This window comes from Microtus pennsylvanicus, chromosome X (genome assembly GCF_037038515.1).
Source record: "Microtus pennsylvanicus isolate mMicPen1 chromosome X, mMicPen1.hap1, whole genome shotgun sequence".
Taxonomy (NCBI): Eukaryota; Metazoa; Chordata; class Mammalia; order Rodentia; family Cricetidae; genus Microtus; species Microtus pennsylvanicus.
In genome coordinates, this window is record NC_134601.1 from 44,701,640 (window position 1) to 44,771,983 (window position 70,344).

At 47.4% G+C, this 70,344-nt stretch overlaps 2 protein-coding genes across 3 annotated transcripts; both read right to left on the bottom strand.

Moving 5' to 3' along the window:
* Positions 1-1,006: 1,006 nt before the first annotated feature.
* Positions 1,007-15,625, bottom strand: Sash3 (SAM and SH3 domain containing 3). 2 transcript variants are annotated; one of them, XM_075957894.1, is made up of 8 exons: positions 15,374-15,625; positions 8,257-8,352; positions 7,744-7,890; positions 4,941-5,082; positions 3,681-3,829; positions 3,330-3,539; positions 3,025-3,175; positions 1,007-2,491 (listed from the first exon to the last, which is right to left on the bottom strand). In XM_075957894.1, the coding sequence occupies exons 1-8, from the start codon at positions 15,428-15,430 to the stop codon at positions 2,301-2,303; spliced, it is 1,143 nt and encodes a 380-aa protein (XP_075814009.1). In that variant the 5' UTR covers positions 15,431-15,625; the 3' UTR covers positions 1,007-2,300. The 2 variants fall into 2 exon arrangements, with proteins under 2 accessions (XP_075814009.1, XP_075814008.1); XM_075957893.1 differs by having other exon boundaries at positions 1,007-2,494; positions 15,374-15,619.
* Positions 15,626-25,715: 10,090 nt separating this feature from the next.
* On the bottom strand, positions 25,716-52,957 carry Xpnpep2 (X-prolyl aminopeptidase 2). Its single transcript, XM_075957266.1, has 21 exons — positions 52,669-52,957; positions 50,001-50,074; positions 47,963-48,073; positions 46,462-46,525; positions 45,398-45,502; positions 45,078-45,155; positions 43,936-44,082; positions 40,246-40,347; positions 39,518-39,599; positions 39,041-39,236; positions 38,099-38,188; positions 37,286-37,395; positions 36,598-36,675; positions 35,162-35,233; positions 33,480-33,540; positions 31,959-32,028; positions 31,300-31,404; positions 30,899-30,958; positions 30,150-30,226; positions 27,400-27,489; positions 25,716-26,850 (listed from the first exon to the last, which is right to left on the bottom strand). Exons 1-21 carry the CDS (start codon positions 52,715-52,717, stop codon positions 26,656-26,658), a joined length of 2,016 nt encoding a protein of 671 aa, XP_075813381.1. The 5' UTR covers positions 52,718-52,957; the 3' UTR covers positions 25,716-26,655.
* Between the last annotated feature and the right edge of the window lie 17,387 nt (positions 52,958-70,344).

The window sequence follows — 70,344 nt, forward strand, 5'->3', positions numbered from 1 at the left end:
CAGTTGAAAAACACTTGGTTGCTTTTGCAGAGGACCTGGATTCGGTTCTCAATACCAATCTGATGATTCACAACCATCTGTAACTCTAGTTCCAGAGGATCTGACACCCTCTTCTGACTTCCCTGGGCACCAGGCACATATAGGGTGCATATTTATGTATTTATATATGCAGGTAAAACACTACTATAATAAGTATAATTTAAAAAAGAATATGGGCTTGGGTGTAATACAGACATCTTGCTCCGTGACTTTCTAATTACCCTCTTAGACCTCTCAGCTTGTTTCTTCTATAAATTGAATGATGATCATGATCAGAATGATGATACCGACCTCAATACACAAAATGCTCAGTAATGGTAGCAACTAATCAGCCGTGCTCAGGGCACTTATTTCTTGGGTGGAGATAATGCGCATAGCTTTCTGATACCCAGAGTCACTAGGAGCAGAATGGTAGAACAGCCTGGAAGCCCCCATGCTTACTCTAGTAGCATATCTCATTCTAATTGGCCCTCCCTAGTTCAGCCAGTGCTGCACAAAGGAAGCCCAGGGTCTCTATCACCATGCCATTTCCCAGGAGATCATGACATTTTAGTGTGTACAGGAGGAGGCCCAGGAGGAAGGCTTCCGCAGAAAAGCCCTGCGAATCCCAGTTGTTCTACTTTTGTACCCCTTCAAGCTCCCCAGTATAGAGTTTTAAAAGGCTCTTGTTGAAGGGATTATAAGATGAGGGAAGTAGCTCTTCCTTGGCCAGCTCTCAGACCCCAGCAAGGCCTGTGGATATGGGCATCTGAGCCCTGTTCTCAGTAGGGATGTTTGGAAGGATGGAACCAGCTGGAGCTTTAGATGGAGGGTTAGGTTAGCAGAGTTAAGGATTCTTGCATCCCCAGGAATGGGGAAGATGGCCCTGAAACGACAATGAATGACTATTTTGCTGAGATCAGCTTTAAAGACCTTTCTGTCCCTCCCCCAACCCTCTCTCCATAGGAAAGAAAACGGGAGACTGTAATTAAGTTTTATTTCTATTTATTGCTACTTCTTTCCCTAATGTCCCCTATTTACAATAATTCAACTGCTTCACCAAAACTAGATTTTATGAAAATTTCTGGTAGTTGCTCAGAAGCATGCCCACTTACTAAGCAGGTAATCCTACCTGTGATGGGCACAGATGATCCTGTATCAGGAAGGGCTGCTCTTGTTACTGAAATCAAGGGGGTAGCCCTTTAATAGATGCAGTGATCTCCCCACCACCCTTTGGAGCTATGGTACTAAAACCTTTAGCAGAGCAATGTTGGGTATAGTGGAGCCTCCAGTGTCAAGCAAAGAGGCTTTTGCTTGTAACGATCCACAGAAATGACCATATCTGGGCCCATACCTGCATCTGGCTTGCAAAGAGGAAGTTGTGTCATTGGAAGCTGGGTGTAACCATCTTCAATCAGCCTGTGGGAAATCTTATTTGAAGGGGCCAAGGAACAGATTGGGGACACGTATCATATGTGATGTAGGCATTGTTTTAAGCTGGGAGAAGGTGCCGTTGAGTCTGAGTCACTTGGGAGGATATGATGTGGATGAGAAGAAGGAGCTATTTCATTGGAAAGCCTGGGGCCCCTCCAGCCTCCTCAAGAAGCCCACTGGTGTCCTGGCTGGTAGGCAGCTGGAGAGCATATATTTGCAGGTGCAGACTATCAGCCTGATGAGCCCTCCAAACGACCCATTTGAATCTTGACCAGGCTGAAGCCAAAAGAAGGGCAGGCATATAGTTCAAGTGTCATGGTGACTTAGTGGTCAGACCTCTAAAATGTTGAGAACAGTGGGAATGAGTATGTGTAGCCTCATTTAAGGAATTCTGGATTCACCTATATTCAGCTGAGGTCCTTTGAAACAGCCAGCTTTCCCAGAGCTATGAGATTGGTTTGAAACAGTGGTTTTTGGTGTTCTTCTTAGAAGCAGTGTGGCAGTGGTGTGGAGATAAAAAGGTTTGGGGGACCTTGGTCATGCGGCATGGCTAAGTCCCTTGGTGCCCCACTTGCATGGCCATAGTGGGAAAATGGGAGGCGCCAGAAGGGGCCATACTGTCAGTCATTGGTGGAGGGAGGGGGTTCAGGAGTGGGATATGCTTTTGGGCAGTCCCTTATCCTATCTGAGCCTGTAGCACCTTGGCAGTGCCTTTGGCCATAAGCCTCCCTGGTGAAGCGGGGCCAGATTCTGTACCAGTCCTTTGGTCCTGTGCTCCTATGGAAGGCCACACCCATCCCCGCAGTCTCTGCAGCCAGGGTTTAGCCTTGGCCTTTGCCATCTTCACTTCAAGGTGCCCCGGCCAGGGAGAGCCCCTGCAGCTGCTCCTCTGTGCTGGTCAGCTCTGCCTCATCACGCCCACTCTCTGAGCCCTCAAAGCAGCCAGAGTCACGTGGGATGTCCACCTTGGGTTCCGACACTGTATGCAACACGGGCTCCTGGCTGCTCTCAGCACCTTCTTCGGCCTCTTCACTGCCAGCTGCTGGGAATAAAGACAGAACAGAGGGACTGGGTCCTAAGATGATTGAGGGTGGAGGTGGGGGGTGGGGGGATAGCAGGGTGTTTTTAGAAGCCCTTGGGGCCTGGTCATGGACTGGGACCTCTGGGAAGTCTCCTGTAGGCAGTCAGCTCTTCTGACCTCCTCCACCACCTCTGCTTCTCTCCCCACTCCCAGCGTAGAAAGTGGGAGTGTTCCCAGGCCCAAGAGCTCAAACAGATATCTCCAGCACTGAGCTGAAACCAGGCAACCTGAACTTGGACTCTGGGACTATTAGACAGCTTCATGCAAATGCCTTGCCTTCTCTGGCCTTAATATCCCCTCTGATCCAAAGCGGGATGGGCCTGATTACCCCTATGAACCCACCCCCCCAACAAATTCTCCTGGAAACACCAATTCAAGTGTGGAAAAGCGCCTTCCTACTGCAAAGGGGAGCTCTGGGGCAGAGCATGGTCAGAGTACAGGGTCTCAAACGCCAGTGAGAACCTATGCCCGCCCCTAGCAATGGCACTCACTGTCATAGTCCAGCAGCAGCTCTGCAGCCGTGAGCAGCTTTGCCCGGTGCTGTGGGTCCACGATGTTCAACTCATTGAGGTGTGTCTCCCGCAGCTCTTTGAAGTCTTCCAGTGTCTGGTAGCCATTGAGCAGCAGGGTCGATGTGTGCTCCTGGGGGCAGAGACGGGCCATCAGTAGTCTCCATTTTAAGTCACCCTTGCCCGGAACCTTTCCCTTACACGTTGGCAGCTGCCCTCTTGGCCCCCATCCCAGTGACAAGCTTGCCTCCTTTACTCCCAGCCACTAATGCAAGTCCAAAACAAACCTCCAGGCCAATACGCTCCAGCAGTTCATGCAGAGTCTTGGGCTTGGGCCTCTTGCCTTTGCTCTGTCGGCGGCTGGGGCGCACAGGCCCCACAGCCTCCTCAGGCAGCACGTCCACATAGATGAATTTGAAAGAGCCCAGCTTGCCGTTGAGAAGGCCCAGCCATGTGCCCACAGGCGGCTTTTCTATGATCTGGATCACATCTCCTTTCTGGAGGGAAAAAGAGCAGAAGAGAAGGTAGAGGGGGCACTTGGCCTCTGCTGATCCTTTTCACACTTTGGCTCTAATTTGTTTTCTTTCTTTATGGCTGAAGCCTGCCAGGCTCTGGAGGGACCCAGATGCCAACTTTACCTGCAGTTTCAGTGAGTCGTGGTCATAAGGACTGGGAGTGAAGTCAGTGTGGACTCGAGCACGCCCACAGAAAGGCCCCATGTACGGGGGAGCAGGTGACTCCTCCATGAAGCTTCCAGAGCCTGGGCCAGGACTACAGAGTTCACTGCCTGCAGGAGATGGACAGAGAGGAAGCATATCTTTGTCCCAAGGCAGCTGGGATGGGCAGGGCCTCGTAGGGGCACTACAGAAAGCCCCCAAGGAAACACCCCAGTGACCGAAGCTGCACTCTTGCAGGAAGTGTAGAAGCGCTTCAGATCCACCCCCTCAGCAAATCTGGTGAAGCGTAGCTTTCTACCTCCAGGGCTTCAGACAATGAAGAGGTGATAGCTGGAGAGTTGGCTTATAGAGACTAAAGAATGGGCCCAGTAGGGCCAACACCTTAGTGAACAGGTGAGGAATGGGAGGCCAGATAGGCCAAGTGGCCCCCCTCCCCCACCACTTATACTTGGTGCCACCCGGTCTACCACACTCCAGGTCTCCTCATTCCCACTATATTGCTCCTTCCACATGGGAAGCCATAACTTGCAGATCCTTTAACTTTATTTTATAAGCCTTAACGTTTCGTAACAAGGTCTTAGGAAAATGCAGGCATACTCTCTGTACCTGGGAAGAGCAGGGTGACTGGCATTTTTAGTGGATTTCAGTGGGAGACAGAGAGAGGTGTCTGTAGAGCTAGAGAAAGGGTGACAAAAGTGGACTGAGCCTGAGAGGACTTCTTCAGGCAAGGCACCTCTGAACTTCTAAATGGTGCCATAGCTCAGTAAACAAAGATCTGAGGTCCAAGAAGCTGATTCTTTTGAACTGGAAGGTGGGATGCTTCAGATACTCAAGGGGCTGTAGCCTATAGGGTCCCTTGGGTGGCTAAGGACAGACTGGTTCAAGAGCACCATGAAGTTCTTCCTCTACTTGTGGGGCTTTCCAGGCCTGAGACAGCAAGTGGCAGCCCCTGCAAAGCAGATCTGAGTTCAAAAGTGGGCCACTTGGAAAATGGCTTCACTTCCTTGAGCCTCAGTTTCCACATCAGCAAAGTGGGGATAACAGTACAGCCCTCCCAGGTTGTGATGAAGATTTCCTGGGAAGTGGGTCGAGAAGGTACCAGTAAGTAGAAGGCACAGAGTCATTTCTCTTTCAACCCTTTCCCAGAAAAGGCCCTGGCACTGCCCCAGTCTTGTCCTTTTCTCCAGATTTGGCAGTTGGCCACTCCCTTCCCCTACTCACCTGTGGATGTCTGGCGGCTGAGTGCTGGCAGTTCGCGCTCCTCTTGCTCAGAAAAGGCTAAGCCCATCTTCTCTGGTCCAGGGCTGTCCAGGCTGCAGTCTGGAGATGTTGGGGAGGCTGAACCCTCCTCCAGTGTGTCTCCCTATAGGAAGAGTGTTGGAATCCCTGAGAAGCCTTGCTGTGGTGATTCAGGCCAGTCCCCCGTGCAGGGAGACAGGAGCATGAGCTTGGTTCAGATCACAGTTTTGTTACCTGCAGGCTCAGTGACCACATTCAGAATCTTAGTCTCCTTTTTCTGTAAAAATGAAGATGGCAGGCCCAGTTCTCCTATGTCAAAGGAAGAGGCCCCCAGGGCACTGAGTGGACATACTTTGTCAGTTACCAGTGTTGGTGGATGTGAAGACGAGGCCGGGGTGACTAAACTTGGGCTTGAAGCTGTTGCTATGACTAAGCTTGGACCTGGGGCTGTTGCCATGACCCAGTCAGGCAGACAATTTCGTCTGAGAACAACTGCCCACATTCTTGTGTGCCAGGCTGGCCTGCCACTTCATTCCATCCTCACAGTAGCACTTGAAGTTAAGTGCTATGGTTGGCCTGAGTTTCAAGATAGATAACTTTGCCAAGGCCTGTGGGCAATTGACAGCCAACTTGCCTGGCTCCAGAGCTCCCTCCCATCTCAGCTCAGTGCATCTGAGCATGGGGTTGTTTAGCAGCTGCTTCTCTTCAAGTAAAGGACTGGATGATTTGCCAGTTCCTAGTTTGTGAATGTTTCCTATCAATGGTCAACATCTGGGTACCATTGCATGTCCCTGGATGAGCCGTAGAAGAGATATCTAGGTTATTTCCATTATGGAGATCCTATACACACACATCAGCAACATGGGTCAGAATAACAGGTTGTGCTGGGATTAGGAGATGATGAATTTTGAAGATTTTTGGCATCACCTTTGTCCTGGCTAGTGTTATGTCAACTTGACAGAATCTAAAGTCATCTGAGAGAGGGGACCTCAATTGGGAAAATGTCTCCATAGGATTGGGCTGTAGGGTAATTTCTTAATCGGTGATAGATGGGGGAATGGCCCAATCTACTGTGGGAGGTACCATTCCTGGGCTAGTGGTCCTGGGTTCTATAAAAAAGCAAGACTGAGCAAGCCATGAGGAGCAAGCCAGTAAGCAGCACTATGTCATGGCCTCTGCATCAGCTTCTGCCTCCAGGTTCCTGCCCTGTTTGAGTTCCTATCCTGACTTCCTTGAATGATGGACTGTGATGTGGAAGTATAAGCCAAAATAAACCCTTTCCTTCCCAAGTTGCTTTGGTCATAGTGTTTCATTACAGCAATAGTAACTAATCAGGACAGGACAACCTTTGTTTTTAACACGATGTATTTGATTTAAAGTGCTCTCTCTCGCGCGCGCTCTGTCTCTGTCTCTGTCTCTCTGTCTCTCTGTCTCTCTCTCTCGTGTGTGTGTGTGTGTGTGTGTGTGTGTGTGTGTGTGTGTTTGGTAGAGTTAGTGATCAAACCCAGGGCTTTGTGCACGCCGGGCAAGTACTTGACCACTGACTTCTGTTAGTCTCTAGAAGTCGGTTTCTAATAATACTTCTACTTAACAACTGGCTTGTGAAATCCATGACAGTTAACCAACTACCCTCACAAGCTAGTTGAGCTGGCTCCAGTCTTCAGTATGCCTCCTGTAAGAGCCCCAAGCATAAGCAGCCCTCTGAGTGCTCTAAGTACGGGGGCTGTGCCTGTCCCCATAGCTCTCTGTATCACCTTCCTCCCGGGGCTGAAGGTAGCAACCTCTATTTTCTCTCCAGTCTCTGAGTTAATGAAGGTTCAACCAATCTATTTCTTTCTTTTTGTACAGATCTATTTTATTTTTTAAATTAGGTGCATATGTATGGGTGGGGTGATATGGGGGGGGGGCGTATATGCATGTCAGGGCAAGTGCCTTCAGAGTCCAGAAGAGGGCACTGGATACTTTGGAGCTGGAACTATAGGTAGTTTTGAGTCACCCACCATGGTTGCTGGGAACCCGTCCTTTGTTCTCTGAGAGAGCAGTACAGGCTCTTAATTACTGTGCCATCTCTTCAGCGCCACAATCTATTTGCCTTTCTGATGGTTACAAAAGTGACACCATTCAGTGGGAAGCACACTTTAAATCTTGAATTTGGATCTTTGCCCAGGCTGGCACTATGTAGTGTGAGCCTCTCTGGTGATGCTGGGTAGCAATGGCACCATAGCTTTCCCCATCAGCCACGAAGCCATGAGGGGAAGCAGATGACTCTCTACATAGTGCTGTGCTGCTAAGCTTAGCGGTGGGCAGTAGGTTAGGGTATATATTCTTGACTCATGGCATTTGGAATTTAGGGCTTATCAGGATGTTACCACATGGTAAATAGCGGAGCAGCTATATTTTTCTATTTTCCTGGAATTAGGCCTTTTTAGTCAATCCCAGGGGCGTCTTGCAGTCAGAGCTTTGCACTGAATACATATGGCTCAGGAGAGTTCCTCTTCCTTTCAGCTGCCATCACTCTATGCCTGTCTTTACAGAAAGCATCTCTTGCCCAGACTTTCATCTTTCCTCAAATCCATCCTTTCTTAGCCCCGCCTCCTGCTGCCCGTGACTGGTGTTAGTGCCCTGCCTCCTGCCACCACCTCCTTGTGATCATCCTGTTTGCACTGACTGAGCAGCACCTGCAGGTCTAAGTAGTGATTATCCATGTGTTCATGCTTGCTTCACTGCCAGAATGTCCTCCTTGGCCCTCCTTGGCCTCACCCCGCCCTTGGATTCCAGGCCTCACCATCTCCTCTGACAGGGCCTTCACCATCATCTTGCCCATCTTCCTGTTCATGGTTCGGGAAATGACGGCCCTCCACTTCTTTCCCAACTTTTTGCCACTCTTTCCAGAATCCTCTGGGGTAAGAACACCTGAGTCATCTTCTGGAATCTGTGATGACAAAGGAAGAGGTACAGGGGCCATGGTAACAGTGGCTTGGATCCAGGTCTTGGTATACAAAGAAGTCTTCAGGATGCTGAAGTGGGTGGCAGTGGTAGGCTTGAGAGCCCATCCCCCATCCCTTTTCTCATCAGGCCCAGTCCTGTTCTCAGACAAATTAATTTGTTATTAATTTGCTTTCTAATGTGTAACTAATACAAATAGAATGCTGGGGCCCAGAAGCTTGGTGCTGTGGAGAACTGGCCCTTCTGTGTTAAGGAAACTTTGTCCCAGTGACACTAATTCCCCCTATTTCCCCTCCACACTGTCACCCCCACTTCCCCTACTCAATATACGCCAGGAATCTCAGAAACTCACATTATCATCCAGGTTAAATTCCTTCTCGCTCACAACAGGGGAGCTGGGCTTGGATTTGGCAAAATCCTTGAAGCTGCTGGAGCGCTGAAGTGAGAGCTGGAAGAAGCAGAAATGCTGTCTGTAATCATTGGTGCTAAAATGACCGCCCAAGGATAGATCTTGTCTCCCTTCTGGGCACATACACCCATGTCAGGGCTGGGCAGGACAACATAAACCTTGAGGTGAAGGGACAAGATGCATTGTTCTTCATTCTATTCCTGGCCACAGAACAAAGGACTTCTGGCCTCAGGCACCCCATACCTCAGTGCAACCCCGCTAAACCCTAATTCCCACCAGCACCCGAAGTTTGGTTCAGCACTCTGGCATGGGAGAGTCAATGTACACTTCAGCATATATGAAAATGTCGTAAGTGAAGCGGGAGGAAGTGCCTCCCAAAAGCATTTCTTTGGCCTCCTCACTCTGGTGTGCACTGAGCCAGGTTGCTATCACAGTGACAGGGACAAACATATCCAAGCCTATAACCTGGTGAACTGATGTGCCAGGAACAGAAAGACAATCCCCCAGATGCCTGGCATGACACTTTCTAGAAAAACCACAGCAGAGGCTTACAGAAGGTATCTATAGATTTGGCTCATAAACGATGGGAACTAATTCAGTTCCAGAAAGCCACCATTTTCTCTTGATTCATCTCAGCTTTTAACCTTGGCTACTGATGTAAGAAGCTGGCCGGTGCCAACCTTTGCCAGAGTTTGGCCTTCCAGGGAGGGGCAATTGTTTGTGTTGCTGAGACTATCTTTAGGAAGTGATATCTAACTGTATCCATGTGTACACGCAGAGCTATCGGCCTGAAAACAGGACCAGACAGGTAACAGGGATAGCTGTAGACGTAGAGAGTTGAGGCTAAGCCTATGTCATGATAAACAGACAAGATCAGAAGACACACACAGGAACCAGGGTTCACAGATGGCCAGACAGATAGAGCGGGGATAGACTTCAGACACCCAAGATAAGGGCTTGAGGAACCAGTGCTCGAAACCCCCACTAAAGCCGAAGGTTTCACATCCTTCTTCCTACCAAATGGGGGCGTGTCCAGTGACAACCCCCCAGAGCAGGGGGCAATAGCCCTTGCCCCTCAAGCGCAATTTGTCCTGGCTCCCAGCAACTGCGCTGCAGCTGTCTGGTAGATTTTCTGGGTCTTGACCAAAGCTGAATCAGCAACTGGGTTTCGGGGTCACGTATTCCTAGAGGTAGTTGACCAGAAACTAGGTCAGCAGTCAGGCCAAGCAGAAACTGGCTTCATCCGGGGCCACACAGGTGGGTGTCTGGAGCCCTGGTGGGTAAGTTTGCTTTGTGATACCTTAGAGGCCTGGAAAGAGGGGGCTGTGAGTAGGTCTACAGAGAGGGCCATCTGACCATGGGGTGATTTCCATGATTCCCATGCATCTCCTCCGTCCTTAGCAACCCCCCCCCACTCTTCTTTCCTCCTTTTCTTGCTTTCCCCTCTCTCCTCTCCTTTCCATCTATTTCCTTTTCTTGTATGGTAGGATGCAGCTGCCTGGATAACTTCCCCCTCTTATTGCATGGAAAAGAGGGAACAGAGAGAGGGTGGGCACCAGGCTGGCTTGGGCCCAAGGAGAGCAGGCTAGGTTGCTATTTATAGGCAGATGGGGCCTATTGTGGCCTTCCCTCTATAACTGCTTAACCTAGCCTCCAGAGGAGGCCGAGAGTCGCCCTGAAGCCCCAGGGACTGGTGAGGCTGGAAAGCAAGCCAGGGGGCAGAGGTGGGGTGGGAAAGTTGGCTTTGTTAAGGAAGAGTAAGCTCATTGGTGGGCCTTCTCTAATCGCACCTCTTTCTCCCAGCCCTTTCCTGTTATTAATTAGCAGACTGGGAAGCTGGGAGGAGAGGCCTTCGACTCCCAGGCGCCTGTGATAGCCCCTCTGTCTTAGCTTAAGCCCAAAGCAGGGGGAATAACCCAAAGGGGCCATGGAGATAATTCTAGGGCTTGAACCCAACTGGCCAGTCCTTAGTCCAGATAAACAAACAGTATAAGCACATGTTCTTCAGGTGGTCAGCGGCAAGAGTCAGCTAAGGTGGTCATTTACCAGGCCTTCCTCCGTCCTCAGGGGCAGGCGCAAATATCCTGGCTGACTTTTGCTTACCCTGGAATGGCTCAAAGATAAGTTGAAATCCATGAGCTCATTTTTTTAAAAAAAAAATTATCTGTCCTCCCGTTGGGATGAAGCCAGGCTGGGAATTGTGCAGGCAAGGAGGAAGTACCATGTACTGGTGGCCTCTTTTTCAAGTCTAAGGAGAGCATGTGTGGGCGTCTTGGAAACAGCTATACTTCAGGCATTGGGCGTTGCTAAGTTCAACTCTGGTATGACTCTGGTACGTGTGGCGTCAGATGACTTATTTAACCTTTCAAACCTCAGTTTCTTCTTTTCTGCCACTGGCCAGCTGTGTAAGTTACTATTTTCTCTGTGCTGTCGTTTCCTCATTAGTACAATGAAGACAAAAGCCTCTACTGCACTGAGCTGTTGTCAAGATGAATAGAGTACCCATCCAGCAACTGGGAACATCTGGCATATCTGTCTCTTCTAGAATGCTGCAGGTTTATGTTTAGCCTTTTGTATGACCCATCTGCAAACTTTTTGTTTGTTTGTTTGTTTTGAGACAGGGTTTCTCTACGGAGCAGTGCCGACTGTCCTGGAACTCACTTTGTAGACCAGGTTGGCCTTGAACGCACAGAGATCTACCTACCTCTGCCTCCCAAGTGCTGGGATCAATGGTGTGGGCCACCATGCTCAGCCTCATCTGCATCCTCTTAACCTGGACATTTTCCCACCTAACACACTCTCTGCTTCTAGCAACTGCCAGAAAGAACTCTTTAGATTTTGGTTTACCTAGACACAAAATAAATGTCCATCAACTGTAGAATGGGTTAATTCTGTCCAAGTCATGCAAGAGGACAGTAACCAGCAATGCAGCTGTCTCAGCAATACTCTTTATTCCAAAAAATGTGAATAAATCTCACCAACACACAGTTGATGGAAGCTGGTTGACTTTCCCCAAAAGCATGGCACATAATTCTCCTCCACAAAGTTCAAATAGTGGAGGGACTCATCTATGCTATTGGAAGTCAGGAAAGTGGTTTTGGGGAAGAGGGTAGGTAGGGTTGTGAGAGAAACTTCTGGAATTTCAGAAATGGTGTATTTCTTGAGCTGAGTGCTGCCTACTTGGGGAAATCCACTTTATGGAAACTCACCATATGGGCATCATACTCAGATTTAAAAAAAGTGGTTTCTACTCCAATTTCCAAGGCAGCACCCCTACAGAAATTCTCCTCTGATCACCCCTCATAGCTTCACACTACCCTAGATGGCTCACCTTCCCTGTATCTTCCCCAAATGGCCCGCTAAGCTACTTCAGTGATCTAGGCCCTAGCCTCTGCCTCTGTGTGTATGTGAAACCATCAAGGAAAGGTTAACCAGTACCCACATGCCCAATAGCCTGCCGGCTTCTTCCCATGCGTCAGCCTACTCCAGCATGACCGAGTTCATATTACATCCCCACCTCTCAGCAAAGGAAATGGAGACGCAGAGAATCATCTCTCCAAGCGGAGTCCCACGACTTATAGTGGAGACCCAAGAACAATGCACTCCTAAACCCAGGCCCTGGGACTTAACACTGGAAGGCCCTGTGTGTTACTGCATCTGTGCCACCCCATAGCCAGGGCAGTCACTCCCATGCCAAGATAGAAATGGACCTAGCACAGGGCCGACTCCGGGTGCTGTTCGCCTGGAGCCACCAGGAGAGCAGGTGGGGGCAGTTGTGGAGGAATGGGCTCAGGCAGGAGATGGGATGTTCCTCCACTTGGACCTGGGAAGCGGCTGAATGAGAGTGAGAAGCTAGGAGTCATTCGAGGTGATGTGACGGTGGTTATGCTCATAGCTGTTCTGGGAAGCAAAGCAGAAAAAGCCATGGAAGGTCCTTGTTAGCCATGCCCCTGAGGAGAGTGGGGAGACAAAAGTTGAGTGTCATTTATCTGAAATACCTAGGACCAGTGCTTGTGTAGCCCTGGCTGGCCTCTAAGCTGCTATGTAGCAGAAGATGAGCAATATTCAAGGTAGAGGATGATGCCTTTACCTCTTCAATTAATATTCACTACTGATTACATCTGTGGCTACCATATTCAGTTTATGTGGTGCCGAGGATTGAACCGAGAGCTTCCTGAGTGTCAGATAAGCACTCTAGTGACTGAGCTACATCGTTAGCCCCTCCAGTATTAAAAATTATAACATTTTCATATATAGAATGAGGTATTTTGACAGTGGGACATCTAAACATGGATTTCACATATTCCATATATATATATGTGAAATCATATATATATATATATATATATATATATATATATATATATATATGAAGGAAATTTTATATAACACTTACAGTGTGCCTGTGTTGTGACTGTGACCTGTTAGGTCAGGTGTGGAATGTTCTACTTGTGGCTGACCTTCAAAATCTTCCAGAGTTTGGGGCATTTCAGATTTTCATGATAAGGCTGCTCAGCCTGTAGTGAGACTACAAAGCATGTGTTGTTGTGGTGTCCTTCTAGAAGTGTGACATGGGGAACAGTGTTCCGGTAGTGGGGAAGATATGAGAAGAACGAGACTGGAAGGAGGCAACAGCCTAGTACTCAGACATGAGCCTAGGTCCCTTTCCATTTCCCCTGGAGGGAGACTAGAAAATAGGGGTTCATTGGAGAAGTGCTGTCTTTAGGGGAGACAAGTCCAGAACAAAACCCTCTCTATTTCTTAGACCTTGACACTGACATTTGATGGAAGATACTAGCAAAGGAAATATAGCGCGAACCTGAAGATTGTGCGGGTGTCCACAGGGCAGCTAAGGGCCAACCCTTCCCATTATGGAGAATTCTCCATCCTTTATGAACCATAACAGGCGCATTGTTCTGAACCTCCTGTCCCCAAGGCCTAGCTCCTCCTCTGTTCTCTGGGCTTATCTCTTAGTCCCAGGTTATCTGGGTATCCCCAACAGAATGCTTTCACAACAATTATTCCAGTGATCCCCACCTCTTGAGATCAGACTTCACCTTTTCTTCCAGAGGTGGAGAACCTGAGGCCCTCCAGAAGTCAATGACCTGTCCAGGGTCCTAAGGCAGAAGGCAGGATTCCAACTCCACTTTCTTGCCCCTCCCCCCATCCCGTTCTCATTGGCAGAAGGAGATGGGACCTGTGGGAGAAGCTGCTTTTGTCTTTGTTCATTCTCTTCTACCCTAGTTGCCAAAGGGAAGGGACTTGACTTCAGTCATCTGACAATCAAAGATGGAGCTGGCTGTCTCTTGGCCTGGGAAGATGCCACATCTTCTGGAAGTTTGGTTGTGCTAAGGGCACTTTTATACTATGGGGTTTGGGTGTGGAGAGGCAAGCTCATCTTGGCTCCCGGAGGCTGGTATAGGCTCTGACAGAGAAGTAAGGTGCAATTTGCATGACTACTCTTCCCCAAAGGATGTGAACTGAAGATTTTTCTAGAAAAGGCCTGGAGGAATTCCCAGAGGCCCATCTGCTAAACACAGTATCTGGGTAATTGGAGCCAAGAGAGAGGAAAGGGATTTCTTGTTCTGTGTGCCTCCAGGCACCTCTGCCTGAGGTAGATTAGGGTCCCAGTGTCACAGTGTGAGCCCTTTCTTAGACTCTTTCGTCCAGCTTGATTCTCCTGTGGTTTGGGGCCTACCAGTGTCTACACAGCAGTCTCTGTTTCCCTCATGAGCTAGAGAGCAAGGGGAAGTGGCTTGGCCCTGAGGAGTGGCAGCCAATGGCAGGCCTTTGGGGCCTAGTTTAGGCGGGGAGGGGGGCTGGGGGTTGACAGGGCCCTGTGTGAAGATTCACAAATCTCCCCCTCCTCCACCTACTACCACTGCAACCTTTGCGAAGCAGCTGAGGTGGCGAGGAGTACAGTCGAAAGTGGCAGCCACCCAGATCCTCAGAGATGGGACAGGATGCACACCCTGGTGCTCTGAACCTGTTTCTCAGCTGTCTCCCCCTGCCTGGGAACTGACGAGGGGGCTCCCCCATAGTGTACCTGAGTTGAATCCCAGGAGAAGCTGGTAGGGAACAGTGAGAGTCCTGGGGCCCCTAACTATGGCCTGAGTGCTTGGATCTAGGCCTGCTTTGGAACGTTCCCGGGCTCTCATTGGACACGTAGGTCAGACTGGATGGTTGCCTGAGAGAATCCTACCATCAAATTCACTCTATACACACAATCAAAGTATAACAGAGTCTTTGAGAATCCTTCAGTCTAGCTCCTGTCACAGGAAGACGAACACCTCAGCCATCCATGACAGCTGCTGCCTTCCTTCCCGGCCTTTGAAATCTCCCTCCCCTGGCAGCATTTTCCTCCTCAGCTCTCACACCTACTCACCGTGTCGTCAGCTCCAGTTCGCATTTTTCAGATGTTCTCCCTGCCCAGAAAGAACCCGTATAACCCTCCCGAATCCCACTGTGTTTTGGTGGGCCCTACTCCGGAGTCTGAAAAGCACCCATTGTCTCATCCCTACTGGCCTGGGGAGCTGTAGTTGGTATGCGCCTAGTGGGCAGGGGTATGGCTTCTGCCAAAAAGTAGGGAGCCTGGACCACCTTGGCTGGGTAGGCCAGTGGGGCCTTTTGAATGAGAAGGCTCCCACGAGGACAACACACTTGAACAGAAGTGACACAGAACCAGGGTAGAGGAGACAGAACCAAGTACGCTCTTGGGACTCAACTTGGGCACTGTATTTTGTAATTCTCAAACTGAAGTCTGTGGTTCTAGCCCTTAAGTCATTTAACCTCCTTATTGTAGGGTTGTAGTCTATAACTTTAGACTTCTAAAAGTTCAGTTCGTAGCACTCTATGCCAGAGTTTAAAAAGTGTCTTCCGTACTTTTACTACTCTAGTGACCGTTGAGCCCATCCCTTTGCTTTCTAGGGGAATGGTCCTCGCCTACAAGCTCAATACACAGTCTCGGTTCACCCCCCCCCCCCAGCAAGAGTTTAGGAGGGGATTGGTGGAAAGTGTGAAGGAGGGCAGGAAGGAGTGAGTGCTCAAAAATGCTCCTCACCTTTTTCTTCTGAGTGGGCTCCTTGTCACTGGCGTTGGAAGGTTTGCGACGCAACATGGTCCTCTACTGGGATGATGCCCCTGCTCTGTTCTCCAAGATGCTGAGATGCAAAGGTCTCTTGCTCAGCCTCGCCAGCACTGGTCGGGTGGCACGGCATAGACTGAGCCTCCGGCTGCCACTTTTACTGCTACAATGGCAGCTTGTGGGTGCGGGCCATGGACACCCAGCAGCAGCAGGAGCAGTAGCAGCAGCAGCATACAGGAAACCTTGCCACGTGACCTGCTCTTACAGCAATCATGGCCCCTGCTGGCCTCTAGGGAGGAAGGAAGTCCCAGCTTCAGTCTCCAGAGATTCTGATGCAGACAGATCTTGAGTTGAACAGTCAGAGAAAAGCCCCAATCCTGTTGTCTCATGCCATTCAGCAGCAGTTTTTTTCTCTCTGGATGATTGAGGCTCTGGCCTCACTGACTAAACGTCGGATATCAGAAGGTGAACAATCGCTCTGCCTGTTGAACAAATGCCCCCAGTCAATTTGCAAATTCCAAGTTATTACTGCTATCACAGTTACCATTATGGTCACCCCTAGGACCACTATCTCTATGGCCATCACTACTGCTACCACTACCAGATAGTCACTGCCCCTACAATCATGACTTCTACAACTGTCATCCCTTCTGCCATCCTCACTGCTCTGAGCACCCCTTAGCCATGATCTTAGCTGCCATCTCCTCCAACATTTCCACCGTTTCTATCATTCTTATCGGTGTCATCCTTGCAAACATGGCCTTCATGATGCTCTTGGTACCACAACCTTCAATAGCCCTGCATCCACAACTCCTCCAGCCATCATCCCAGAAACAACCCACATTCCCATCATCAGCACACATCTGGCTCTCATTCTAGATGAGGCGTGCCTACACTCAGCACCTCTCAGCTGTTACACAAACTCAGATCGCAAGAACAGCTGAGAAACATCTTTTCAGGCAATGCCGTGTCAAGAACAGGTGCCCCAACCGGGTGATGGTGGCGCACGCCTTTAATCCCAGCACTCGGGAGGCAGAGGCAGGCGGATCTCTGTGAGTTCGAGACCAGCCTGGTCTACAGAGCTAGTTCCAGGACAGGCTCCAAAACCACAGAGAAACCCTGTCTCGAAAAAGCAAAAAAAAAAAACAACAAAAAACAAAAAACAAAAAAAGAACAGGTGTCCCATTCAAAAGGCATTTATCAGATGCCTGTGCACCACAGCCATCTTGTGACTTATGTGCAGCAGACGATAATGATGACAAGGATGATGCTGATGCGCCGTGCTTAGGACCTAACCCATGGCTTACATACATCAGGTAAGTGTGCTACCCTTGAGCAATTGCGGGAGATGTTTACATACTTTCCATGACTCCTGCTTACTACAAAGCAACTGGTATGCATCATATACACTTTGGCAAATACAGATAAACAATAAAAAGAAACTTCGAAAGTCTCCGTAATCAGCTTGCACACGGTTTAGAGAAATATCCTTTACTGTCTTTCAGCATCTAGCACCTCTGTTTAAATGTAAGTTTACTTCTTGCAAAAATCATACCGTATAGGAAGCAGATCATTGGTTTGGGGAGACTTGGAGAGTTGAGAGGGACAGATCACTAAGGACACATAGAACTTTTTGGAGGTGATGAATTTGTATGCTATTTTGATTGTAGTAATAGTTTTATGATTGTATGTTAAAGCTTATCAAGCTTTATGTTTTAAAAGTTTACAGTTTACTGAAGTTCAATTATACCTCAGTAAAGCTAATTTTAAATGAAAAAACCACATTTCACAAACCGTTTGCATTTGCTTTTCCTGTGGAATATATTTATATTTTCTCATGCACAGGGTCTTGCTTTCTATCCCAGGCTGGCTTGTGACTTGTGATCCTCATGCCTCAGCTTCCTGGGTGCACCACCGTGACTGGCTGAAATATTCTGGACCTATGTGATTATGTGTGTGCATGCGTGTGCACATGTGCACACTCAAGAAGCGTGCTTACCTGTGTGTTCACATGCGGAGGTTAGAAGTCAATGCTGAATGTCTTCTTCTATTGCTCTCTACTGTAAGTTTTGAGAAAGGGTCTCTCATTGAACTTGGAGCTCATGGTTTTCAGCTAGACTGGCTGGCTAGTGAACTTCCGGGATCCCCGGGTCTCTGCCTTCTCCATCCAGTGCTGGAGTTGCAGATGCATGTCACTTCACCCAGCTTTTATGTGGGTGCTAGGGATACAAACTCAAGTACAAGCAATTTCCCCAAAGATCTATCCCCCAGCTAGAATTACATGTTTTTTTAAAGGGCTGCTTAGCATTTGGTGTGAACCCACAATAATTATCTTGTCCTGGTTGATTAAAAAACACACACACAAGGACTTATTGAAAGTTATTAAGGTCAAATTTTGTCACATCTCTAAGTTTATTATTAGGTTAAATGTCCAGAAAGTTTGGGATTGCTGGGGTAAGAGATATGCGTAACTCAAAGACAGATTTTTTTCTTAGAATCAAATAATTCCTCAGAGAAGGTAGAAGAAAACAAGTAAGAAATAACCCCTCGAAGCTGGGCAGTGGTGGCGCACGCCTTTAATTCCAGCACTTGGGAGGCAGAGGCAAGCAGATCTTTGTGAGTTCGAGGCCAGCCTGGTCTACGAGAGCTAGTTCCAGGACAGACTCCAAAGCTACAGAGAAATCCTGTCTCAAAAAAACCAAAAATAAAATAAGAAATTAAAAAAGAAATAATATCTCGAAGTAATGCAAAACTGAATATTCCTCTTCAGTGAGGAGGAGTCTTTGTTGCCTGATTTATGCCCTGCCTTCAACTTCTAGTTCCTAACCTCATGGGCTCTCTTAAAGACTCGAAGGACACACCTTTGCAAGGCTTTCAAGTCTGTGGAACTTGTGAAATCTTCAGCTGGCCTGCGCCAGCTCCCAAGACGTTCTCGTGACTTCCTCCCTGGACCCTACGGCCTTCAGCTCATTCATCTGTGAGCTCAGAAGGACAAAGTCCATCTCTCTCCAGATAAAACCGTGTTTCCTCTGGCGCTAGTCCAGCCCAACTGCTAAGCTGACTCATGAAAAGATTCTGCGTCTCCATTCCTTTTCTTTTTATTGGCTTGTGTTTTTTTTTTCAGTCGGAACGTCTTTCCCTGGCTGCCTATGGGCACCAAGTGTTAACTGGCTTGAGCTTTGCAGTGTGTTTAGGTACCTGAAAGCTAGGAAGGGGACAGACATATTCAGTCTGTTGGGGTTCAGTGTGATCCCAGACGGGAGACCATTCTGTTCAGGGTCTGGAATAGGGAGGGACTGAGGCTACTTTGTCCAGGGACACCTGAAGCTTACACAAGACCAGGAGCCTCGAAGGTGGGAACAGCTCACTGAACCTTCCGGGCCTATGTAGCGTCCCTGGCCGGTGCTCAGGATGTGCCCACTTCCTGTTTGCCCAGCCCCAGCAACGAGCAGAGCTCACACACTAACCGCAGAACCTTCAAAGGCTGCCAGTGAACTCGGGTGGGCGGGTGGGCGAAGGGCTGCTGAGGCCTGGGAAAGGGCTGGGGGTGAAGTGGGAAGTGAGGTCATTCAGGACAGAATACAGAGAGGTGACAGACCCCAGACGGGCAGAGCAAGTGTTCTCAGCACCTTCCCTTCTCTTCTTTCAGATTTGCATAAGACCCAGTTCCCAGCCTGTGTTCTGGGGGTTCGGGGTCTCCCTCATGTAGACTTCCCTTCCTCTGGCCTTTCTTTTGGCAGGTGACCCAGGCCAGAGTCCCAGTGGGCCAAGCTCCAGGAAGCTAATGGGTCCTAAATGCTTGTTTAATAGGCTACTGCACCGTATTTGCCTTTTATGGGTCCCATTCCAGGTACACAGAGTCCTCAGCTAAAGTAGTGACCTGGGGAGAAATAGTTCCATGAACAAGGCCACTTGAAACTTGAAAATGGGCTGACACATGGGACCCAGGAGTTTGCTGGGGCCACAGCTTAGTGCTAGGCACTTGGTGGAGGTACAAGATAAACAGATGTCAAAGTCCCTTGCACCGGAGAGTTGCCATCCTAGGTGGAGCGGCAGGCACTCATTTGCCCTGTGCTTGTTCTTTGCCCACTATGTCATTAGATAGTCACAAATGTTCTTCAGTCCCACTACAACTCTCCAGAGAAGCAAGGGGCGTAGTGCAGGCTGGAATAGATTGTTGTGGAGGTGTGGCCTAGAAGAAAGTATAAATAACCAGGTAAGGGAGTCTTGATTAGCACACAATTGGGATGTGTGTGTGTGTGTTGTTTGGGGGTTATTATACTACTTATAGCAAGATGAGTATGAACTGTCAGATGGTAGATGTAGGGGTGTCAAAGACCTCAGGCCCTTGTTGACTGTCCACACAGAGCAGGCCCCCACCAGCACACCCAGCGGAGATTCTCTTTTGGTGGTGATATGATCATAGGCGGGATAGATAAGGCAGCTGGGCTCCGGATGCAGATGTGTGGCGTTCCATCCCTTCTGCCCCTGAATGGGTGCATCCCTGCTTTGAGATACCAAGAGTGTGGATACTGAAGGAATACCTCCATTTCCTCCCGAAGATTCTTATCTCATGTCCTACCGTCAACCTTCCCTACACTCCAGGTGCAAACCTGTTGGCTTTGCAACACCCCTGCAACCCAGGCACCGGGGTCAGCCCCATAGTCCAGGAAGTCAAGCCAGAGGGGTTAAGGGACTTGTTCAAGCCTGCACAGCTAGTTTTGGTGGGAGCTGAGTTCTAAGCGTGGGGCATGTCTTGGCTTGGGGCCACACGATTAAGCATTTGGTCGAGGTGTTTCTAATACAGAATGTTTTCAAGGGGAGAGGAGAGTATCATGGAACCTTTCGGCATGCTTTTGCTCTGGGCTGGGACAACGCTGGGCTGGGTACAGGACTAGATGCCACAGGGCCACCTTGAAGCAGGCCAGATGGGTGGGGACAGGATGAAGAAGGCATCGGAAGTCCCATCAGGTGGACAAGGGCAGGTTAAGTGGAAATGGGTGGGGGGGCCCTCTCATCGTACCAAGTAGTACACATCTGTCATATTTTGCCTAGAGAGTTGGAGAAGGGCTTTGAGGCATGTTGATTCCCAACAACTGTCATGTAGGCATCTATAAATGTCACCTATGAGGCGAGGGATGATGATGAGAAATAGGAAAATGTGACATTTGGTTTAATTTGAAGGAATTTTGGCCCCTCCGCTGGTACTCGTTCAGTTCTGGTTAAATAGTAGTTTTGTCTCTAGAAATAACTAAGCAAGGATTATGTAATCCCTTGAAAATACCTGGGGATTTCCAGGTGAAGCCTACCACTTTAGTAGTCCGGCCCATAATCTTAGGCAGACCCAGCGCAGGAGAGTAACTGCACGCAGGCGCAGAGGAGGCCGAGAGGCAAGGGGTAGGAAGCCTTGTGTCTGTGTCTAACACAAAGCGTGTGTAAGAACCACACAGGAACACAGGGGAGCTCCTACCAGAAAGACAATCATATCTGGAGTTCTGAACTCACGACAAGGTCTTGGTTTGAAAACAAAAACCACCTGCTGGCAGGCAGTTGCTCTCTGCCGAGGAGGCGGGGCTTTGGCTCTCAGAACAAAACATGCTCATGACTCATTGGAGGGCCTGACTGTGGAGGACTAGGTGTGGCTGGCTTGCTCTGCCCAGAACTCAGTGCTGAGGTTACCAGGGCAAACACCTGTGAGCAGTGAGCTCCACAGGCCGTAGGGACACTTCTCGAGGGTTCTAGGGATATAGAGAACACCTCCCAGAAAAGAAGGCAGCCTGAACTGAGTTCAGAATGTCCTGATTAGATGCAGGACCTTGGGCAAGCGACAGTGTTTATGATGAGCCTTTGTGAAGACTAGCTGATAATGTGGGTCTCGTGTGTGTGTGTGTGTGTGTGTGTGTGTGTGTGTGTGTGTGTGAGAGAGAGAGAGAGAGAGAGAGAGAGAGAGAGAGAGACAGAGAGAGACAGAGAGAGACAGAGAGAGACAGAGACAGAGAGACTAGGCTTGTTACAGATCACCCACACAGAGGGAACATGCTTGATCCCTGCCTGGGGGATGACCCTACATTAGTTCCCTCTGAGAGACTTTTTTTAACGTATCAAAGTAAAGACAACCTTGGTGATGAGTATTTTGGAACTATTGCCTCTTCCTGACATCACCTTGTGCCCCCTCTGAACTTCTGCCCCATGATCCCACTGACCCATTTCTAGTGTGTCCATAGCTAACATCTTTCTACCTTGCCAAGTCAAGGTCCCTCTGCCCAAACTAGACCCTACATAGTGTTGACAAGTAAAAAGGCCTAAAGCTGCTTGGGACTGGCTAGGAGGGAAACCAGTTTTTCACCTTCAGGGCCTTGCCATAGCCCACTGGGGTTTTCTCAACCATCCATCCTACCAGACCCAGGCTGCTTGCTAAGTTCCTGTTTCACAGACAAACACAGAAGTTAAGAGATGGGCCAGCCTCAGAGACAGGGTTGGCTGGGTGAGGGTTTAAGGAGCACCTCCTGCTCCCAGCTGTGATGAACCACTGTGGGGGGTGCAGGGATGGACAAGAGGAAACGGTGGCTACTAAATCTTCATATTTCTATTTTTCTGAGACCAAGAGTGCCCAACTATTGATTTGAGGAAGTGCCCAGTGAGTTAGTAAAATTCGCTGCTGACGTGGGTTAACTAGTAAAGAGCAGATAGCCCAGCCCCTTCTGAGGTCCCAACTCATGACCAGCTGGAACAAGTTGGCTTTGCAAAGGAGTAAGAACCAACGTTGTTATCACATTTAGATGAACCATTTCAACTTGCCGGGAGCGTGTCTGTGCATGGACCTACTGTTTTGCCCACATCCTTTTCTAGTCTGAAAAAAGACTGAGACATCCAGGAAGTGGTTGCCTGTACTATCAATACTTGGAGGCTGAGGCAGGAGGATTGCCATGAATTTTAGGTCAACCTGAGGTACCTTGTGAATTATAGGCCATCTTGATTACATAGTAAGATCCTCAGCAACAGCAAACAAAAGTGTGGCTTAGAGCAGAGCTTGTTCCAGTACTTGGGAGAGAAGGGCAGAAGGGCCAAGTCTGAGGCCAGCCTGGGGTACATAGGAAACCTCAGTCTCAAAAGATGACCCAATACCTTACCACTCTCATCACAGTTACATGGCCTCACGCAGGCCTCCTTGGGTCTCATTTTGTTCATTACAGACTATATGGGAGTGATGGAAGCACACATTGAAAGTGAGAGGGGATAAGAGCGCATGTGCCCATGCCAGGCCCTGGCTGTCTCCGTCTCAGTTTCTCTCTGTCTCTCTCCTTCCCTCTCCCCTCTGCTTGTGGATCAGGATGTAGCCCTCAGCTACCTCTCCAGCACCACACCTGCCTGCTGCCATACTCCCTGCCATGATGACAATGGACTAAGCCTTTGCAACTGTAAGCCAGCACTCAATTAAATGCTTTCTTTTATACAAAGAAAAGAGAAAGAAAGAGAGAGGGAGAGGAGTCACCCACAGAGCTGAAGCAGAATATCTGGGGTTTAATACTTGCTCCTGGCAGATTGTTTGACCTTGGGTATGTCTTTTTCTCTCTTTGCTCTGAATATGGAACTTGCAGGTTTGGGTGCAAACTGGAAATACGGGGTTCTTTTTCAAAAGGATTAAGACAGAGAAACAAGCAAGGCCAGCTTTTGCTACACAGTGAGCTTGAAGCCGTCTTGGATTATAGGAGACTCTGTCTCAGAAAACAAAAGCCAAACCAAAAACGAATGAACAGATGAGCAAAAAACAAAAAAGCAAGCAAGGAAGAAAAGAACCGTGAGACAGGCGGCTGGGAAGAGACCATTAAATCCAGCTTGAGGCCCCTCTGAACACAAGCCCCTGAAGGAACACCCAGGCCACTCCACTTGCTAAGATGACCCTTCAACTTCTTCAAGCACAGTCGCGTGAAAAGCCCGGGAGGGCTGCTTGTGGCTGGAGCTCTGCTTTTTGTGACAGGCCCTGCAGCGTTTCTAAGGAAACTCGGGCTCTAGGGAATAGTTAGATAAAGCCAAATTAGAAGCTAGCCCCAACAGCTTTTTCAGAAAGAGGGGAGTGGGCGGGAAGGAGGGAGGAAGGTAATTTGGGCCTAAAATAAATTGTTTTCCCATCCACCTCTGAAGGTAGCTTGTGCTAGGTGAATAACAGCATTATTATCTTTTGTCTGTGTAGCTTCCTGATTTACAGAATAATGCCACATCCGGGTCTCACAGGGCCAGTTCTCTACAACCTCTCCAGCTCCAGGAAGCCTGCTTGGGTAGTTTACAGAACTGATAACCAAAGACTAGAGAGCTGATGTGACTTGCCCAGGGCCACACAGCTGCTACCCTAAGGCTAGAATCCTAGAAAACAACCCCTAGGAACAGGGAGGGGCCTTTCCATCTGGCCAGCTCCCCAGCAGCAATAAGGTCAAAAGAACCGCAGAAGGCTGCCCGCTCTGGTGTGAAAACAGGACTAGAGCCCAAGGGGGAGCGAGCTATCTCCAATTCCTAAAGATGTCACAGGGGCTCCTCCAGGTGCCAGTGTGAACTGATACACATCAGTGTCTCTCTGATCCTCAGGGAGGCTCTTAACCAGGAACAGCTGGGGCCAGCCTTCCAGGTCCCAGGGAAGGGAGGAGTGAGCTGGACGGAGACCCTTCTACTGCTGTGCATCTGATGTGGGACTTAGATGGGGGTGCAGGGGAGCTAAATGGTAAGATCTAGGTTTTGGCCTGAATGACTAGCAGGGGGTCGGGGGAGGGGGGCTTGGTCGCAAGCATCAGGACACACAGGACAGGCCTGGGCAGGCAGGCCCTGAGAAACAGGGTGGTATGGAATTTACTTCCCAGGCCTGTGAGCCCAGTGGAGCCTGTTTTCTTTTTTGGAAAGTGGGAGGAGTCACGGTCTTTTCAGAGAGCAGGTCCTTGAGCCATCTGATTGGTCTGAGTTCTGTCTTATTCCCCAACTTGATACAAAACCCACCTCAAGCAAGTTGCTTTCTCTCCGGCTCTAAATGCCTCACTCACTTTCCTCACATTGAGAATGAGAATGATACCAAGACCTTCTCATAGCTTGGGAAGATAAAACGAGACCATTGGCACAAAGCTTTCTGCACAATGGTACAGAACGTGGTGGCAATGGTGATGGTGACCTTCCTTCTTAGTAAGGAGCTCTCAGAGACCAAGTGACACCTCAAACAGCCATGCCAGACTTCTCAGCGAGGGCAGGACATGCCTGAGGCCTTTGGAAGCAAATTTGGGTGGTCACATATAATTTTTTCATGTGTGTGAAGTGTGTGTGTACATATGTTTTTGCTTGTGTTTGTATGCCCATGTCAAAGCAGGAGGTTTATACTGGAAATCATCTATGGCTCTTCTATCTTATTCATCAAGGTAGGGTTTCTTGGTAAACCAAGTTTGTCAATATGGCTAGTCTTGCTAGCCGGCTTGCTCTGGGGAGGCCCTGTCTCCACCTTGGGAGACTAGTTTATAGAGAGGCCTCCACACCCACCCAGTATTTATAGGAGTTTCTAGGGTTAGGAGCTCTGATCCTCACACTTGTGTGGCAAGTGCTTTCAGCACCGAGACACCTCCCCACCCTCCGTACATCACTTTCACACTTGGAGACTTAGGCCTGGTTGGCCCAGCCCTGGCAAACTCTCAGCCTGTTGCCTTCGTCGAACGCTGGGTCCGTAGAACCTTGGTTCTCCTCTTTAGTGTGTTCCCTTGAGACAAAAGAGTTGCTCCAACTTTTATGGACCACACTTAACAAGTTCTCAAGAGTGATCACCCCATCTCTGTCCCCTTCACCATGTCGCAGCAACCTTCATACAGGCTGGGCACAGAGTGCATGCATATGAGCAGAAGCACGCACGCACACACACACACACACACACACACACACACACACACACACTAGCACGCATGCTCACAAGCACATTCTCAAGCCCACGTGTTTCCCTACTGAGACTGTGGGAGCCTCGCGTCCCTGCCCCCACCTTAGCTTCTTCTCTTCCTCCCCCACCACAAAAGCCACAGGTACCAGCAGCCTCCTCCAATACAGCAACAGCAAACACAATGCAAAACCAGAGGCAGGCATCTTTGCAAAGCTGTTTTAAGCATCTAGCAGGATGTGAGCCCAGGTGGCTAACGGCTAGTCAGGGCCAGGCCAGAGAAGACACTGATGGCAGTGGCTTCAGTAAATGAGGCAGTGGCTGAGATGCTAGCTAAGAGGCCAGGCACAGGGCTGATGGCTAAAAGAACTGGAATGCCAGCCCATCTGGCCTCGCCATCTCCTAACCCCATCTCCTAACCAAGTGCTGAGTCTCTTCAGGCGGGCCACGCCTCCTGTTTTATAAAATGGGGAAATCAGAGTCTGCCTACACAAGGTTAAGAGTGCTTCAAAGACATGGGAAGCTTTAATAGCATGGTCGTGGTGGTGACACCTTAGAAGATTAAAATGCCCACTGAGTGCCAGAGGTGTCTGGGATAGTGTGGCTGCCCAGGTTGATCCCCACATTACAGCGCACCTTTGCCCAGCTTCCTTACTTCACAGTCAAAGGCTTATCCCTTGCGTCCCTATGTGGTCACTTGTCGAGGAGCACATTGGTGGTTTAGGAGCTGTGGGTTCACATGTGGGGCAAGGAGTGATGCACGTCCCCGACTGACGTCTCCAGGTCCAGGCCACGGATGACTTCTGCTTATCAGTTCTTCCCTGTGCTAGAGTGGCAGTCTACAACCAGAACACCCAGCCACCTCCTTCTGTAGGTATAGCGGGCAGCCGTGAGTCCCCCATATTAACTCTACAGTCTCTAGCCAGGAGGCCACTTTAGCGCTGGAGGGAAAGAAAGGTGGCCAGAGGCACTCCTAAAAAGTCTAGAGTCAGTGTGGGTGGGAACAGCTCTGACCCTCTCCAGCAGGTGGGGATAGGATGGGCCCCTCTGGGCTAGGCATCCCTGTGAATAGGGACATTAGTCTGTAGGGTCCTTGGCTTTGGGAGACAGGGACTCACTGTAGCAGGCTATGTGGATCTTCTATCCTGGGGCCCAGGGGTGGGGAGTCCACGATGAGGCCTGCCCATCTGGGAGAAAGTAGAATGTGCTGCCAGGGGTTTGGCTCTGGAGAAAGCTTAGGATAGTGACTTCAAGGTGATGAGCCACAGGGGCTCTTGGGGCACGCGTGGCACAGAGGGAGGATAGCTAAGCAAGAGCAAATGAATCCTAAACTTAAGTGTACAGTCGGCAGGAGAACTGAGGGCCTCTAGTTACTCCAGCTGAGAATGGCAAGAGTGGAGGCTACCCACAAAGAGGCCAAGGAGGTGGTATGAGGGGCCATGGCCAATAGGGGTTTTGTGTGCTCCTCCAGCCATGCAAGCTCCTCCAGCAGCTGGCGACGCTGCAGTTCTGGGCCAACCTTCTCGCGAATGGTCTGGTAATAGCGATTCAGGTACTGGAGCTGCAAAGGGAAGTGGGTTTGAGCTAAGCTGCCAAGAGATGAGGCCTTGGTACCATCTGGTCCCCTGCTATGGTACCAGATGGACTAGGATCCCAGCCACTTTTAGGCCTCTGCCATTTTCCTGGGGCTTTCCAAGAGACTGTGCTCCATGGTGGTTGCTTAATAGTACAGTGATGCCCATGGAGAGGAGGCTGCTGCCTGGCACAGGAGTAGAAAGGAAGGAGAGTAGTTATCCTCTTTTACAAAAGAGGAGGCAGGACAGAGTGGTGAAGGAACTGTATATCATTCCATGCCTTTTTGTGGCAGAGCTCAAAAGCCCAGTCCCAGGGTCCCTAGGGGTTTACTGAGTTGGGGCATGCTGATCTGACTAGAAGGTTCTAGAAGGTTTGGGATCTCTGACAAGCTGGGAAGATATGCCCCCAATGAGTACCTAAGGTGCCATAATGTGGATCTTCCTGGTGAAGGGCAGAAGTCCTTGGAGTAGGGAGAAGAGAGGCAAGAAAGGCCTAGACAGCTGCCTGAAGATCAAGCAGTACTAACGACACTTACCTGCTCTGGGGATAGCAGGCTGACATCGATGAGGTTTCGGTCATAGGGTACAAAGGACACCACTTCAAAAGTCAGGTAGGCCCCTGGGTACTGCAAGTCCATAGAGAAGGTGAGCAAGCAAGAAAATGAGGATGCTTGAAAGACCGGCTGACGGCAGCAAGGGAACACTGCACTCAGAAGCCAGGAATGCAGGGAACTGATCCTTGCCAACGTGGGACACTGCGGCTAGGTTTGAGCCTTCCATAGTCCCAGCCCTTGGCCAGTCCTCTTGTCCACTACTCAGCACCCTGCTTAACTGCTTCCTTCCTGGTTCTTGAAATTTAGATTAGACTCATGTCTGATTCTCAAACTGTGGCCATCACCAGTGTATAGGGAGCTAATTAAATATTTGGGCTGCAAGGACAACTTCCAAGACCCACTGGAGGTAGAATCTCTAAGGGCCTTGGAACCTATGTTTAAATGCTCAAACAATCTACTAATGTTACTTGATATCTATCTACCTACCTCTTTCTCTCTCCTCCCATCTTTCTAGATAGGGTCTCCTCTTGCCTAGGCTGTCTTCAAACTCACTATGTAGTATAGCAGAATCTGACCTTGAACATTTGATCCTCCTCCCTCTAACTCCTTAGTAGGATAGTAGGAACGTGCCAGCCAGAAGGTCCAATACATTTGGTACTGAGGATCAAACCCAGGACTATAACCGAGTCACATCACAGTGCCCACAGATGCCAGAAGAGGGTATAAGAGCCCAAGGAACTAGAATCCCAGATGGTTATGAACGTCCATGTGGATGCTGGGAACTGGACCTGGGCACTCTATAGTAGCAGCACATACTCTTAACTGCTAAGTCATCTCTCCAGTTCTAAGATCTACTTCATTTTTAAAAAATGGATGTATAAAAGTCTAAAGTATGGGGATATATCCTGATTTACTTAACCAGTCATGGGTTTGGGAGATATTTGCATTTTTTTTTACTATTACTATCAATGCTACAAGTTGCTAACACTATGTAAACTTCTTAATGAACTTTTGGGACTATAACCGGATGTTTCATATCTGGTGGAGGGACAGCTGAGACACAGGCACAGAAACCTTAATGGCCATTTTGACAGATATCGTTACACTATCTTCCACCAAGTTTGAACCAACATATACTTCTCTCAACAGAGAATGAGGGTGTTCATCATACTACCTACTCACCAGCACTGGGTGTTATCAAAGCCTCTAATTTCTACTAACCTGGTGACTGTATGCAACTTTATATGCAAGTTTTAAAGAGTCACACAAAGTGGATCCTATCATACAATACTTCTCTGTCCCTTCCTCCTCTTTTACTTAGTAGTAAACCCAGGGGAATGATATGCTATTCTATTGCTGCTTTGATTTCTACACATTTAAGGATGCAGTTGGGCATATTTTCACACGCATTAGATTATTGTTCGTTTTGGTGAAGTGTCTCTTCGTGTCCGTTGCCCTTGCCACCCTGTTTTGATCTTGTAGGAGTTCACAGTAAAATTAAGGATATTTATCCTTTCTTTGTTGAACATATTATACTCGAAACAGAACTTTTGATTTTGGTTATGCTATGATTTTCATACAGACATTTTCTGTTTAACTTAGCTATGAACCGTTTCCCCCATCACGTCTGAGTCTTTTAAAGAAAGATCCTTTTCCACTCATGATTATAAATGAATTCACATAGGTTTTCTTCTGGGCCTTAGTGGTTCTATTGTTCACCATGAGACTTCAGTTCATCTGGCAGCAAGCGGGAGGAGGGAGTTGATCAAAGTACATGATACCCCTGATTTCATGCAATAACTGTATGATAACAAAACCTCTTTGGTCCATCTGGGGTTTTATTTGCTATAACCATGATGCCATTTTTTTTTTGCTCCCCACAATGATCAATCACTTATTCCCTTGCCTATTTGTGGAGTGATTTCTCTCTTCCCTCCCGTGGTGAAGCATCCCATGTTTATGTGAATTAGAGGTTTATTTCTGGGCCGGCTGTTTTGTTTCATTATTCCTGCTGTCTGTTTCATCTTCAGTCCCAACTTGTTTTTGTTGCGTTGGTTTATGGTAGGATTGGACAGGGCTAGTTTGCCTTATTGCTCCTCAAGCTTTCAATGTTTCCCCTAGCTACCTAGCTATTTTGCATATTTATTTTCACAAATAAACTTTACTATCATTGGTAAAGTCACAAAACTATCCACTTAACACTGAAATTGAGGTTGTCTTGGATTTATAGATTAATTTAGGGAGAATGGTATGTTCATAATATCAAGACTGCTTCCCAGAGAGCAGCATTTACTTAAATCTTTTTTATGTCCCTTAGCAGAGTTTCTCTGTGTAAGTCTTTTAAAGTTTATATCCAGGTATTTCATCTTGTTGGTTGCTATAATATCAAATCCTTATTTCTAACAATCTCCCCTGGTGATTATTATGTGCACTGAGAACCAGTGATTTAGGACAGGGATACTGATTCGCTTGGTCTGGAGTGGGGCCTGGCACTGATATCTAAAAAGACAAAAAAATAAAAAAATAAAAAATAAAATAAACAGATTTCCAGATGATTGTAATGTGCAGCCTGAGAAACAGATTTATAGAATTCTTAAGGAGCCAAGAAAGACTTTAGATAAATTCATACTTGTACATCAAATGTCCTTCTCCTTTGGCCTTCCTTACTCCCATTCCTCTCCATTCCTCCCAGAGACAAGCTGTCCATATGTGTCTGGCCAATGGCACATTACCTTGGTCTTTGCTTCTACCACAAGGGCCACATCTTCAAGGCGGATTCCAAACTCCCCATCCTGGTAGTATCCAGGTTCTGAGAGAGACACACAGAGATGCTAATGACATTAAGCAATGGGTGAGAGGGACCCATGCCCAGGTTGCCTGCACCAATTTTCAAGTAAATGCAGAGCCTGGCAGCCTGGTTGCCTGTGGCTTTGGCTCTGTCAGCCCCACAACTTGTTAGTTGCTAGGCCTCAGATCATCTCAGGTATAACTTGGCCTCACCCTCCCTCCCTTGTCGTCTAACAGGAAAGACCAAAGATCCCACTGTGTGGACCATTGTCCTATTACTCCAGCACTTGATGGACAGCCCCATAGTCTGGGGGTGCACCTGGAAACCATTTCTCAAGGACAAAAAGAGAATTATGAAAATCCGGGGGGAGGGGGTGGCACATGCTTGTAGTCCTAGTACTGGGAGAAGTGGAAATAAGAGATCAGGAACTTAAGGCCAGCGTCGGCTATAGGATGAGTTCAGGGACAGCTTTGTGTTGCATAAGATGGTCTAAACCAAAGGTATGGGCAGAGCAAGCTTGGAGTAAAGATGTGATGGCCATTTGGGTCTAGATTTAGGAAAGAAAGTAGTGATAGAGCTGGGGCTAAGCCTATGCTTAGTGTGATCCCTAAAGATGGGTGCATATGAAGTGCATTCCCCAAATTGCTTCACTCTAGGGTGGGGTAGTGGGGAGGGAGGACTCAAGAACCGTACCAATGGAAGTGAACATGCCCTTGTTCATGGCGATGTTGCTTGACTGGAATCCCACTGGCCCTGGGAAGGAAGATAGAAATACGGTTTCAGCTCTATGTGTCACCAACTTGGAAGTGAGCAGGTGCTGGGGAGAACAGGTAACTGGAGGGAGGCTTCCTGGGTACATCTGGAAGGACTTGTCACATTTGGAACCGTCATCCTCCAGATAGGCTTGGCCTTTTATTTCCCTGGGGTATATGCCATTTAGTCAGCAGACCTTGGTTCTCTCTCTGGAATGCCCATAGGCAATATTCTTCATTTAGCCTTTGGAGCATCATTCCCACCAGGGTGACCTTGGGTGGCTTGGAAGGCTCTATCTCCTAGGAAACGGTCCAATCAAGTATAGCTGAGAAGATACTTACACTCATGCACACAGAGGAAGTTGCCAATGCCATGACCTGTCCCATGACCATAATTGAGCCCGACTTCCCACAAGGCTTTTCGAGCTAAAGTGTCCAACACTCTCCCTGAAAGAGAAAAGAGGTTGCTTCTGGACTATTGGTTGGAACTTAGACTGTCCACCGTGGCCTTTCCTACTCAACTTCTAGGGTGATACCCGAGGAAAAGGGCTCTGGAGAGGACACTGAGGTGGGATGGAGAAGGGCTGATGGATGAAGCCAGTGTCTTCGGAGCAGCCCAGCCTGACCCCTCACTATCTCTAGCACTCTGTACACTGGACTCATCACCGGGACTGACGAATCTACTGACATGTCTCCTCATGAGTTAGGCCTGAGCACTTACAACTTCCTCCAAGAACTCTATATAACTCCTGAAGCTCACACTGACCTCCCCTGCCTCTGAGTGACAGCACTGGATTAAGAGGCAGGAGGCCTGGGTACTAGGCCCAGTGCTCCCACAAATCCTATGAAGGACCCTGGGCAAATCACCTCTCTTGGCTAGATTTTCTCATTTATGTGAGAGGGATGGGGTGTTCTATAGCCTCCCAGGATAGCCATCTGAATCCCATAAACTCAGGGCCTGCCTGGAGGCTCTGGGGTCCAGTCTGGTTTCAGAAATCTACCTGATGTAGCAGCAGGAAAGATGATTCTGGACAGATCGATGTTTCCCATCAGCACACGTGTATATGCCTCCTGGTGAGGAGAGAGGAGGAAGAGGTGCTGTGGAGGATGAGAGGAGGAGCCAGGGAGCTCCCAGCTGCTTGGTCTGGGAGCAGGTGAGAATGGAGGCCCAGGTCCAGGAACAGGAGACATTCTCTTGTGTAGTCAACCCAGATTTTGGAAGATGACCAAAAGGAAGGTGAGGGAAGAAGGTGTTCCCAAAGCTGGGGCCAACTCCATATGTTTCTCTTAGGCTGATGTACGGGGTTATTCCCATGTGCTGAAGACATGCTCAGAGAGGGAGTGACTGAGTGGGTGGCAGGCAGGTCTTTTTCATCAAGTCTGGAATTGTGGCTTGGCCACTCACAGACTCTCTTCTCTCTCTCTCTCTCTCTCTCTCTCTCTCTCTCTCTCTCTCTCTCTCTCTCTCCTTTGAGATAGGGTTTCTCTGTTCCTCTGTTCAGCTCTGGCTGTCCTGGAACTCACTTTGTTGACCAGGCTGGCCTCGAACTCAGAAATCTGTCTGCATCTGTCTCTGGAGTGCTGGGACTAAGGGCATGCACCATTGCGTCTAGCTCTCCCTTACCTCTTTGTACCTTGGTTTCGACATATTTAATAGTATGCTAATGGTACCTGGTTCCTGAAGCTGTAGGATGAAGGAGACTGACAATGAGTATATGGCAATGGGCAAATGCTCAAGCAGTTAGCCTGGTTACTCCTCTATCTCTCACAGATACACTTTCAGTTTTCTATGTAGCCAAGGTTGGCTTTGAACAGCCAATTTTTCCTGTCTCTCTCCCTCCCCAGTATGTACCACCATGTCTTAGCAACTTTCTTTAGTCTTCCTAAGGCCTAAAGGTTGGGTTGGGCCTGATCATGTGACAGGGTAGGCTTCCTGTTGGGGGGAGACAGATGGGCAAATGGTGACCTGTTCTGGTCACTACTAGTGGCCATGTGGTTACTTCCTTTCCCCATACTCCCGCACTGGTTTGCCATCTAGGGTTCTGAAGACGCAGCCTCCTCAATACGCTAGCTGAGAGCTACTGATGGCATGCACAACAGGCCTTCCTCCTCTCTGTTCCTAGCCTGCTGCCTGCAGGTAAGCAGCTCCCTCGCCCACCCACCCTGGCCACTGTCCCAGGTTCCACTCCAGCTGTTTTCAGACCTGCTGTAGCTCTTCCGAGAGGTCCTCTGCCATTTTCCTCCACTAGAGATAGCTTTCCCGCCCTTTTGGAGAGTGCAGGCTGAACACACAGCTGGCCAACATCTGTGCACTCATGAATTAACATGACAAGAAGATATGTATGGCCTGAGGACTTGGTGGTGGCCCCAGACTTTTCACCAGCTTTCCTGGAACTTGTTGTGTGACCTTGAACAAATTACGTAACCTCTCTGAGCCTCAGCTTTACTCCCTCAATTTGAAAGGGCTCTTGAAGTGATCACTTGGGGGAAACTGAAGAGAGAAATTGGGGTCCAGTACTTACCTTTTGGAAGGCAGTAGGGGTTCCCCAATGTACGGTTCTGGTGATATCTGTGGTCCCATCCCTGTGGAGAAAGGGAACTAACACGTCCGACTCTACTGAGCACTCATGAGGAGGGACAAGGGTCACGTGCTTCCCGTGCAGTTTCTACTGTTTGTTTCTACTGGGGTTTGAGTGCTGGGGATGGAATAGGACATGGCGGGAAGCAAAAGGAAGACAGAGAACCAGACTCAGTGGTACATGCTTGTAATCCCAGCATGCGGGAGATTGAAGTTAGGAAGGTTGCGATGGAAAGTCAGCCTGGGTCACGCAGTAAGATCATGTTGGAAAGCAAGATGGCTGGCTGGAAGGAGTGGGGAGGGAGGATAGGCACCACCATCAGAATCATAGCTCAGCATCCATGCACCACAGAGACTGAGAAGAGTTCTTAAGGTAAAAGATCTATGTTCTTTGTTGAGCTCTCTCTTTTTTTTTTTTACAAATTACAGATGGGGAGACTGAGGTTCAGAGAAGGGACATTATCCTAACACTCCCACGGCCACTGCCATTTGTCATCTGTAGGACACTTCTGCCACTCTCCCGAGGACAGTTGAGCCAGTCTCCTTACTAAAGATGACCTCACTTTAGCCATTAAGCTGTGAGACCATCTCCCTTTCCAAGATGTGGTAAAGCCAGACTGGAGAAAATGCTGACTCCTCCCAAGATGCTCTTTGCTATGAACATGGCTTGGAATTCCATACAAGTGAAGCCCGAGCTAGCAGGTCCAACTCCCAATCACTGGTTCTAGTGCTTTCCCCAGGCTGCCACTAAGCATACCCATCCCAGGGCTCTGGGGTTTCTTGAGAGTAGGTCATGGGGCGTGGGGGAACTTCTTCCTCAGGAGAGAAGAGGAAGTGAGGTGACTATTTCCCTACCTTACCCTCTTCCGAGCATGCGCCAACCCAATACGCCCCCACAAATTTACTTCCTCTTTGCGGCCACCTCAAGTTCACACAGCATCAAACTAGAGATAAATACAGGCTGCTACGCTGAGCACATGGCGAGCTGGCTTCCCAAGAGCTGTGCGGTAAACAAGAGCCTCCATCCTTAGTGCATTCGTTCTTCCCACAAGATAGAAACCCGGTGCAACCGAGTGCTTAGCTACACATTTTGAAGGGATACGTAGCTTATTCAGTATGACCGTCACATCGAACTGTATAGGTTGACGACGGACAAGAGAATCACAGCTAAGGGGTTTACTTCTTTCATCGGCCTCCATTTCCAACCTCAGATGGCCACTCATGTTGCCACTGGGAATGGGATGGGGCCGATGGCCCTGATGCAGGCTGTCTCGGGCTTGCATGAGTGGGTGAGAAAATGGGTATTCATGTCTGTGCAGCCAGGCAGATCTGCATAACTAGTTTGCCGACTTGAAAAAAAAAAAGGACGTAAGCAAGTAGAGTCTTTTGCTAATTCCCACACAGGTGCTGCATGAGCGCCCCCATTGTTCTGATCTCCGTGTATTTTCTACTGTGCAGACACCCCCAGGGGGAATGTGAGGAGGTTGCTCAGGGATCATTCAATGCAGGTCCGTGCTTTTAATCAAATAAAGGCCTATGGTGCAGGAAAGCCAGCTTTAGGTAGCCCCTGGAAGCCCAGGATGTCTGAGTTGAGAGCTAGGCCAAGGTATAATGGAGTGTACGTACCAGTATTGCCCGCCGGAATCCACCAGATACATCTCATCTGAGGACAGCTTGCGGTGCAGCTCTTTGGTTGGGCTGGGGATGAGAATGAACACTGAGAGGGAAGAATCTGAACACTGCACTGGACAAACGGTGAACGCGAGGATGGGGAATAAAAAGAAACAGAAGAACTCTTTCCCCACTTGGGAGCTAGCCTTCAGGCTCTCTGCTCTGGGGAAATAACTGTCTCCCAAGGGACCCCGGGAAAGCACTTAGCTCCGAATGCAGCTGCTGGCCTCAACCACACTTGTTTGTCCAGCATGTGGTCAGCAAGTCCTGGATCCCCAGGGACAGGGAGCTAAGGGTCTCAGAGGCTATGTGGCTCAGCCATCTCTGTTCACAACAGAACAAGCCCAGCAGAGGCAAGAGACTTGCAGAAGGCCCTCAGCAAAGCAGAGAGGTGCTGGGCCTGAGCTCTCTTTCTCTCTAACTTCTTGATGTATCCAAGAGGGCCCCAAGGAGCAAGGGCACAGGAAGAGCGGGAACTTCACGGATAGGGCTGGAGAGCTACATTGTAGAGGACTGAGGTATGCCTCCTCTGCCACTCTCTGGCTTCCACGGGCAGAGCTTGGGAGACAGCAGCAGGGAGGGGAATTCACAGACACGCTAGGTCTTTCTCTAGAGGGTATCTGAGCCCTTCTCTGTCATGCCCAGGCCAACCTGATGCATCTGGTCGCCTTGGCCCTCCATGCTTTAATCAGGCAGGCCTACCATGGTTTGCTTTCTATAGGAACAAGTATCCTGAATCATTTAATCTTTTGGACTCACTATGGTTGGTGGAGGTTAAGTGGACAGGCCTTTTTCTGTGGGGTCTTATGTGGTATTAAGCATGGCTGCAATCAGAGAGGTCACCCAGGAGGATTATAAATTCCGGGCCAGCCTGAGCTACAAAGAAAAACCCCGCCTCCAGCTAGTTGTGGCGGTGTACACCTGTAATCCAGCACTTAAAGAGACAGAGGCAGGAAGATCAGGCGGTAAGATCCAATCTTGACTACATAGAGAGTTTGAGGCTAGCCTGGGCTATGTGAGATCTTGTCTCAAAACAAAAAACAATAAAACTATCTCAGGCAAAGGGATAACAGAAATAACTCACAGAAAGAAAGAAAGAAAGCTAGCTCCTAACAGCATCTATGCTTTCCTTAAACCTTAAAAACCTCAGAGCACCGGCCCTTCCCAAGTCCCAGCCTTTTAGGGACAAAAGTCACACTCTGGCCTTTTAAATTTAAGGAGATTCCAAACACGGAAGTAGTTCCTTCCTTGACCACCCACAGTCCTGAAGGCCCCAAACCCTAAATGCTGACCCAGAGGTCAGAGTACCTCCTTCCCACCCCAGTCTCTCTGTGCTCACAACCACGACCCCTGCTCACAAGTTCTCTAGAAAATTCTTTGTTCTCAAGTACCTGTAATGGGCCAGGGCAGCATTCAGGCCACTAGCAGAGATGGTTTCAAAGCTGGGTCCAGAGGAGAAGCTTTCATTCCTAGGCAGGGCAATGTGAAGAATGAGCAGAGAATGATCCTGGGACTAAGCTATGGCTGGGATAGCTTATACAGCAAAAGAAGGCCCAGCTCCCTTCATCCCAGCCTGACTCCATCTGACTCCAAGCTCTGTCCTGTGACACGGAGAGAGCATTCAAGTGCAGGGAAGAGAAAAATCATGGATACCAATTCTTGGCCCTCTGCCTCCATTTTACTTACGGAAGAGGTAGTTCCCGTATCTGAAAAACATCCTATCCGTGTGCTATGTCTTGTACCTCAAACCTAGATGGTACAACAAGCTACCTCAGGAAGCCTCCTTACTCAAAGCTCCCAAGAGCTTCAGCCCTGTCCCCTCCAGGGCAGCCTTTTCTAGGGAGAACAAACTGCGTCTGAAGCAGTCGCTAGGGGGTGCTGTTGGGTTGTCCCGCTTCCAGCAGGGCTGGGGAATGTCTCCCAACACCCCCTGCACAACTCCGAGACCACCCACGAACCTGTCAATCTCACTTCCAAATACAAGCAGGATCTTTCTTCCTCCTAAGGGGACTAATTACTCCTCACTTCCCTACCTCCCCCCCCCCCCCGCGGCGCACCAAAAGATAATAAGTCCTGTACCGTCGTAAGTCATCAATATATTCTGCCCCAGAAAATTCATCCACCGTGCCTTTGGGCACGTTCTTCTCCAACCAGACCAAGTACTGGATCACAACCACGGCATCCCGCACCTGAAGCAGGAAACACAACAGTGGCTGAAGCGGGCCACAGTGGCTGTCTCCTCACTCAGGGAAGAAGATCAGATAGCTGCCTGGGGATTGAGGGCTTTAAAACAGGCCAATTTCACTGGCTACTGGATAGGGAAGGATTCTCGTTAATGTTTATATCTAATCAAGAGTGTGCTCATGTTTTAAAAAGCGTTCTTATCTTTAGAAATACTTACTGAAGCTCTGACTGCTACAAAGATAGGATATGTGGGATTTGTTTTAAAATAATCCAGCAGCAAGGGGTGGGAGGGCAGGGTCATGCACAGGAGGGGGGTGTTTACCGATGAAACAGTGTTGGGCAGGACTTGATGGTTGTTGAAACTGGTTAATGGGGACTCTTAGGCTATTTTCTCTACTGTAGTGTATGTTAAAATTTTTCCTTAAGAAAAATTCTTTCAAAATGAGGGCTTTGATCCTAACGTTAAGAACATTCTGAAAAGTGAGCTATCCTCTTGCCAGGCAGGAACTCATTACAGCTAGCACTGATTTAGCACAGTGTTCAAAGCAATGCACGTCACCATATTTAATAGCAGCACATTTATATAGATATAAATATAGATATTTGTTGGGTGCTCTTCGCTTTCACTGAGAGTCTTCTTCAGGCTTCGCTCTGGAAGGTTAACCCATCAGACTGATCTCCCACAAGGCCCGTGCCATGGAGACTTACGTGACTGGCCTTCAGGAGGGCCTGCTCCTTGCTGTTCTTCACAGCCTTCACTCCCATTACTGGGGAGTACATCTGTATCATGACTTTCTCCTGTTGGAAGCAAGGACCAAAAGATGGACTAGAAGCACCACCTGGGATAAGCAGTGTTTACAAAGGACAGAGAGGACCCAGCTGGGGCAAGCCTGTGAGACAAGCTGATCTCTTTCACGGCCTCGCCCTCTCCTTTGGCTACTTTGTGGATATGCAGGTCTTTCCTCATCTCTCACATGTAGGTTTCGCTGATGAATCCTGTCCTGGTACCAGCAGGGATGCTGCAGTCCAAAGGTTGTTCTAGCAGCAGAACTGCCTTGTATGTATCAGAGCGGTTACCAGATCCCAAGCATGTCCTATGTCAGCCCCAGACGTCACAAGTAATGCACACAGCAACTCCAACAAGTGCTCAACTTCATGGCTACTTTTATTTATTTATTTATTAATCCTGCAGGCCAGAAGAGGGCACCAGATCTCATTACAGATGGTTGTAAGCCACCATGTGGTTGCTGGGAATTGAACTCAGGACCTTCGGAAGAGCAGGCAATGCTCTTAACCACTGAGCCATCTCGCCAGCCCCTTCATGGCTACTTTTAAAGAAACAGAGATCTAAGGTCTCTGCATGGCCGCTTAGGAAAAGAGCTCCGGGTAGTATCAAGTTCGGCTGACTCTAAAGCTTCTTCTAGATCAGGCTGGCCTTTGTCTAGCTTCTGCAGCTGTATAGGCTCTGTGGACAGACACCCCTGCCTCCTCACTGCCCTCCTCTTCCTCAGCCTTCTGTCAGTGAGGCCTACAAGGGTACGCTGCACACATTTGCTGACTGGCTAGCTGGCCCAATGGCTGAGGGACCCCATTTTAAGTTGACAGTGGCCATGCCTAGAGCAGAAGGAAGCCAGTGACTAGCAAACCTACCTTGGGTATGACTTCATAGAGCCCATAGTTGGTATAGCTGGTACTAATCAAGATCGTCACATTGCCCGAGGCATAGGCTTTCACACTGTCACGAACTTGACTGTAGTCCTCAAGCTGAACACACATGGAGGATATGCAGTTTGTATTCAGGTATTGTAGGGTCTCGAGGCTAAAGCGACTCTTGTTGACAAACAACCTGGGTGGAGAAGGAAGATGGGGAGGGTCCTTAGTGCCTCCCTACCAAGGACAACACAAGGAACCAGAAGCATATATCAGCCCTTTGATTCCAAAGGTCCCAGGAGGTCAGCATAGGGAGCCCAAAGTCAAGGGGTTAAGAACAGCCTGTGGGAGGTCTCCCAAAGAAGTCTGCTGGGGCAAGTACCCAGGCTCATGAGCTCCTGAAGGTTGTGAGGCCAGAGGTATTGGATAGAGTGGAGGTTGGAGGAAATTCACAACAGTAACTTGAGGAGAAGCTACCTGATAGACGAGTCCGTGAGCAGTGTGTAGGAGTAGAAGAAGGGGTTATAGGGGATGTCACTGCTACGAAGGTTGAAGAGCCCTGGAACAAAGAATTGATGGGACTTTTTGAGGCCATTCTTCATGGGGGCAGGCATTTCTGACAACTATGTTCCACTGTTTGCTTTGGCCACAAGATGCTGTGGCATTTGCCTCTGGCTGCTTCTCAATCTTCTTAGAGATCTTTAAGATGCTGAAGAGAGCTATGGATTTCTCCCCCCATAAAATGTAGATAGGGGACATTCAGCAAACATTATTGGTGCAACCTCCAAATGTGTGAAGCCCAACCATAGGAACTGAGCAGAAGGCCCTAAGTCATGTGGGGACAGAGTAGGGTTACTCTGGCTGTCAAAGCTGGTGTTTTGAGTGGCCCGGACGACAGCCAGGGCTGCTGGTGGCTTTGCAGGCTTTCTTCCCCCTAAGGAGTCAGAATCACCATGTTGTTCTGCTCAGTCCATTTATCAGGTGGCCCATGGGCTTGCCCCACGTGCTTGGAGCTCCTTGGCCTCCTTATTCTGCAGCCCTGAGAAACTGCTCCCTTCCCCCTCTGAGTTCCTATGGTCCGTGACCATGGAGCTTATATAGCAACTGGTGAATATGTTGCTGTTTCAGGAAGAGCTGTTTGCTGCAAGGCCCAGGAGGATGCTTGGGACTACAGGACCCACTTGCACTCCTAAATCCTCACTCACAGGCTGTCTCATCAAGTGCTGATAGAAGGAGAGCAGTTGGAGCCATGGTATGGTTCTTCATGTAGCTTCGGACAGTGGACACTTTTTCCTGCCAAGTGCTCCCTAGAAGCAAAGGAACCCAAAAAAGTATGAGTGACACACCTTGTTTTTGGCACAGGGCTCTTGGGAAACACCCTAAGGGTAGTAGTTTTCCTTTTTTTCCCTCCTGGTGGAGGAGATGGAACCAATGGCCTTGAACATTGGGTCAGTTCTCAATGACTGAACTACTCCAGCTTGTTATGTTTCCAAAAGCAGTAGAATTCTATCTTCAAACAGTTGGATTATTAATGATGTGGACCTTGGACCCAGATGAGGCTCCAATAATTGTCCTGCTATTTAGTAGCTGGATGTGATCTTGGGCAAATTCCTTGACACCTCTGTGCCTCATTTTGCACATCTGTTAGATGAGGGTATATTGTAACAGTAGTTTTCAATTGGTTTGCTACAAAGATCAAGTGGATTGACATTTATAAAGCTGAAGAAGGGCATTAGCTAAGTCTCACACTGCTGTTTTGATCTGTCAATAAACGTAAAGAAGGAACAGAAGAGCTGCTCTAGATAGGCAAAGGGAGAGAAGACTTCCCTGTGGCAACTCCAGCGTTCAGGAAGTCATAGATACTGGACTAAATCCTTCTTGGGCATCGTTTGAATTCTTACAGGTACCATCTTCCAGATAAGAAAAGTAAGGCTTCAGAGAGGTAAAGTCGCTTGGCAAGAGTTTCATTGCTGAAGAGGTGGAACTGAGATTTGAACTCATGTCTGTGTGATGGGGCTGGCCCACAGTCCTAATCTGAACAAATACTAAACTCTTCTATTAACATTTTCAGTCTTCTAAGTGGTCTTCAAAGTTTGTCCAGTACTGTCCTTTCTAGAATGCATGCATCTATCTGGGTTCCAGGAGTTCATTTTTCATCTCCTATGTCTGCCTTCTCCAAGGCACATAAAGTCTCTCTCTAGACAGTACTGGGGGAAAAAATTGGCAGAATGTCATAAGCATCAAGACTCCTGCTTGGGCCCAGATACAGACGTGATAACAGTGCTATTAAAAACTTTATGCAAATGGGCTAAACTAGAAGCAAAAACTTTGGGTATTTATACTTCTTAGGTTTGTTTTAGTCTGATAAAACAGACAAAAAATTATCATCTTAGCCTCCATAAAGTACACAATTCAGCTGGCTTCCAGTCCATTCGCAGTATTGTGCAACCGTTGCCAGTATCTAATTCTCAAACATTCTCAGCATCCCCAAAGGAAACCTTGTACCCATTAAGGAGTCACTCCCCATTTCCTCTCCTTCCAGCCCCAGGAACTCTCTAATCTGTTTTCTGTCTCTATGGAGTTGTCAATGCTGGGTGTTTCATATGAATGGAATCATACAAGATGTAGCTCCTTTCACTTCAAATTATGATTAAAATTCACGAGCATTTCTTGGTATTGTGGCTCATGATTCTAATCCTAGCACTTGGAAGGCTGAGACAGGAGCATCACTGTGAGTTTGAGGCCAGTTTAGGCAATAGAGTAAGTTTAACGTCCGTCTGCAGAGTGAGACCCTGTCTCAAAACCAAACCAAAATAAAACCAAACACCCTTCCCCCCAGCAACTTATAAATCACAAAAAGAAAGATGTGTGGAAAAGATCCATTTTGGGAAAACAAAACCACATATAAATGGTCTGGTGTGTGAGCGGCTAGCTTTGCATGTGCTGCTCTTTGCCTTTGCCTCTCCACTGCGCCTTTAAACCTACACATGAGGGAAAATCCCTCAGCCCTGTGGGGACAGAGTAGCACTACTCTGGGTGTTCAAAGCTGGGACTTTGAGTAACCCCCATGATAGTCAGGGTGGCTGTGTGTGTATATGGATGTTTTGCCTGCATGTTGTCTATGGATCACATGCATACAGAGCTTGTGGGGTCCAGAAAAAGGTGTCAGATTCCCTGGGACTGGAGTTACACATGGTTGTGAGTTACCTTGTGGGTGCCAGGATTCGAATCCACATCTTCTAGAAAAAACAATCAGTACTCTTGCTGTTGAGCCCTCTTCAGGCATCAACCCATTTCTGCTCCCCTCCCCCAGAAAAAACTTTGTTAAGAAAAAAGGCCCATGATTTTCGTTGCTTATTTGGTAGTGGAAATGAGGAAAATACATTTTTGTCTAGGGGTCTTGAAACTTAACTGTGTTCTTTGGCTTCTGGGCTGAACTCTGACTCCAAGTAGCTTTTCCTTGAAGAGTAGTGATGCCTTAGCATCTCCTAGCTTATGGGAAGTGACAAAATCCATGTGACTTCTGTTCCAATCCCTGGGAGCCTTTTTTTCAAAGCCCTTTTATCCTCATGTTTCCCCGGCACCATGGTGGCCTTTGATGTCTGAGGAAGGTGAGTGGTTTTTATGATCAAATACTCATAGCTAGCCAGGCTCTTTCGGAACTAAGCCAGGGTATGCACAGAGATGATTCTGCCAGGTACACGGCAACACAGAAAGAAGTTGGACAGCGCTTCTGCTTGTTTCATCAGAGCCACAATTTTGAAATTCCCCTCCTGCTTTCCTGACTCCTCTCTAAATCAGAAGTAATATCTGGGATTGCATGTGGAAAGGGGGGGTTCTCAGATTGCCCAATGTGACGAGAAATGCAACTCCACTGGCCCATTCAGAATTTCCAACGAGGAAAATGTAGTTAGTGAGCAAGATCCTGATTCATAATTGGTCTCCTGGCCTTGGTCGGGATTTAGTTATTGCTTACAAAAATCGTAATGCAAGCTGATCTTTTGTATCAGATTAAGATAGTGCCAATGAGGTCAGAGTTACAGATGTGAGAATTTTCTGGGTCAGTTAACCTTCTTTTGTGGTCCAGCCAGAACCTGAACCCTCTTTTGTGCTGCAGGCTGACATTGAACTTACTCATTCGGTTCTTCTGTCCAAGTCAGTCGTGTCCTAAATCTAAATTTCTCCTTAGAGTAGAACCAGAAGTAAAGGGCCAAATGACTACATCAGTTCCCACTACCAGATAAACAACTAAAATCATGAGCCTTGTCTCTTAAGGGAGTTTTTTTTTTTGGTGTGGGGGGGGCGGAGTGGGGTGATGGCTGAAGAGGGCTCAACAGTATGAGTACTGATTGTTCTCTCAACAGGATGTGGATTCGATTTCCAGCACCACACGACAACACACAACCATCTGTAACTCCAGTCCCAGGGACTCTGACACCTTTTTCTGGTCCCCATCAGCTCTGTATGCACGTGACACACAGATAACATGCAGGCATCTATACACATAAAAAAAAATACTACTGATGTCTCAGAAAAAAACAAACAAATAAAAAACAAAACCTGAAACAATTTATTTTAAAAGAAAGGGTTTTTTTTTGTTGTCAAACTTTCTTCAACTCTTTCCTTTCTTCCCTTTCTGCTGCCTCTTTCTTCTAACCCTAATACTGCTCATTTCTGTGTTTTCTAAATATAGCCTCAGCACCTTTGGACTTAGTGAGGAGAGAGACAAAGAAATTGTACATTTTAACCAAGTATCTCAGGTAGTTTGTCAACCATTACTTTGTTGCCTTGGTTACTGATATTTTCAGGGAAAAAACACAGGCAGCAGCCCCGGGGACCCATGCTGGGAGGGACCTTTGTACAGTTGGGGAAGGACAATAGGCTAATGGAATCACCTGTAAATTCTTCTGGCAGGGCATAAATAGGTTGGCTTGGCAATGGGGGCCTCTCCGACCCCCATGCCAGGTCCACAAGGTTGGTTGTAATGGATACCAGGTGTCTTTTGGAGCCTTGGAGTTCCAGATCAAAATCCTCCCAGGAATCTGCAGAGACAGGAAGGTGTCACTAGCCCCGTGTCGGTTCACAACTCAAGGAAAACTAATAGAAGCAAAGTCAATCCTGCAGCCTTGCCTTTGCTTAGCTCCTATGGCTCGAGCTGTCCAAAGCCTGTCCTAGGCTCTGGGTCCTCTGAAATGCATATCTCTTCTTCTCAGACAGTGTCTTCCATTTGTCTCTTCCTGATTCCCAAACCTAATTGTCCTGCTCCACCTCAATACTGTCCACTGTCAACTTGCTAATCTTGCCCTTCTCAGCCCCACTCCCAGTTCCAGCACTAAGGATCAAATCCAAGACCTTGTGGATGCTAGGTAAGAACCCTGATCTGTGTTTTTTTTAAAGAGTCAGTGACTGGGGACAGTCCCTGTGAGGTACATACCATTTTTATTAGGAATGAATGTCACCATTCGGAGGAAGGGTAATGTTCGGGGCTTTGGATGGGCCAACAAAGAAGTTAGCTTGGATGTTTTGGTGCCTATTCATGAAGTCTGTCTTTGATGGTACGGGCTGTCCAGCTGTCTGGGGCCCCAGAACTTAGGGAACTATTTTCTATGGGATCCTGTTTTTCTCAAAGGCCCTGTCTACACTTTTTACCCTTCTAAGCTACCTTCTAGAAAACATTTTCTAAGAGATCCAAAATATCATAATTGGTAGAGTCTCAGGACCCAGGGATGATTCTGGGGTCAAGGAGATCCAGACATGTTTATTTACCCACTGGGTCTTAATTATTCCAGGTCTTCTAGGTTGGCTTTTGGCGTTCATTGCTTTCTTGGTAAAGTTTGTATTAATTCTTTTGGCATGTTTTAATTACACAATGCATGAATATTTCTTTGTTGTAAAATATTTCTACAGGCACAACTTCAAGATACCTTGTGGCCATATTGCACCTCTTTCTAAGCAAATGTGTATGTGTACCTCCCAGGAGGCTGAGCCACCCTCCTTGGCAGCTCACACAAATCCAGAGACTGAGAAAAAAACATACCAACAGACAAGAGGAAGGGGTCAAAGCCCACTCGCCCTTCAGCAGGGACTTCAGCAAGGACCCAGGAAGGAATGTTACCTACAAGATGGGAGGGAGCACAAAAGTCACTTCCCAGACCAGCATCAGACCCCATCGCCAGACTTCTGTCTGCGACAGTTCTGCCACTTGCATTCTTTATATTTGCTCAAGATGGAGATTCCCTCGTCCTGCACTTCCCACAGGGGCCAAGTATGACCTTGCAGACAGCTACTCACCTGTATTTTCCCCAAATCTAGTCTAGGGTCCAGGGCTCAGGGGACAAATCAATGTGGGCCTTCTACCTTCCCTATGGAGTTCCCAGTTGCAGTCCATCTGCCTCTCGGCCTGAGTCCAGTAGCGACTATCTGTCCAGAGAGCTGCCTTCCTCATGGTCACCACAGCAACACCTGCAGCAGAGTGGAGAAGTCTAGCGGTGAGGGTGAAGATGAAAGTGAGGGACGTGACTTTGTTGGGTGTGTAGTGAAGTACCGGCTCTGTCACAGGGATCTTTAGAATGAGCTTCTCTCCTCCACTGGGAGGAACAGAGGTAGGAGATGTTCAAGAGACATTCTTGGGGGAAACCTACCGAGAGAGCGCTGCTGGCAAACCAGCTCTGGTTTGTGTTGTAGGCCCCTATAGAGGGCCTGTAAATGTTGAGTAGGAAAAGAATTGGGTTGGCTTCTGCTGGCCCAATGGAGCTAAGGCTGCACATAGTGTTTTCCGGAAAGGTGGGAGCTGATAAAGACATTGGACTAGGCGCCTAATTGAGGGCTGGGAGATGGGGAAGACGGGTACGACTATGGCAGAGAGTAAGGGTTCATAATGGGGGAGGCAGAGCACCTTGAGGCTCAGGAAAGACTGTGTGAGGATCAACAAAGAAAACTGCCTTTAGTTAAGGGATCAGGATAGGAGGACCCTGCAGAACCCGAGACAAGACAGCATTAAGAACCTTCATATTTCTGTCTCATTTGGCTTTGTAGAGTGATGTCTGAAAAAAAAAACTCCTATCAAGTAAAAACTTTATCCCAAATGAGTTATTATGTAAAAAGGTGAGCAGGTTTCTTGTCAAGAGATGTGGAAGTAGCAATTGCTTCAGAAGCCAGGTCCAAGGAGGCCGGTAGTGGGCCTGGCTGTGGCAGAGGCAGCAGAACATAGAAGGAAGCCAGGAGGGCCAGCTCCTGTGCAGAAGTGTGGCCACAGGGGGTATCAGATATTTGACCTGGGAAACGTGCTGGGTTCATGAGGGAGAATGAGAATGAACACCAGCCTATGGTCCTGGTCACTGAGGAACTGGCCATACTAGGTCCCCTATGATCAGGTCAGGTCTAACAGCAGAAATGACGAGAGTGGGCAACAGCTGTTTTACCTGCAGTCCCCGAGAAGCCTGAAATCCACGCTCGCCTCTCATCTTGTTTGCCGATATACTCGCTCTAGAAAGTCCACAACAGCATCATTAGCCTTCCTCGTGCCCAGTGGAAGGCCCCAACTGCACTGGGCTTTTACCTGTCTTGCCACACCTGGCCCTTCTTCTAGGAAGCTTCTGTGGCTCCTTCAGCATACCAGCTTCCTTGCCTTTCAAAAAGTGTGTCTCTTGGGTGTCAAGCCCACAGCCTGGCACTGAACTTGGTCACACCAGATTGTTCTACAAAATGTACAGCCATGATCATAATGCATATTCAGTATGGTCTTGGGCCATGCCTCTTGGTATTCCCCTTCAAATATCATGTCTTCCTCCCGAGTCTATCACACTACATTGGGTACTTCATAAAGAACTTCTGCACGGGGCTTTATACACCACTGGCCAGTTAGACATCCATATCCATGACTTCTGCATCTGCAGCCTCCGTTAACCTTGGCCTTGGTGAAAAATATTGGAAAAATGGTACAGTATTTGGTAGATGCTTTTATTGTCATTATTCCCTAAGGGGAACTGTGTGGTAGCATTTATATAGCATGTGAATTGTATTAGGTATTATAAGCCTTCTAAAGATGATTTAAAGCACACTGAAGGCTATGACTTTATTATATGCAAACACTATGTCATTTTATATAAGGGAGTTGAAACATTGTTCATTCCTTTGGACTGTGAATACCGGGAGATGACTTTGTTGCTTCTCATCCTTGAAGATACACCCGTTGTTATTTTGGCTGAAAGAAGTTTGGATACTTAGTCAAACTTCTTAAGCATCCCCAGCAGGTCAGAAATTAATTGAAGCAGACACACTGACCTTGAACATGCCTTTTCTTCTAGCTGGCTGGTGAGGAGCTAGATGAGGTAGAGGCAGGGCTACTGGTGAAAAAGGGTAAGCTGGGTAGGCTGCCCTGCTATTTGGGGAAAGTAGGTCATGTACAGACTGGCACCTTGGCTTCTGTCTGTTCTCTCCCCTTAGTCTTCTCCCCGCGCTTGTATAGTCTAGCACTCGGTCATTTCACTGCTCTACCCAGCAGGGTCTAAGACAGCCTGGACCAGGAGGGAGCTTAGAATTCTTCCATGCCCATTCTTTCTGGAGCTGTCACCTGGAAAGTGTCAAAATCTCTTCTGAAGTTGTTTTAATTTTCAACACTGTGTGTGTGTGTGTGTGTGTGTGCGCGCGCGCACGCGCACCATCTCCCTAGCCCCAAAGTTGTTTTTATAATGTCATTTCTAGAGGCCCTATCTTTCCTCCAATGGAGAGAGGTATATTCTTTCAGTTGACCTTGAACTAGTGTGAGCGAGCTTTCCAGTCTCAACCTTTTCACTGGGAAATGCTTTCTCCATCTTCAGCTTCCAACTCCTGCTAGCCTCTTGGTTGTGGCTTGTGCTTAGAGGCCAACAAGCCCAAGTCTGGGAGAAGGAGAGGGTAAAAGGGAACAGAGGTGGTTCTCACCATGTGTGCATCTGTGTCTGGGATGATGTAGGCAGAGAGATTCCAGGCCTGGATCTGCTGGCGGAGGGCCGCGAGCCTCATTGTTGTGTTGACCGCAGTAACTGGCAGGAACTGACCGATAACAGGAAGACATTGAAACATAGGCATTGCTTAAAGTAAATGACACCTAGGACTTTGCCTCTAAGGCAGTCCCCAGCTTCTCCTGAGGGTCCGTTTAGGGGTATTTAGGCTATATTAAGTCTTGGAGTTACCAAGTAGTGGTGGTGCACGCCTTTAATCCCAGCTCTTGGGAGTCAGAGGCAGCTGCATCTCTGTGAGTTTGAGGCCAGCCTGGTCTACAGAGTGAGTTCCAATACAACCAGGGCTACACAGAGAAACCCTGTCTTGAAAAACAAAAGCAACAACAACAACAACAAAAAACTAAACAAACAAACAAAAGGTCAGCCAGGTGTAGTGGCTGTGGCAGAGGCAGGTGGATCTCTGTGAGTTCAAGCCAGCTTCTTCTACAGAGTAAGTACCAGGACAGCCAGGACGACAGTGAAACCCTTTCTCAAAACAAAAACAAAACCAGAGAGGGGATGGGGTGGCAGCTGTTAATATTTGATAGTCTAAATTAAGAAGCCTAAGTTAAGTAGAGATGGAGGTATTGCAGAGCTTGAAGAAAGACCTTTCGTGACAATTAAGGGACCTAAATGTTCACTGGTTGTGTGGATGAAATCTAAGGAGGTTTCATCCCTCGTCCCAGGACAGGTTATGGGCAATCCCTTTGGAAATATCTTGAGAGCCCAGTTGCCAGATTTAATGAAAAAAATGTACAGGCCATCTATCTGGTTAGGTTTGACTTTCAGTTAAATAAGGGATCGTACTTATATAACTATGCTCCACGCACCACTTGGAGCACACTTTAATACCAAAATATTATCTCCTGAAATTTATCAAGTGTTCTGTTTTTCATCCAGCAACTCTACTTTTCCAGTACTTACCTGTTGACTCCAAATAGTACCCCTGCATTTGTGACATGTTCCAGAAAGATCCTCTTCAAACCAGATATTTCTTTAGAGGGCCTTTTGTCGTTCAAATGAAAACCATGTGTTTTTTTTTCTTGTTTGTTTTCTTTGCCTTCTCCTTGACAGGAGATCCAGATTTGTTTGAATATGAAAATGTTGTGGCTTGCTCATTCACTTGCTGGCCCTTGTGGCCCTCTAAGACGCTATCACATGCAGATGTTCTATGTTTCCCCTGTGGCTCAGACTACTACTGGAGCTTGCCCACTTCCTCACACTTTGGAACCCACGCCTGCCTGGAGTTCTTTACCCTCTGTTGTTAGAACAATGGCTTTAGAGGCCAGCCGTGAAGTTGGCCACTTTCTTCCCTTTGGCTTTCCTTTGCCAACCTTGGCCTTCCTCTTTCGCTTTGTAGCTAGATCTTCTGGCTCCCTGGCTCCCTCCCTCCCTCCTTCTGTGTTTCCTTCTTCCCAGGTTCCCTCTAGAACAGCGGTTCTCAACCTGTGGGTCGTGACCATTGGAAAACGTATTTCTGATGGTCTCAGGAACCCTCAACTGAACATTTTTGTTGCTACTTTGTACCTGCAATTTTGCTACCGAGTGGTATCTCAGTCCCTAAGACCAACGGAAATATGTTTTTCAATGGTCGTGACCCTCAGGTTGAGAACCACTGGTCTAGCATTTCTATTTTTATTCCTTCCATTTCCTTCCTTGCCTCTGCCTAGCCTCAGTTAGAAGTCAGCTAGAGGTCTCACACCATCCACCCTCTTTCCCTCCCTCCTCATGGAAGCTTCCCAGCCCCAGGCCAAGGCAGAAGCCGAAAAGCTGTGACAATCAGTGGGGCTGAGGAATGGAACACCTATATTGGGTATGTTAGATACCCGAGCTGCTGCTGGTGGACTTTAATAAGAAACAGGGGCCCCAGAGAGCAAAACTCAGAAGAAAGCCTGTAGGAGAGGCCAGCAAGTGGCCACTAGGGGATGGAGAAAAGGATGGGTGGGAGGGGTATGTGGGGGATGGGGCCAAGGCCTCACCGGAGGGTTGCTTGAACAGTTTCTCACATCTTCCCTTCCAAGGGATCCAGCTTGTGGGTAACTCCAGGCACATGCTAGCAAACAGGAGACAAACCTAGGGTTATTTGGGGACCAGAGAGCTCTCACAGAGAGGAGGGACATCTTCCCTCAGCCGGCACAGCCTGTATCCCTTGAAATGCACCATGCTGGCCAGTTCTACTTGAGACTAAAAATAATCACATTTCATGGCAAATCAGGCTGAACTGGATGGCACCCTGGGTCATGCTCATTGACAAGTGATTGCCACTTTTGAATGGGTTTGTATTCATTACATCTTTTTTCCCCTTCTAATCTAATTGTCTTTTTAGGGTCTAGTAAAGTGGAGCAACTGAATAAAGTGTAAAAATTGAATTTTCTTTGAAATGCCATAGAGAGCCTTGATAAATAATCACCTCTGCTTTCATGTGTGTATGCGTACGATTTATTTAAACACAAGGGTCACGTGCGCCCTTTCTCACAGTCCAAGGCACTGCTTACTATTCTTGGCTTCCATTAAACATAAGACAGCAATTCATTCTAGTCCGACATCATCACCTGGCGGGGAAAGGTGAAGCAGCGTTTCAAGAACTCCTACTGTGTGCCAGATACAGAATTCTGTAATGTCGAGCTGAGCATAGCATTGTATGCCCATATTACCAATGCTGGGGAGCTAGAGGCAGGACTTCAAGACTACCTTTGGCTGTGTTGCAAGGTTGGAGGTAGCCAGAGCTACATGAGAACCCACCTCAAAAGTTAAAACAAAACAAAATAAAAATGAGCTCAGCAATGTTTGGTTTTTCAGGACAGGGTTTCTCTGAGAAACAGTCCTGGCTGTCCTGGAACTCTCTTTGTAGACCAGGCTGGCCTTGAACTCACAGAAATCCGCCTGTCTCTGCCTCCCAAGTGCTGGGATTAAAGGTGAGCACCACCACTCCCAGGTGCCACCTGAGTTTTTAAAGTACATTCCTTGTTGGCATGTAACCAAAAATTGCCTAATGCTCTCTTTCCCAGAATGAAGTCTTATTGTCGAGTGGTTACAATTGTATCTCCTTTGATAGTTGTGACAACCCTTTGAGAAATGTATAATTATACCTCTTCTATAATAGAAGAAGTCAAGGTCCAGGTAGGTTTCATAACTTATCCAAGTTTTGCCACAGTGAATCAGTGCTTAGATGGAGTTTTGAACCCAGGCCATCTAAGGAGGGGACAGGGGGTGGCACTGGCAGTCTGGCTCAGTGGTAAAGCATTTGCATACTTGAAAGAACTAAAAAATCCCCACTTTTAGTTCTCAGCACCACCAAAGAAATAGGGGTTCCCTTCCCATCTTTTCACTAGGTCAGCATAGGAAATGATCCTGGAAAGTATATAGGTGTGGAGTGGGCATGCCACAAAAGGGTCACAGTATATAGAAATGGAGCTTCCAGTTTGGGCTCTGTAGCAAATTTGGTATGATCCTAAGAAAGCACCCCAATATTCACTTAACAAAAGGTTTTAAGTGCCTACTGTTAGCCAGGCACTGAGCTGTATCCCCTTAGCTCTGGTGCTATGTGAAGGAGGCCTGGGTTAGAGATCCTTCCTGACCTGAAAGTCCAGGGACCTCTTACACTTATTTCCCTCTTTCTACCTCTCGGCACCTAGGGCACATATTTCCCTGAAGGTCGAGGAGGACTGAGTACAGGGAGTGGCTTCAGGAATGCCCTGCTTGAATGCCTTGGCCTCATAGACGCAAAGGAAATCTAAGAAATTAATCTAAGAAAACAAACCCTGCAAAATGGCAGCGCTGAAGGTGCCGACATAGGAAGCGGGACCTAATCAATCCATGTTCCTCTGAGCACCAAGATCTCCCCCCTCTCTCTGTTCTCTGGCACAGGGATGGTACCAAGGAGATCCTCATTCGCTGGATGCTGAACTAATGAGCAGGTACTGCTGACCGAGAATAAAACAGGTTTCCCCAGGACCAGGGATAGCCGTGGGGAGCTGAACTGGGTACCAGATTGGAAACAAGCAGGGCCCCATAGATGTGATGTAACATTCTCCCGCTGATCTCTTTTCTCAACAAGACCTCAACACTGACCTTTTGTACCTGCCCTGTCCTACCAGGCCTTTTCTGTCTTAGAAAGAATTCTGCTAAATCAGTTTAGAGAGAACCTCCACCCTTCAATATCTGATCACCTTCAAAAGTAGATCAGATACCTCATACACACACACACCCATCATTGATACCTGATGACCCTGCCTTCAGCAAGAATCCTGTTAAGTCGGTTTAGCAAGAATTCTCCATCCTTGGACCTTCAAGGATTCCTTTTAGTAACTTTCTGGGCAACAAGTCCTCCAGTGCTCACGGGTTCTAAATCTCTAGCAGTCTGTGCTGTGTGAGCCCCATCTGTCTCCCTTCTGCACGGCCCTTACTGCAGTAATCTTTTTTTTTTTTAAAGTAATCAACCCAATGAGTGCCACAATAATTTTGTCATGCGGTGGAAAGGTACCAGCTAGACTTGATCCAAATCATGAAGGCTCTGCAGGGGGGCCTTTTCTTCAAGACAGGGTGACAAAGAGAAAAGAGGTAACCTGAGTCCTAGCCTTCACTCCAAAGTTTCCTAAGGGGAGAAAGATCAGAGCTGCCTGCCACGGGAGGCTGGGGTGCACATACCACAGAGGAGAACAAGCCAGGGGTAGCAGTGCCAGTGGGCTTGGGCCATTGACTCTCCAGATGCTGACGATGAGTAGATCAAGGGACTGGAGAGAGGACTGGCTTGTTTTGTGCCCTCTTCCTCCTGGCCTTTCCTGGGCAGGAGCAGGCAAGGTTGACGGCTGTGTCCTGCTGCTGGATGAAGATCCTCTAATCTTTTCTTTCAGAGGAGTCAGGGAAGCGGCCAAGGGCCGAGGCGCCTCAGGCTGCCCAGGCAACCTGCGCTGGTTTCTTGTGGCTTGGAGTAGGGTGTGAGCCTGCCCCAGGGCAGAGTCCAAAGATCTCTGAGACTGAGGAGCTACAGCTGGTCTCAATAAACCAGGTTCCTCCAGCCCCCTCTTCAGTGGCCCTATCCCAGAAGTTGCTGAATTCTGCTCTCCACCCTCCAAGAAGCTGTTTCCCATTAGCTCCTTCACATTGGACGCTGGGGACAGCCCTGCTTTTGCTTTGGGATTTTGGGATGTATTTTTCTTCCTACTTCTGCTCCTCCTCAGATCCCTCCTCTGTCAGAAAAAGCAAGTGAGTGTTCTCTCTCTTTCTATCCCCACAAGCTCTGCCGTAGCACTGTAGGGAGGTTGACTGTGGCTGGGGGGGGGGATACTTTCTTACAACTGGCAATATTTTCCCCACTAGTCCATCCTAAATGATACCAGGAGACCTTCCCTTGAGATCCCACAGTCCCATTCGGTTGCATATTCTGGGCTTTGCAAACTCTAAGCTCCTTAGGGACCTTGATATCTGGGAGGAATACCTTAGGAGACCCAAAGATTTGGAGGGACCATGGGCTGCCATTGAAGAGGGAAGAAGACCTAGGAGGTGTTTGGGGGCTCTGAGAAGGAATCCCATTGACATAGCTTCCAGAAAAGAGATCTGGTCACCCTGGAAAGTGGCTCATTCAGCAGCTGTCAGTTTCATTAGTGAGTTTCATGCCACCCAGAAGCAGAGATCATGTGCACATGTTTGGCTGGCTCTGGTGCTCTCTCTCTCTCTCTGTCTCTCTCTCTCTTCCTCCCTCCCCTCCCTCTTTCTCTCATAGTCTGTTTCATCCAAAGCTTCATACCACACCAATTCTAAGACAACTTGGAAGAAAGGCTTTCTAGAAACTTTGGGGCCTTGAGAGCCTGGAAAGAAATTCTTCCAAGTGACAAGTCATGACAGTGTTTTGTATTGTAAACCTAGCCTAGTCTAGCCTGGAATTTATAATCCTTCTGCCTCAGCCTCCTGACTACTAGGATTACAGGCATCAGCCTTCCTGGCCAGCTTTGACTTTATTTTGTTAATGTATTTACCTCCTGTTTGTAACCACAATAGATTTAAAATGACTTTCAAGAGTCCATTTAAGAATGAAGTGTAACTGGGCAGTGGTGGCGCACGCCTTTGATCCCAGCACTTGGGAGGGAGAGAAATGCAGATCACTGTGAGTTCGAGGGCTGGTTTACAGAGTTAGTTCTAGGACAACTAGAGCTGTTACACAGAGAAACCCTGTCTCAAAAAGCAAACGACAACAACACAAAGAATGATAGAGTGTTCCTAGCATGCATGTGGGAGAGGATCATGAAGTCCCACTCTTATCTGAGGAGCTATTGGTAATTGATTGCTGTTATGGGAGGGAGCGTTTTTTTTTCCAGATATGTAGCCCCTGAGAGGCTAGCCATGCTTCAGTAGATGGTCCCGCACTCATGCACATATAGGCAATGCTAACTGAATTCAGTAGGGTTTTTTAAAAAGTGCAAGAAGTTGGGAGGGAAGAGTGGTGGGGTGGGATGTTGTGGAATATTATTTTTACTGGGCAAAGATGTGTTGCATTTGTTTATGCTGCAGAATATTAAACTGTGTAAAGGTGTGTTACTTTTGTTCATGCTGCATTTGTTTAATGATGTAAGGATGTGTGTTTAATTATGTGAAGATGTGTTGCTTCTTCACCTTTCCTGCCTAAGGCATCTGATTGGTCCGATAAAAAGCTGAACAACCAATAGCTAGGCAGGAGAGGGACAGGCAGGATTGGTGGGCAGAGAGAATAAGTAGGAGGAGAAATCTGGGATCGAGAGAGAAGAAGGAGAAAAGAACAGGGTCAAAAGTCATTTGCCACCGGCCAGCCAGACACAAGAAACAGTGAAAGTAAGATATATAGAAGGAAAGAAAAGTAAAAAGCCCTGGGACAAAAGACAGAAAAAGAGAAACAGGTTAATTTCACTTCAAAGACCTAGTCAGAAACGAGCCTGAACAAGTCCAAGCATTCAAAACTAATAAGTCTCCATGTCATGCATGATTCCCTGGGAGCTGGTTGGTGGCCTAAAAGAAATAGCCTGATGCAGTGAGACAGTAGAGGAATTGGAGGGAGACAATGAGGATAAACTTTGTCAAAACACATTATATGCATGTATGAAATTATTGACCAATAAAAACAATGATGAAGTAAACCCTTTTGTAGAGGGAAAGGGGGAGCTTCCTGGGACTCTCTGACAAGGCAGAATAAAAATAAATGAGGAGGTTCTGTGACCTCTATCTTCAGGAGAAAATAAAATCAAAGGGCAGAAGTCCTCAACCTCAGGAACAAGAGCTGGTAGAACTCCATGTCTTTCTGTGATTGCCAAAGCTCTTGTGTTCCCCTCCACCTCTGCCCCACCCTCTCTTTCCCACTCTTTCCAGGACTGATGAAGGAGGACAGAGGAAATGTCTGCTCAAGGGCAATCGCCTGCTCAGGTTGTCCCAGCAACCTCATAGGGTAAACCTGGGCTCACGCAGAGCTAGCCTTCAGGGACAGTTACTGTCACTGGCCGTCTGCATGGTCTCAGGCAATAACTTTGCCCATCCAAACCCTCAGTTTCTTCACCTGTGCCATGCTGTCACCAAAACATGAAAGTCGTCTGGTTTGCTGAGGAGCGGGGGGGTGGGGGGGAGCTCTTAGGAAGTTGCTGCAGCCTGCCTGCAAGAGCATGTTTGTCCATGAACATGTATGACAGCAGCAAAGCAGGGCTCAACTACACCTTGTCCTTTCTGTTCTCGGCAGCAGGATTGCTGAAATGGCAGTTAGTGTTACAACAGCAGGACTCGGAGGGGATCTAGCCTTCAAAAGCAATCCAAGCCAGGCATCCTGCCCTCATCTTCTGAACTCTGTCCTGGGATGTCTCTACTCAGTACTTAGCCTTCCGCTTCCATCCCCTGGGACCTTGCCTTGGCCTTGGTGGTGACAATGACCTCACCTGCCTGTACCCTCAGCCTCCCTTATCTCCTTATCAAGAAACCACTGTCTTTGCTTTCAGTATTTTGGGGACTTGACCTCGACTATTGGCTACAGTTCTGAAGTGGAAAGCAATAATTCAGGATGGGCAGGGTGAATGGCCAAGGGTCCTTTGTACCAGAGTTCTTGGAAACCCATGAGTCACACATACAGTCCCCCTGTGTCCTGCACAGACAGTTCGCTTCTGCTGTTGCGTCTTTGGACTTCAGACCTCACTAAAGGCCATGTCCTGAACCTGGAGAAGTTGCTTTACAGGGTCTCTCTTCGCCTTGCCATCCTTTGCTTTCTTCCTTACCATCCCAGATTCTGACCTGGATCTGCCCTTTCTATATCAGAGCAAACAAACCATAAAGAACTTAAACAAACGAACAAACAAAATCACATTTTATTTGAGCATTAAAAACCCACACAACTTACTGGGCAGTGGTGGTGCATGCCTTTAATTCCATCACTCAGGCAGGTCGATCTCTGTGAGTTCAGGGCCAGCCTGCTCTACAAAGCGAGTTGCAGTGTTTGTTACACAGACAAACCCTGTCTTGGAAAAACAAAAACCAACCAAACAAACAAAAAAACTCAAAACTTTCCCTTAACCCTTTACTTCCTTAGTTTTCCCTTTCCATATCACCTATCCCTGAGGGCAGGAGCTTGCTGTTACAAAATTTTGTCTTTGAATGTTTTGATTCAGGACAGAGCGTAGTAGAGTAGGATTAACATGAATTTGTTAACAATAAACCCCAACAAAGCACGGGCCAGCCTCCCCACCCCTCTCTCAAAAAGAATGTAGTGAATGGGGTGGGTTTTCTAGCCTCCGGGGGTTTCCAGGAAACTGTTGTTGCTCCTTTCTTCATACCTGCCCCACAGCAACAGAAAGCTACCTTGCATTGAACTTGGTGGTTTAGGTGCTTTGGGAGGCCGAGGCCCAGGAATTGGGAGGCTCAGGCCACATGTGAGACTTCGGTGTCAAAATGGTTAAAAAACGTGTGTGTGTGTGTGTGTGTGTGTGTGTGTGTGTGAGAGAGAGAGAGAGAGAGAGAGAGACGGGGGGGGGGGGGAGAGGGAGAGAGAGAGGGAGAGGGAGAGAGAGAGAGAGAGAGAGAGAGAGAGAGAGAGAGAGAGAGAGAGAGAGAGAGAAAGAGAGATGTCTCCATGGTAGGATACTTTGCCTAGCATGTGCAAATTTCCAGTTTTGCACTCAGTACTGTGTGGGGAAAGCAAGGTCAGCAAAAGCCTGCTTGTGCGTAATGTGTGTGTCGGTGCTGGTGAGCACGGGGAGGGGATGGTCGGAGGAGACGGACAGAGTTCACTTCATGGACTGTGATCTTCGGAGTTATCTAGTACGGAGTATCATCTCCTTACCCGGACAGTAGGGCTGCAGAGATAATCACTTCTCCTGCCATGCTCTATGGTGGCTGTTCCTTTGTTGTGACTGCTAGATTTGGGGAGCAGCTCCTCTCTGGCACCTCCTAACTGCTTATGGCTGTTCCATGCTGCCTGCTAAAACTGTCGCCTTTTCTTTTTTTTCTTCTTTCTCCTTCTCTTTCTCCTCCTCTCTTCCTGTTCTTCTTCCTTTCTCTCCTCTCCTCACGTCTCCTCCTCTTCTTCTTCTCTTTCTCCTCTTCTCTTGCCCCTTTGCACTATTGGTGGTTATGGGCTTAGAACTAGTTCTCTCCCCACCAGTTAGTTCGGCTCCATTCTGTGTGTACAGAAAGAGTCAGATCTCGAGCCCGGGCCGAGTTCTGTGCTTAGCCAGGCATGTCACAAACCTGTGCTGCCACTTCAAGGCCCTTACATTGCATAAGGATACTCGGCTAGAGCACCACTGGGACTTGGCAAGATTCTAGTCGGTTCCCTCAAACCTCCATTTGGTGGCCTTTTGGAACTTTGCTGACCATCTGTCCTCTTTGGTAGCCAGCTAATTTTGCTTCTCAGCCATCTTGTGCCATCTTTCCACCATTTCCGCCCCAGCCATGCTACCTTTGTGCTTTTCTCAGGTCCTTTTCTTTTTGGTTTGGCCCTGTCAAGTCCTCCTAGTCTCTCTTCAAGTGCTGCTTGCTCGGGAAGCTAGGTCGGCCCTGCCTGTTATGCCTCGACCTGTCTTCACCACAGGTCCTGTCTTCTGCCTTCCGATATCCCCCCCAGTCATGAGGAAAAGCATGGTTACAAGTTTATGGGTGCCTCTTACTAAAGCATGTCCACCTGGGCAATACCTGTCAATGACCCTTTGGACTTCTTCCGGCCCATGGTTCTTCTGTTCTCGGCCCTTTCTTCTTCACACATCCTTAGCCCCTAACCCATAGGAGCATATAGGGCTTTGGCATTGCTCAGAATTTTTGCCCTCTGACTTTCTGAACTCCAACCTCTTGTTCTTTGGGCACATCTTGCTATCCTTGGTAATAGACCTTTGGCCCTTATTCTTCCCACACCTGACTCTCCACCATGCCACATCTTCCTCTGTTTTACCTATGATGTTTCTTTCCACTTGTCAGCATCCTCTAGTCTCAATATCCTCCTCATTTGGTCCAAACTAATTTTTCCCTCACTCCAACCCATGTATGGTAGTTTGGAAAAAAATGGGCCCCAGAGGGAATGGCATTATTAGGAGGTTTGACTTTGTTGGAGTAGGTGTGGCCTGGTGGGAGGAAGTATGTTACTGTGGGAGTGGGCTTTGAGGTCTCCTTTGCTCAAGCTATGCTCAGTGTGACACATGGTTGCTTCCTGTTGCCTGCAGATCAAAATGTAGGACTCTCAGCTCCTTCTCCAGCACCATGTCTACCTGCATGTTTCCCACCATGATGATAATGGACTAAATCTCTGAAAATGTGAGGCACCCCCAATTAAATATTTTTCTTTTATAAGAGTTGCTGTGGTCATGGTGTCTCTTCACAGCAATGGAAACCATAAGACACCATGTAACCCCACCACATATAACTCTTCTGTTCCTTTGTCCATTCATCCTAACAATGCTCCCACCCCAAGACCTTTGCACACGCCATTCCTACAAATTAGATGTTCTTCTGTGTATATGTGTGTATGTGTTTTTGAGAGTGTATGCACATGTGTGTGCACATGCAAGTGCACCTGTGTGCACATGTATATGGAGGATAGACATAGATATCAGGTGTTCCCTTTGATCACTCATCACTGTATTTTTATTATTGTCATTATTATTATTATTATATTTGCATTGTGTATTAGAGAGAGTATAGACATGTGTGTTCCATGGTCATCAGGTAGTCATCAGAAGATAACTTTTAGAAATTGGTTTACTCCTTCCACTGTGTGAGTTCTGGTGCTAAAACTCAGGCCATCAGGTTTGCGTGCCAAGCGCTTTAATCCTCTGAGCCATCCTGCCAATACCGCAATTTAATTTTTGAGACAGGGTCTCTCACTGAACCTTAGGCTCATCACTTTGGTTGGCCTAGGAGCTCCAGGAATCTGCCTGCCTCCATCCTCCCCCTTGGCTGAGGCTATATATGTATGCCACTGAACTTAGTTATCACATGGGTGCTGGTGATCTGAGCTCAGGATCTCATGTTTGTATGTCAGGCATTTTACCAAATTTTACCTATTCAGGAATACTCTTTTTCCAGAAACTCCTCCTTTACTGCATACTGAGTTCTGTTCATATGTCACCTCTGCATGGAGATCTTCTCTGGTCTCCATGCTTCAGCAGGATTTCTGTCATCATTTATCCTTTATTTTAATCACTCCTCAGAGCATTTACTTGGCATTATATTATGTATTTTTGTGTGATTTTTGTCCAATACTATATCCTAAGGCCTAGAAAACGGCTGCCACTTAGTAGGCAGTGAAATAATAAATATTAATTGAATGAGTGTGTGAATCCCAGGGCATTTGAGCCATCTGTCTTCTCCATGGGAGAATACCTTTTAGCTCTGAGATTGAGGTCACTTCAGCCTCACAGCGCCCAACGTTGGCGGGCCTCTTGATGCTGCTTGGCAACCTTTTTACTTAATCCTGGGTCAGCTCCATTTCCTTTTGCCTTCCTTAGCAATTCCTGAGGCTTACCCCCATCCTTCAAGCTCGAGTCTGCTTGCATTTCGTGACTAATGACCATTTGGATTGCTCGTGACTTCGCATTGTTATAAACAGGTACAGCGAGAATCTGTGGGCATACAGAAGGATTTATCTAGGATCCATATCTAGAAATAGAAAATGTACATTTTCATTTTAATGGATTCTGCCAAACTGCCCTCCAAGAAAAGCTGGGCCAGTTCACTTTCTACCAACAGAGTATGAAAATAGCTATTTCCACAAAGTTGTCAATGCTGGATCTGATCAAATATTTTATTTTATTTTATTTATTTATTTATTTTGGTTTTTTGAGACAGGGTTTCTCTGTGGTTTTGGTTCCTGTCCTGGAACTAGCTTTTGTAGACCAGGCTGGTCTCGAACTCACAGAGATCCGCCTGCCTCTGCCTCCTGAGTGCTGGGATTAAAGGCGTTTGCCACCACCTCCCGGCTGATCAAATATTTTAAGTATTTATCATTTTTTTGTGTGTATGTGTGTGCATGTGTGCATTGGGTATCTAAAAATACTCATTTATAATTTTTTTTTAGTTTTTTTTTTGACAAGTTTTCTCTGTATAGCTTTTGAGCCTGTCCTAGAACTAGCTCTGTAGACTAGGCTGGCCTTGAACTCACAGTGATCCTGCTTGCCTCTGCCTTCTGAGTACTGGTATTAAAGGTGTGCGTCACCACCGCCTGGCTCGTTTATAAATTTTTATGGTCTGTGATTTACTTCAAAAATGTTACCCTAAATTTTCTTATAGAGTTTTAGATTTGTGTGTGTGTGTGTTTAGCTTATTAATTAATCCATGTGGACTTTATCTTTAGATTTAATAAGAAATACAAATCCAACAATATTTTGGGTTTTTCCTCAGTTCTCACAATTGTCCCCAAACCATTTATTGACTAGTGTGTCTTTTGCTCTGTGATTTACAATGCCTTGCTCGGCATGTATTATAACTGAACATACTCATGGGACTACTCTAAGCTCTGGCTTGTTCCATTGCTCTGTGTTCTTGCTAGCTAGCATCCCACAGGTTTGTTGGCTGTAGCTGATGTTGTGTTTTGATAGCTAGTAGTACAAGCCTTCCTCTGTTTTTCAAATGCTTCTTTGTCATGCTGCATATTTTATTCTCTACATAATCAGTTCATCAGCTCCTATGAAAACCCCTATTATTATTGGAATCAAGATAGCTTTAGATGTTTGGATTAATTTCAGGAGATATGTTTATAAAACACTTTTTAAAATCTCCGAACCAGTCTATTTTGGGGCTTTTTTTTTTTGCTTTTCTTTGTAAAGTTTCCCATCTTCACCCCAACCCTCGGTTGTTAGGTTTTTAGTCCCGGCCACCGCACTGAAGATACTCTTGTAGTCACCAGTGGCTTCCCATAGTGCTCTTTAATTTGTGACGAGACTCGCTGTTTGAAATGTGGCAGATTTTTTGGTGATTACTTTGAAAACTAGCAGATGGTGAAGCGAGGCTTCATCTTCCCCACCCCTGTGAGGGGCTTTTAGATTGGGTTAATTGTTGTGGGAAAACACAGTCTAAACGTGGGCAGCCCTACTCCATTCAGTCCGGGACTGAATACAGAGACGCAAGCAAGCCAAGCAGCAGCCTTCAGTCTGTCTGCTTCCCAGCTGCAGACATGTCATCAGCTGCCTCACGGTCCTGCTACCAGGCCTTCCCTGCCATTGGACTGTGCCCTCAGGCTGAGGAGCAGGACAAGCTTTTCCTCAAGTTTCTTTTGTTTGATATGTTGTCACAGCGCTGGGGGAAGTAACTAACACTAGCATGACCCCCATGAGAGTATCGTCATGATTTCGTCTAACTAATGACTTCCGAAAGGCTCCTTCTCTAATCCCACCCCATTGGAGGCTAAAACTTCTACCTGTGAACTTTGAGGGACGCAGCATTGAGTCCTGAACACACTGGATGAATCCTCAAGAGACTTCGCAAGTACTCCAACTACCTGGGACTTCTGAGCTGCCCAGGAGAAAGGTGGCGTGGAGAGGTGGTGAGACCACAGAAGAGGCAGAGATGCTTAGCTAGCACCGGCTGCATGAGCTATCCCTCACCACCCCGCGCTCTGGCTCTGGCCACTTTCTGGACCGTATAAGAGACCCCAAGTTAGATGACCTCCAAGCCACAAACACTGGAGTAATATCAAGAAATTAATTGCAACGGCCTCTGTTGCTTGAAGTCATTACTTTTCCTTGCTTAGCAATAGCCTTCCTGCAATAACTAAGGGACCACTTTTTTGGGTTTTAGTTTATATTTTTTAAAGACAGGGTTTCTCTGTGTAACAGTCCTGATTGTCTTGGAACTCACTTTGTAGACCAGGCTGGCCTCAGACTCACAGAGATCCCCCTGCTTCTGCCTCCAGAATGCTGTTAGCATACACTGCCTCTGCCCGGCTTAAAGGACCACTTGTTAAATATTGTCTTCTCTGTGGCAGCTGACCTAATAGAACTCTTCCCTCCTCAAAACCCTCCCCTACTTTGGCATCCTTGACAGTTACTCCCAGTTTTCTCCTTGTGTCCATGGCTGGTTCTTGCTAGGCATGGTGGCAAACGTTCATAATCCTAGCACTCTGGAGGCGGGGGTAGGAGGAATGTGAATTCAAGCCTTCCTAGGCTGCACTGCAACACCCTATCTCAAAGCAAAACAGATGACTATGTTCAAGGTTGTTTCTCAACTGTCTTCCCTTTGCACTGTTTTCTCCCGTGCTGATAGCATTGCAGCCTCAGGGCTCTTCTTTCCCGGAGGCTCCTGCACTGCTTCTGGATAATCTCGCTCCACTGCACCACCAACCCAGACTTCGCGAGCACTCTACTCGGGGAACAAATTAGCTAGCTCATAGTCAGCAGAGCCAAGATGCATTCCTTCACTGTCCCCCACACTTACCAACATGCCACTGTTTACTCAGATGCCTGAGCCATAATCCCGAGGGACATTTCAGGTCCCTTCCTCTCCTCCATCCCCACATTCATCTAGACCATCTCCTAGATACATGTAAAGACCATGTTCCCTGTGTTTTCTTAACTGTTGCCACAGACCCTAACAAGCATGTCTGTCTTTACTCCCCCCCCCCCCCCCAACTGTCCTCCACGTCATGGTTAGTGGTTAAGAATGTACAGTTTTCCTGAGAAACTGAAACACTGATTTCCACAGTGGTTGCACAAGATTGCATTCCCACCAGCAATGGATGAGGGTACCCCTTCCTCTCCAGCCTCTCCAGCACAGGCTATCATTGGTGTTTTTGTCTTTAGCCATTCTGACAGGTGTAAGATGATATCTCAAAGTTGTTTTGATTTGCATTTCCCTGATTGCTAATGAAGTTGAGCATGACCTTAAGTGTCTTTTGGCCATTTGAACTTCTTCTGTTGAGAATTCTCTGTTCAGTTCAGTGCCCCATTTTTAATTGGGTTAATTAGCATTTTAAAGTCTAGTTTCTTGAGTTCTCTATATATTTTGGAGATCAGACCTTTGTCTGTTGCGGGGTTGGTGAAGATCTTCTCCCAGTCAATAGGTTGCCTTTTTGTCTTAGTGACAGTGTCATTTGCTTTACAGAAGCTTCTCAGTTTTAGTAGGTCCCATTTATTCAATGTTGCCCTTAATGTCTGTGCTGCTGGGGTTATACATAGGAAGCGATCTCCTGTGCCCATCTGTTGTAGGGTACTTCCCACTTTCTCTTCTATCAGGTTCAGTGTGTTCTGGCTGATATTGAGGTCTTTAATCCATTTGGACTTGAGTTTTGTGCATGGTGATAGATATGGGTCTATTTTCATTCTTCTACAGGTTGACATCCAGTTGTGCCAGCACCATTTGTTGAAGATGCTTTCTTTCTTCCATTGTATACTTTTAGCTCCTTTATCGAAAATGAGGTGTTCATAGGTTTGTGGGTTAAAATCCGGGTCTTCTATACGATTCCATTGGTCGACTTCTCTGTTTTTATGCCAGTACCACACTGTTTTCATTACTGTAGCTCTGTAATAGAGTTTGAATTCAGGGATGGTAATGCCTCCAGAAGATCCTTTATTGTATAGGATTGTTTTAGCTATCCTGGGTTTTTTGTCAGGAAATTCGGGATCAACCTACCCCTGGACCCAGCAATACCACTCTTGGGAATATACCCAAGAGATGCCCTATCATATGACAAAAGCATTTGTTCAACTATGTTCATAGCAATATTATTTGTAATAGCCAGAACCTGGAAACAACCTAGATGCCCTTCAATGGAAAAATGGATGAAGAAAGTATGGAATATATACACATTAGAGTACTATGCTGCAGTAAAAAACAATGACTTCTCGAAGTTTGCATGCAAATGGATGGAAATAGAAAACACTATCCTGAGTGAGGTATCCCAGACCCCAAAAGATGAACATGGGATTTACTCACTCATAATTGGTTTCTAGCCATAAATAAGGGTCACGGAGACTACAATTGGTGAACCTAAAGAAACTAAATAAGAAGGTGAACCCAAGGAAAAACATATAGTTATCCTCTTGGCTATGGGAAGTAGACAAAATTGCTGGGGAGAAAATTGGGATCTTGGGGTGGGGTGGGATGGGGGTCAGGGATGATGGGGAGAGAAAAGTTAGAAGGGAAGGAGGGGGGAACTTGGGGAAACAGGAGGATCGGGATAAAGGAAGGTTGGACAGGGGAGCAAGGAACCACAATTCTTAGTTAAAGGAGCCACTTTAGGGTTGGCAAGAGACTTGACCCTAGAGTGGCTCCCAGGAGCCCATGGTGATGTCCCCAGTTAGTCCCTTGGCCAGCTGAGGATAGGCAACCTGAAATGACCCTATCCTATAGCAATACTGACGAATATCTTGCATACCACCATAGAACCTTCATCTGGTGATGGATGGAGATAGAGACAGGGACCCACACTGGAGCACTGGTCTGAGCTCCCAAGGTCCCATTGAGGAGCGGAAGGAGGGAGAAGATGAGCAAGGAAGTCGGGACCACGAGGGGCGCACCCACCCACTGAGACAAGGGGGCTGATCTAGTGGGAGCTCACCAATCCAGCTGGACTGTGACTGAAAAAGCATGGGATAAAACCGGACTCTCTGAACATGGCAAACAATGAGGGCTGATGAGAAGCCAAGGACAATGGCACGGGGTTTTGACCCTACTTCATGTTCTGGCTTTGTGGGAGCCTAGCCAGTTTGGTTGTTCACCTTCCTAGACATGGACGGAGGGGGGCGGACCTTGGACTTTCCACAGGACAGGGAACCCTGACTGCTTTATGGACTGGAGAGGGAGGGGGAGAGGAGTTTGGGGGAGGGGGAGAAGGATGGGAGGAGGGGGAGGGAAATGGGAGGCTGGGAGGAGGCGGATACTTTTTTTTCCTTTTCTCAATAAAAAAAAGATGTAAAAAAAAGAATGTAGAGCTTTGGAACTAGATAGATCTGCATTTATGCCTTATCTATGTCTTCTATTGTGGCTTTGGGCGTGACATTTAATTTTCTTCACCCGTAAGATGGGGGCAATAGTTTTACCTACTTGCAAAGTGGGTGCCAGCATTAAGATAACATATATGCAGCATGTGGTGGGGCACTAGGCACACAGCAAATGCTCGGGAGATGGTAGCAGAATGTGTGACATTAGGGGACCACGTGCCTGCTACAGAAGACTTGGACAATGCTTGAGAGTCCTGAGAGCAGCAAGGGCCGGAGAAGCTGGCCGTTGCTCCCCAGAAGCTGGAGTCACACAGCAGAGGGCAGCAGAGGTTGATGTGATTGCAGGTCTCTGGGTTGGAGTAGGGCATGGGATGAGAAACTAAAGGAAGAGTTTGGGGAGTCCTAATCCCAAACTGAGTTTGGCCAGCACTGGCCAGGGATAGCAGTGCCCTCAGGATCGCTTTCCTTCAGGGTCTGGGATGATGATGGGTAAGAAAGCAGAGCATCTTAAGAATAGAGGAGAGGATGGGAATTTAACGGTGGAAGCTGGATGAACTGGGCTGTTTACAAGCTATAGTTATTAAAATTGCATCAATCCTATCAATCCTATTCCCATGTGTGTTCGTATTTTCATTTTCTGGAAGTCTGAATGGACCTTCTAAGGGTAGAGTTGCAAAAGGGGATGCTCAAATGGTAGACATATTTTTTTTATGTGAGGTAGATGTTGAATATACAGTATAGGTGAGCACTATGTTTATAAGGTATGGCTTACAGAAGGCTCATGAAGAAACCAGAGCTGAAGGAGAGGGAATGGCTTGCTTAAAGGCACATATCTAGAATTAAGTGTAAGCAGTAACTTGAATTGAGAAACAGACGTCCCTAAACACATACCCTCACAGTAACCATGTGAGGCACAACTAGATGCTGTACATATAACAGATGAAGAAGTCAAAACCCAATGCTAAGCCATTTGCCAAGGTCACATAGTTAATTGGTGTTGCATCCAGATGTCAATCCTGGACAGCCTGATTCTTGGGCCTGAACTCTTAACCACCCAATTCTGGTCCTTGTCTAGACCCAGTTTTCTAGCCATGAGCCTCTTCTACCTGAGAAAACTATATGATATACTCTGACTGACTGTATAGATATATAAAAAGAGGCTTGGGCATAGTGGCACATACCTTTAATCCCATGAATCAGGTAGATCTCTGTGAGTTCAAGGTCAGGCTGATCTACGTAGAGCATTCAACATACTAAGACCCTGACTTAAAAATTATTTTACAAATCAAAACCAAATATTTACTGATAATAAATCACAAAGAAATTTATTTTAAAACAATTCACACACACATGTATGTATATGATTTTTTGAGACAGGGTTTCTCTGTGTAGCCTTGTATTCTTGAAACTTGCTCTGTAGATCAAGCTGGCCTCAAACTCAGAGATCTGCATGCCTCTGCCTCCTAAGGGCTGGAATTAAAGGTGTGTGCCACCACTGCCTGGTTGTACTCACATCTTAACCATTTGTTAATGATGAAAATGACCACACCAAAGAAAAACATATAGGCATCCTCCTGAATATTAACCTTCATCAGGTGATGAAAGGAGACAGAGACAGAGACCCACATTGGAGCACCGGACAGAAATCTCAAGGTCCAAATCAGGAGCAGAAGGAGAGAGAGCACGAGCAAGGAACTCAGGACCGCGAGGGGTGCACCCACACACTGAGACAATGGGGATGTTCTATCGGGAACTAACCAAAGCCAGCTGGCCTGGGTCTGAAAAAGCCTGGGATAAAACCGGACTCGCTGAACATAGCAGACAATGAGGACTACTGAGAACTCAAGAACAATGGCAATGGGTTTTTGATCCTACTGCACGTACTGGCTTTTTGGGAGCCTAGGCAGTTTGGATGCTCACCTTACTAGACCTGGATGGAGGTGGTGGTCCTTGGACTTCCCACAGGGCAGGGACCCCTGATTGCTCTTTGGGCTGACGAGGGAGGGAGACTTGATTGGGGGAGGGGGAGGGAAATGGGAGGTGGTGGCAGGGAAGAGACAGAAATCTTTAATAAATAAATAAATTTAAAAAAATCAAGAAAGAAAGAAAGAAAGAAAGAAAGAAAGAAAGAAAGAAAGAAAGAAAGAAAGAAAGAAAGAAAGAAAGAGGACCACTGAAGGCTCAGTGGCTAAAGCTGCTTGCTGGGCAAACCTGATGACCTGAGTTCCATCTCCAGAAGCCACAAGGTTTAAAGAACAAGCTGTCCTCTGGTGTCCACTGGCATGCTGTAGCGCACACTTACATACTTGTATATAAATGAATGTTTTAAAAAATCAAAAACAACAAAACAAAGCTGAGGTTTAGGCCAAGGGTTAGGATTCTAGAATCTCAAGGGTGTTTTCCCCCATTCTTCTCCATTGTCTTGAAGGGAACTCAAGTTTAGGGACTCAAATTCCGGTCTCTAAGAAGATAAAATCGACAATTTGCTACTTTAAGTGGGTTTTCAATTGATCCTTTTGTGAGGTAAATGCTGTAATTTTTCTTCTCCCATCTATAACTTACCTGTTGTGTGACATGCCTACATGTTTGAACTACAGCTAGTATGCTTCCTATGGAGAATTACTGCGGACATGTGTTCTGCTTTAGGGGGCTTCTTTCCCAGTCAGCCCTGCCTCTCCTGGGCTGCCTTCCTATGCCACGTTGCCAGTGTAGCTCCAGGGACAGTGAAAGAAAGTTAACGTATTCCCAGTCATTGAATAATCTTCTATTCAATTGTTTTTCACGATACTGTTGCTTCTTATTGATTAAGCAGGTATTCCTACTCAGTGCCTGTCTTCCTGGAGGGATCCACTCAGTCATTCATAAACTCCAGAGCGCCTGCCATGTGTCATACATGATGCTAGGTTCTAGTGGTACAGAAATGAACCAGACATGCATGCTCCATGCCCTGAGGACATTTTGCCTCTGAAATTCCTACCCCTTGGGTAGAACTGGACATCTCCCATCTTCTCCATCATCACTGCCTTAGCTTGAGCCCTCGTCATTTGCCTCTGACTTGGAGAGCCGCAGCTGGTCTGCCAACTTCCTCCTCCCATCCCCCGACCCCCACTCCAGCCTGCACTTAGCAGAAGGCAGCAGACAGGGTCTGCCTTTGAAAACATCCCTTTCAACATGTCACATCCTTCCCCTGCTCAACCGGCTCAGAATTCTTCAATGACTCCCCACTTCCTGTCAGATTGGCTCCACATGCCTTCACCACCTGATTAAATTCAAGGAGTTATGTGAGCTGATTCTGCCCTGTCTGCTGTGTACCTAGATTCTGCATGTCCCTCTGCTCCAGCACACAGGAAGTCTACTTACTGTCATCATACTGCCAGAATATTCTGCGTATGTATGTATGTATGTATGTATGTATGTATGTATCTATCTATCTATCTGTCATTTATCTATCTATCTTGTGTCAATCATCTGTCTATCTGACAGGGTCTTGCTATATAGCCTGGGCTGGCCTCAAGCTTGCTGTCTTCTTGCATTCTGAGAAGACAGCAGTGCCACCATACCAATCTTTTTCTCACTTTTAGTTCCAGCCCTCCCCCAAATCTGGCCTGGCTCCGAGAAGCTCCGTACTACCTTTAACAGCATTCATCTCTCCTTTGATCTCCCTTCTCTGTGATCTTGGGTCCAAGCTCTAGCTGATGTGAGGACCAACTTTCCTCAGCAAATACTTTGTATTGCACAATGAGAGTCTCTCGTCACATCTATCCTTATAGCTGCCGTTTTCAGAGGCATGTGTTCTCTCCCAGAGAATGTGCCCCAGTGTGTAACGACATCCTGCCCTACAACACCATAATGCTCTCTGAAGTAAATCTGTTTGTAGCAGGCCCATGATTCTTGGGAAAGTTGGGTATTTGGCATAAGATCGAAATTCCAGAGAGCCTGGGAAACTTGTGTTCTCTCAAGAGGTAGTCCATTATTCCAGAGGTAGACCATTACACCGACTTTGCCTTTCTCCAACAACCTAAACCATCTAGGTACAACTCTCCATGGTCTTTAAGCTCTTTAACAGCTGATTTTCTTGATGTATTGCTATTTACTCTGGTTCAGAATCTGTATAAACCACCTCAAAAATCTTAGGGGGACAAGGTAAGAGCTATTAAAGCCTAAGCAAATGAAATATGCTTCACCCGTCTCCACCCTCAGCGCATTAGCAGGGAAGTGGATGCCCAGGATGGGTGAGCCTTGTCAATCTCATGCTGTGTAAGACCTTGAGGAAAAGGCCATACAAACCAGAAGCCAAAGGCCAGTTCCTTCTTCTAAATAAAAGGGCACAGAGTCTATACTGAGTTCTCTATCAAAATACCAAACCATGGCATGGACTCTGTTTCCTTCCATTGGCTTTAATTTGTATTTTTTTCAGGAGCCATCAGGTGGTAAGGAATGATTCATGCTTTACTTATGTTTCTTGTTTATTTCCTTTCCTCGACCTTCAGATTTTTTTTTCTGCTTCTTGTTTGTTCCGGGTTTTGACAAAGCACTGAGGTACATGACTTGTGTTAGTAGCATTTTTTCCTCCCGTATCTCCTCAGGAAAAAAAAAGGAAGTGACAGTATTCCCAAACCATCTTTTATTCCATTACTGGCTGGATTGCACCTGTTACTTCTAAGGCCACCCTCCAATCACTTCCTTTTCCAGTAAAACCTCATTAAAAGAAACTCCATAAGTACCGACTGGGAATGGCTTGGGCTCTACCAGGCCTTACTTTGTCCTAGCAGCAAATAAATGGATTGAATAAATGAGCTCTGAGCCTCAAGCCTCCAAACTTCCAGGAAACAAATGTCATTGCTTGAGCAGGACCATTTCCATTCAAGTGATTGATGGTGGAGATTCTTTTCATTTCATTACAGCAAGTCTCTCAAGACTTCGAATAGGCCACAATCTGTTAGCCTTCTTCGAGCGA

Coding starts and splice junctions, on each gene's coding strand:
- Sash3 (XM_075957893.1), bottom strand. CDS start 15,430: ATGTTGCGTCGCAAACCTTCCAACGCCAGTGACAAGGAGCCCACTCAG. Junction 3,830..4,940: donor CAGCCGCCAGACATCCACAG/GTGAGTAGGGGA, acceptor CATCTCCTGCAG/GCAGTGAACTCTGTAGTCCT. Junction 3,176..3,329: donor TGGAGCGTATTGGCCTGGAG/GTTTGTTTTGGA, acceptor CTCTGCCCCCAG/GAGCACACATCGACCCTGCT.
- Xpnpep2 (XM_075957266.1), bottom strand. CDS start 52,717: ATGGCCCAAGCCCACTGGCACTGCTACCCCTGGCTTGTTCTCCTCTGT. Junction 39,237..39,517: donor CTCACGGACTCGTCTATCAG/GTAGCTTCTCCT, acceptor TTCTCCACCCAG/GTTGTTTGTCAACAAGAGTC. Junction 36,676..37,285: donor TATATTGATGACTTACGACG/GTACAGGACTTA, acceptor TGCCCTGCCTAG/GAATGAAAGCTTCTCCTCTG.